At 42.0% G+C, this 72089-nt stretch overlaps 3 protein-coding genes and 1 non-coding gene across 7 annotated transcripts in view; 1 reads left to right on the top strand and 3 right to left on the bottom strand.

The window, feature by feature from the left end:
• The window catches only part of LOC105046248 (uncharacterized), an 11207-nt gene extending 909 nt beyond the window's left edge, over positions 1–10298 (top strand). Inside the window, exons 1-10 of one of the 2 annotated variants that reach the window (XM_010924781.4) lie at positions 1–309; positions 400–669; positions 1369–1459; positions 1699–1780; positions 2063–2185; positions 4687–4764; positions 5573–5676; positions 8838–8925; positions 9001–9099; positions 9956–10298. The exon at positions 1–309 is cut by the window's left edge and continues 909 nt beyond it. In XM_010924781.4, the coding sequence (XP_010923083.1) occupies positions 1–309; positions 400–669; positions 1369–1459; positions 1699–1780; positions 2063–2185; positions 4687–4764; positions 5573–5676; positions 8838–8925; positions 9001–9099; positions 9956–10048 (1337 nt within the window). In that variant the 3' untranslated portion in view covers positions 10049–10298. Of the gene's footprint in view, positions 670–1368; positions 1460–1698; positions 1781–2062; positions 2186–4686; positions 4765–5572; positions 5677–8837; positions 8926–9000; positions 9100–9955 lie in introns of both variants that reach the window. The other variant, XM_010924780.4, reaches the window with a different exon arrangement.
• A 1478-nt stretch (positions 10299–11776) lies between these two features.
• LOC105046249 (auxin transporter-like protein 2) lies at positions 11777–17684 on the bottom strand. 3 transcript variants are annotated; one of them, XM_010924784.4, is made up of 9 exons: positions 17454–17684; positions 17138–17345; positions 16343–16638; positions 15999–16184; positions 15679–15791; positions 15380–15563; positions 15108–15205; positions 13353–13818; positions 11777–12269 (listed from the first exon to the last, which is right to left on the bottom strand). In XM_010924784.4, the coding sequence occupies exons 3-9, from the start codon at positions 16526–16528 to the stop codon at positions 12051–12053; spliced, it is 1452 nt and encodes a 483-aa protein (XP_010923086.1). In that variant the 5' UTR covers positions 16529–16638; positions 17138–17345; positions 17454–17684; the 3' UTR covers positions 11777–12050. The 3 variants fall into 3 exon arrangements, with proteins under 3 accessions (XP_010923086.1, XP_010923085.1, XP_019706359.1); XM_010924783.4 differs by having other exon boundaries at positions 17199–17345; XM_019850800.3 differs by having other exon boundaries at positions 17199–17345; positions 17491–17617.
• Positions 17685–45539: 27855 nt separating this feature from the next.
• On the bottom strand, positions 45540–45646 carry LOC140858276 (small nucleolar RNA R71). Its single transcript, XR_012141843.1, has one exon. It is a non-coding gene; the product is annotated as a small nucleolar RNA R71 (small nucleolar RNA).
• An 18214-nt stretch (positions 45647–63860) lies between these two features.
• LOC140858064 (uncharacterized) lies at positions 63861–64399 on the bottom strand. The gene is made up of 2 exons (XM_073257504.1): positions 64120–64399; positions 63861–63958 (listed from the first exon to the last, which is right to left on the bottom strand). Exons 1-2 carry the CDS (start codon positions 64397–64399, stop codon positions 63861–63863), a joined length of 378 nt encoding a protein of 125 aa, XP_073113605.1.
• Between the last annotated feature and the right edge of the window lie 7690 nt (positions 64400–72089).

Below are 72089 nucleotides of genomic sequence, written 5' to 3'. Positions count from 1 at the left end.
CGACAGCAACGGCCCCGTCCTTCCCTTCGTTGTTCCCGTCATCTTCCTCCGCCTCCGCCGTCTGTTCTTCATCTTCCTCTTCTTCGAACCCTTCGTTCTCCTTCGGAAGCGGCTTCTCTTTCTCCAAGGGCTCTGCACCAGCAAGCACCACCTCTTCATCAGCACCCGCACCAGCCACGACCTCTGCCTCGTCATCGACACCATCTGCCTCATCCGCTTCCCAGCCTTCCTTTGGCTTCGGCCATACAATTTCTTCTGCTGCGACTGCTTCAGCTGCATCTACTCCAGCAGCTTTCTCCAGCGCCGGAGGTGCCAAATCCTTACCCTTATCCTTCAGTTCTTCTTCCGTGTCCTCCGTATTCTCAGTAGCTGCAACGGCTGCGGCCACAAGTGCCACAGTCTCTACAGCAGCAACCATGACTCCTCCTGCTTCTGTTCCCTCGCTGTTCACTTCACCAGCGTCCACTTCCGCCGCGGCTACACCCTCTGTCCCTGCTTTTGGATTCACATCGACTTCTGCAGCGGCCGCCACGGCCGCAGTTGTGACGTCAGCTGCCAGTACTCCAGCGACCAGCTCTTTTCCTGCTTTTGCTCCACCTACTGCCTCCTCATCAGCATCGACAACGAAATCATCTCCATTGCAATCCACAGCTGCTGCTCCAGCATTTGGTGAGTTGCTCCATGGTTCACCTTTTTCCTTAAAGATCACAGCGTACCCTTTTGATGCATCTGAAGAATTCTGCCCGGGTTTCTTAAAATTTGCTGCTTATATTACTGCATGTGGTGTGACTTAGCTTCAGGCTCTCCTCAAACTTCTGCATTATTAGTTATTGTTATCTGCTACATTTATCTAACTGTTATTAGTTGTCGTGCTTTCTTCATAGCTCTTGACAAAGGAATGAAAGTAAAAAAGTTTAGTTGACGAACATGATGCAGCTGATGGCGGTCTTTTCCATTTATTCATTGCTCGCATGCATCTCATATGTATTGTTTGATACTTCTTGTTGATTCCTGTCACTTTGTGAGACTTCTTGACTTAGTCTTTTGCCATCCAGTTCACTCCATGATGTTTCGCATACTCTCTAGTTGTCAGTAGGTTTCCATTTACTTCATTTTTTTCGGGGTGCAATGACTCAGGCCATTTCTATTTCTTTCTTTGAGGTAATTTAGGTCATACCTATGCCGAATCGGTTTTTGAGTGATGTTATTTAGTCTCTGTTGTCAGTTCTTGCCAATGGCACCCATTTTGATTTGTTTTGACATGATAATTGCTCAATATACTGTTCATGTTGGCCGGAGATGGACATGCAAAGATGCTTACTAAGATGTAGATGCTTATATTTTAATCTTTTTTTGTTTTTTGGTCAGGTGTTTCCACTACAGCATCAGCAAGTGCATCGAGTTCCAGTTCCACCACAACTCAAGCATCATCTTCAAGCATTCAAGCTAGTAGTGGGGGGTTTGTGCATAAATATATATATATATATATATATATATATATATATATATATATATATATATATATATATATATATATATATATATATAGATATATATATATAGATATATATATATATATATAGATATATATTGATTGCTCTATATATTAGTTTGCATTGAAAATTTAGCAGCTGGTTTACTTAAGGTAATTTAACTTCTGACAATTCCCATTGTTTTGCTTCAATATTTGGACTGTAGGCCCGTTAGCTCTACGACAAGCTCATTGACACCCCAAGTGCCCAAGTTACCATCAGAGATTCCTGGCAAAACTGCTGGAGAGGTACTGAACGTTTAAGAGCTATGACTCTTCTAGCAATAGGCTAAATAGAAACTTGCTTTGCTGTAAATTTCCTAGAAGCAGAAAAAGTATTGTCATGTGTTCTCCCTTACCTTTTTTACCTTGCTCGGCTTGATGGCATATTGTTGTTATTTCAGAAAACAAGTTTGCATAATATTAGGAATAATTGCTTTTTTTTATCTTGTCTCAAAGCTTTTGGTGTAAACTAACTTTGGCAAATTTTTTTATTTTGCTAGCCTGAGTTATTTATTGTGGGGGTTGCAGATTATCAAAGACTGGAATTCTGAGTTACAAGAGCGGACAGCCAAATTTCAAAAGCAGGCAACTGCAATAGCTGAATGGGACAGAAGGATTCTGCAAAACCGAAATGTTCTTATTAGGCTTGAGGTAGGTCTCTCACTTTGTAGACTACAAACACATGTGGTTTGGCTGTTTTTATTTTGTTGTTTGACCCAATTCTAGAATTAGTTACCCCTTTGATTTGGTTGGAGCATCACTTTTTTTCAAATATAACCTGTTTCAGTTCTGCTTTCTCCAAACATGTAGGCTTCATTGTTTCTCTGATGTTGGAACAGTTTCTTGTCAAGCATTATGATCAATTATGCTATTTGAGAGAGAAGCTGGAAAATTTGTCCAGATTGAGTGGTTGCAAAGTGGATAATTGAGAGGGTAGTGCCTGATCCCCAAAAGGTGGGAGGAAAGTAGTGGTAGATCTTTACTGTGTATTAGAACCATCCAAAAAGATGTGTTTGTGGTTTACACAGCTGGTTGAAAGGATTGCTGACTAAAGAAGGTTAATGCTGATAGGGCTGTCAATAGGTAGGCTGATCGTGAGCAATTCAAGATTTAAGCTACATTTGTCTTGTTGTAACTTGGCTCGATTTGAGCTCAAGATATGAACAAATAAACAGTAGATATGCATTATATGTTATTTTAGCTATTATATTAAAATTTAGTTAATTTACTTACTAACATACTTTACATAAGAAAGGAATGTATTTCAACTAGAAGATTAAGATGTAAGTTCAGAAGCTAGCTTAAGTAATATATATAAAAGCCTTGTTTGGCCTCTAGATCTCACCAAAATGTTGAAATTAGTTATTTGTGACAGCTTGAGTTTGGATCAAAATTAAAAAGAGCAATATAATGTTCAGCTTGATTACAAAATGAATCAAGCTTGAGCTTGTTTGCAGCCCAAAATGTTGATCTTGGCAACTTTTATTGTGTAAAATTATGTCCGTCTTTAGCATTCACGTGGCAAGTTAGATAATCATGATGGCAATCGATGATAGCAAATGTGGGGCAATGTAGAATGGTGCTGGCAGATTGTTTGAGGAGCAAGACTTTTCTTCCTCTTTCGTTGCAGACATGGGGAACTTTTTTGGATTAGGGCCACCAAAGTGTCAGGCTGAGATAGTTTCCTTTCTTGTGGCTTTGGGAGTCTAAGCTTCTTTTGAGCGATTCTCAAATTTGTGTTAGTAGCAAACCAATGAATGGTAATGGATCAAATGGAGTTGTCTAACTCTAAATTTTGTAACTGCAAGTATTCAGATTAGAGGAAGTTTTACATTAGCAATGTGTGTGGAAAGGTCTTTTCTGGGGAAAAGCTTAGAGCAGCTTGGTTGAAAGAGAGCAACACAGCTTACTTTTATAAATTCATAAGTGACTAAAAGTTGTCATTTGCAGGATTAACTTGCTTTTTTCAGAGTACTGGATTCATGTCTAATGTGAAGGGATGCATGCAAATGGTATGGAATACACTAGGCCTTTTTTGCAGGTAGGATGATGTAGACTGAGGCTGGAAGGGTTGGAACTTTTAGGATGAGGAAAACCTATCATACGCTCTTGGAAGATATGTGCTATGTTACTGGAGAGAAAATGCCATGGTGAGAGTAAAACTAGGACTGGTGACTGGAGGTCTCACATCAGGATTCATACTGCAACCTTTGAATCATATGCATCAAAGGAATTTTGTGGGAGAATGGAATTGTGTGGAAAATCTTGAATTTGAGGGCTAAGGAGTGGGGAGAAATCTTTTGACTTGATGGTCTTTTGATCTTGTTGATTGGAAATGCAGATGTTTTGAAACCAACAAAATGAAAGTGCTCAGGGTCAGGGGCAATATTCCACCAACATTACATTTAAATTCTGAAGCTTGACTTTCATTACCTGTTTGCCACTGATTCTGCAGATCATGTAATGCAGTTCAGATCTCATAACAGCTTGAATACATGAAAAAGATATCTACTGGACTGCTGGCTGTTGTGGGGCACAATACCATGCTAATGCAATTACGTTCTAGATAAGTTTGCTAAAAACCGGTTGCCTTACCTTGTAATATGTGATTATATTGATGTCTTGGTCGAGGAAAACAGACCCAGCTGTGATTTTTGAGATGGACCCTGACTTGTGTGAAGGGAGTTTTGCCATTTTGTGACCTTGATTTACTACTTCAATTTATCACAGAAGTTATTAATCAGAGGCATGCCTTTTGTCTTGTGAATTTTTGTAACAAGCATGTCCGTATAAATGTTTGTGTATTTTTTAATGCTTGTCGCATTAGTTCTTGTGGGTTTAATCATCGACTTGCTTTCTTCTAACTGTTTTGCAAATTTTAGATGCTGTCTTTTATCTAGACTGCGTAGGTTAAGGGATGATATTGGTTTGATGGATGATTCTTGTGAAAGCAACAAACAGTGAGATGATTCTGAGCTTTTTTTTTTTTTTTTTTTGAAATTTGCATGCCTTTAATTTAATTCCATGGAGGGAAAGCACATATTTATAATGATTTTTCTATAATAATTACTACTTATTTGAAACTCTAGGTTTGCATTATTTCATCTTAATAGCATAAAATTATCAATTTTGTGCTTTTAATCCATTTCCAGGCTGAGGTGGCAAAGGTTGTAGAGACACAAACTAGCTTGGAGCGGCAGTTGGAGTTGATTGAAACTCACCAGCAAGAGGTTGGCTTGAAAACAATTACTTAATTTATTCCTGTAAATTACAGAATTTGTCACCACAATTTTCTCCTATCTTTAGTTGTATCCTACTACAGTTCATTGTTCTTCACATCGTGTTATGTTTCATGATCTTTTGGATGGATGTTCAAGAAATGCTGACCTGTATGATGGTCATGCACATATCTGGGAATATATTCATTTTGTTCTATGTTTGGTTGGTTAGAGAATTGGATCTATTTTCTACTCTTTCCATGTATCAGTTTCATTTTTCAAAAAATTGCTATTACTAAAGCTTCATGACTACTGGCTTACAACACTAGCACACCTTTTCCATAATACTGCTTTGTATCATTTAAACTAGTTCATTCATAGCATAGCAAATCCTAGTGGAGAAACACGAATGACTGAGCAATCCATTTGCCAATTTCATTTATGTTTTACATCTTTCTAAAAGAACAGTTTATGATATACTATGTACTTCTGAATTAAATTGATAGAGTGGGTGGCCCGTGATTTAAAAACTTAACCTATGTGTATGAGCTTGGACTTTCGACTGGTAGATCATTACTTATTTAGTTTATGGAAGATCATAATCTTCTAAAAATATTCTCATTTTTTATTTTTAAAATAATTAGGTTTGTCCAGCTGGTAGATCACTCATTTAGATTTTCTCTTGTTATCTTTCTAACTTGTTGATTAGGGGTCATTTTCTTTATTTGTCTTTGTTTAACTTTTAAATAAGTTTTCTAGATTGGCCTGTCTTTATGCTTCAGTAAATGTATTCTTTAATCTTTTTTCCCTCCTTACCAAGGTTGACAAGGCTTTGCAAAGCATGGAAGAAGAAGCTGAGCGTATATACAAGGATGAGCACGGGCTGCTTCTTGAAGACAATGCTGCTTTTGCAAGGGATTCGATGTTGGTACCAACTCTAGATTCTTTTGATTCAATGCTATCAGTTTCATAGCATACTTTTTGTTTTGTTCCATAACGACTCAGATGATCGATGGGAACATCATAGAAGCTTAATTACGTTAAGGTATCCATCATTTGTTCCTACAAATTGGAGTCCTTTAATTGTTTCGAGCTCGTGGAGCTAGAACATTGAAGTCCTAATATATAGTGATATGGTTGTAAGTGAGATATGGTATAGAAGTTTGACTTAAGTTGCTGGCATGCTAATACTTTATACCACACAATTTTTAATTGCCTGGTGTTTTTTATGGTTTCTAATGTTAAAATTAATTACATCGAATTGTTGTCAAAGGAAGAGTCTGCAGAGTGCCACTCAAAGAAAGATGCTTATTATATCTGCAGACCTTTCCTTTCCAAAGTTGTGTCTAGATGTAACAAGATGTTTTATGAAATTATATTTAGAATTTATAACATGTGGATGTTGAGTCCTTGCAAAACTTTATAGATGAAGCAAGTTTGCTTGATAACCGGCCCTGTTCATATGGTTGGTTGTTGTAATTGTACCATATCTGAATTGACATAGGCCCTAAAATTGAGTTGAGGGATCCATGATAGCTGATATCAGGATCTGCAATGTATTGAGGAAGGACCTGACAGACTTAAGGACCTAACAATTGCTTGTATAAACTCATGTCTTACTTGCGTGATTGTCAAAGATACTGAAACCATAATTGTTGGGATAGACTTGTCTCATGTAATCAAGCTTCTCCAACAAACTCATCTCTTACAAATTTTACTTGGCTTCTTCAAAATAGGGAGATTCATGGAAGTGTTTCATGAAATAATACGAAGCTCTTGACTAACTGTGTAACTTGGTTAAAATTGTGGGAAGTATAGTTTTGAGAAACCTTTGGTGAGCATCTTCCCATGTGTTTCACGCGTCTTTGGACAGTTTCTTTTTTCCTTCATTAGATTCATTGAACCACTTGTTAGGTTTCATATATCTCTTTTCTCATGCTGATCAAAGGAGCAAAGATGTATGTAATGATATTTTATGCTTCATTGGAGATAGGTTGATGTGAGGGTGAGCCTTGGCGCAATAGTAAGGTTGCTCCATTGTGACTTGAAGATTATGGGTTTGAAACACAGAAAAAGTCTCTCCTCATACAAGAATGAGGTTGTGTACATCTGCCCCTCTTGGACCCTACAATAGTTGGAGTCTTGTGCATTGGGCCGGCCATTTTTATTGGAGATAGATTGATCTGTAATCATGCAATGCAAAGGGAAGATGCATGATAAAAATTGCAAAAAACATAAGGTGTATGGTCAAAATGTCACCAGAATCTGCAGCTAATCAATTTGCTACTACAATCTGGATCCATATATAGGTGGACTACCTATTACTGATGGTTATATGGATACTTTTCCCTTTGCATCATTTGATGTGAGAGCTTGTACAATTTAAGGCAGAAAAGTGTTAAACTTTTCTTTCTTTTTCTTTTAATTTTGAATTAGTTGGATAATAGAAAGTTTGGAAGCCTGTAGGTGTTATGGACTGCATGAAATCCTCAAAATTAGGACTTCATTTAGGAACCGGATAAATTTTAAGATGTTGGAATGTTAGCCTCATAAGTCTTATTTTACTTAAGATTGCTTTTGAAATTTCTAATTAGTGTGTGTTTGGTACTTGTGTATAGAAGTGTTTATCAAAAAGTATTAGCAGACTTGCAGTTCCACTTTCAAAAAATAACTTGCCTCCCCTCCCCCTCTGTGTGTGTGTGTTTTTCTTCTTATTTTCTGCAGTTTTTAGACTTAGTAGTCCTGTTCTTCCTTATCTATCCAAACCTACAAGCCATTTCTTCACATATTATCCCATTATGATGGGCCATAAGTTCGAGGACACAATATTACTGCTGTACATAGTTGAGAATTGATATTTAATGGTGTGGAGTGAGTTTTACTTCCACAATTATTTTCCTTTTTGACAAGTATCTTGGAAAATACCAAAGTTTTCTGAAGGTGTTTGATAATGATGCAATGCCTTCTCTTTTTCTATGATAATGATGCAATCTCTTGATGTGATTTTGAGAGACCGAAGATCCTTCTAGAATCAATTTTATTGCAGGGGAAGCAATCTCAAAAAAAAAAATCTGTAGTCGCTGTTCTAGAAAGAAAGTGTCAGAATTTACTAAAACCTGGGTGTTGATGGGCTAGCAGTCACCCAGACTTCAGACGAAATAAATTCATAGTTATAATTGTGACTTATGGCTGGAATGGACCCCATACATTTGGTTGGAAGTTCAAGTCGTATATAGTGGACCTGTTATTTTACATTAACCATTCTTGTGTCAAATTGGACTCATTCAGGTTTAATTGTGTCGTACCCAGTTTTATTTGATTGATGCCTGATGTTGTTGAAACTAGGATAGTTCTGGACGCTTGCTTAACCAAGTAATAAAGATAACTGCCATCTTTTGGGTCTACATGATTGGATCCACGTACACTCAACCAGCTGGCACCTTTATTAGATCCTTGCCATTTATACTCATTGCACGCATGAATTGGATATTTCTTACAAACATTGACTGTTCTTGGCAGAATTACTATATGGAAAATGTCTGACTTTAGACATATTTGGACTTTTATGTTTAAGCCAATATTTGGGTGCAATTATTGATGCATTTTGAGGACTTTTTTTGGATCCTTATGCAGCTTGGTCCTGGAACAAGGCAGGGGCTTGAAATAGGCCTCGTGCATGGCCAACAACAGTTAGGAAATACGCATGGTGATGGAATAGTTATGCTAGTCAAACTTGCTTATGCCAAGCATCATTATTCCTCACATAAATCCGTTGTCATCTCTCTCTCTATATGTGTATGTGTGTGTGTGTGTGTGTTGTGTGTGGACAGATACACCCTCAGCCAAAAGTTATTCCAAATATTGTAAGCAAAAAGAGGAAAAGAAGCAAAGAACAAGGAATAACTTGTGCCATAACTATGCCAATAGGCATATCTATGGTGATTACTTTTTTTTAATTCCTGAACCACATGCAACCTTAATGGGCTGTATCTTCATTAGTACTTTTAGATCCCTAATGTTTATATCAGATGTCATACATTGCTTATGTTAGCATCGCTTTAATTATTATCCCTGCTGAATGTCAGGTATGAAAGGGCTGAATTTATAGAGAGGGAAATGCAACAGATGGCTGAACAAATAAAATCAATTATTCAAACAGTAAATGCTAGTCAGGTACATCTCTGCAAGATTTCAATGTGGTCATAACCATTTTTAGCTAGCAAAACTCACTTTGCATCTCTTGTTTAGGGAGGTGACTTTGATGTGGTTGATGGTATGACTCCTATTGATGTTGCTGTTCGGGTATTAAACAATCAACTAAGTTCACTAATGTGGATCGATGAAAGGGTCAGTATGGCAGAAATTTCTCTCAGAGTAATTAGCTTTATTCTACAGATTTTTTTTATTTGCAATTGCCCTATTTCTCTGTAGGCAGTATCTTTTTTATTGCTGAAGTTGTTTGTATAGGTCTATCTCGTTGTCTCTCTTATGAAATTGTAATCCAGCAAGATTATGAAAATCTTGTCACTTATTGCATCACTTTTCATTCTTTTAACAAAACTTCAGTATCATATGCTAGTCTCAAGAATCAAGGAATTGGTAGTATGGTTTTCCAGCCTTGCATCAGATTGTTGATAAAATCCTTCAACTTGTCTGATGACAGTGGTTGAATGAAAAACATTGTTGTATGCTTTTTTATATGCAAGAATACTGTGCATACACTTAACTTTTTGTTGAACCTGCAGAGCCTTGACTCATCTGCTGATGAGCAAGCAGAATTATGCATTGGTTATGGTTCATAGTGCACAGATTAGAATCCTGATGGATTGGCCAGTCAAGACCTCCATATCATAAAATGCCTTCAAATGTGCCTGCCAATTTGGTTCTATGCGACTCCAAAACCTTGTTTAGCGGATGTATCTTGCTTTTCTTTTGATATAAACCTTGAGAATATAAATGAGCTTCTTAAAATGAATATGGGTCTTAACTTTTATACTTCTACATAACTGACTCTCGGTACAACATAGAGCAGTGTGGCCACAAAAGGATTAGGGCCTCAACATCTTGAGGCCCTTTTTTATTTTAGGAAGAAGATTGTAACTTATTATTTCTGTATATTTTATAGTCAAAATGTGTGTTATTATTTCGAATTCCAACATGGTATCCTTAATCTTGACGGTTCCCTTTCTTTTCCCCCCTTCAGGCTAATGAATTCTCTAGCCGGATTCAGAAACTGGCAAGTCGTGGTGCTGTTGTGGAACGTGATTTGACAGGTCCAAGGTTCTGGTTGAATTGACTGCAGGATCTTGGGGATCAAAAGAAATTATCATGAACCGCATGAGCTAAGGAAGAGAAATCAGAGAAATGCTAAGTCCCAGCTTAAAAACGTGGGATATTCCTTCTCTTTCATTCTGAGTATTAATCAGTATCTGGTAGATTTTGACCTGATGCAGTGTAGTTGCAAATGATCTGCCAGGCATGGACATTTGAAAACATGAAACAGAACGTTGTCAAATCTTACAATTTTCATATGGAATTTTTTGGTATATGACGGTACTTGGATGTGGAAGATGTATGCTTTCATAAAATGGTATATGCTATTTCTGGAATTCCTTAGTAACTTTTGCTCCAGAAGGTATGTGAAGATATTAGAACTATCAGATTCTAAGCATTCATGAGATCTCGACAATGTCTGAGACATGAATCTCAAGTAATCAACTAGTGCTTTAAGCTATTATTTACTCGAGAATTTGGATCGATTAACCATGAATTATAGCTGATCATGTTACTGTTGTCCTTTGAAAATGATATTCCGTTTGAGTTGTATTGTATCGATGATCAAATTTGTATCATCACTTTTATGTTATATATGCAGGTGAATGTAGTTTCGCATAAATGATTGTCTGCTTTAAGCGGAAGTGTGCGTAAATGGGAAAATGAAGTAAAATTCCTCAAATACATCAATTTGGGAGCCAAACGCGTGGACATGGATTACTTCGCCATTATCTCACCGGTTCTGTGAAAGTGGGATAGCATAGCTAAATATTTCTACAAAATTCCACGCATGAAAACGAAGGTCTGGTGGCACATCTCTGATGCTACATGATACGGATGGTCCCAGCACACCAAGGGACATTTTGTTTATTTTGGTTGATTGGCTTTTCCAGTGTTTCACCCACGAGAACATTGAATGCACTGGATAATGGTAGCCTGGGTGTGAGACAGACAACTCTGCGCTCCCGTTCTAACCTTGGAAGTATAAACCTCTCGTGTAACCGGCCTTACATATTTGACAGAGCTGTTACTAAATGAACAAAACCGGCCACATATTTTGTATGTCATTTATCCGTCGACAAGATCTTCGATCCCATATCTAGAAGTACTGGCAACGAACAGCTAGACGACATGGAGCCTGCCAGTTCACGTGCCGTATATAATAAATATTAACCAGGACCAAAATATTAAATAAAGCCGTTCAAACAAGAGGCTGATCCAATCATAAGCAAGTCGGTACATGCGATCATGGAGGAACACAGCGCATCAAATAAAAAGGGACCATCTCTGATACAAATAAGCAAAGCAAGCAAGCGGTCAAAGCGACAACAACCCAATCCGGCAACGTGCAGGCCATGTGAAGAGTGAAGTTGAGAGACACTAGAGAATCGACGCACGAGGGGGCTTTTCTGTTCCATGGTAATTCGTATTTATAGTATTCCAGCCCTTCTTTTTATCTCGGAAGAAAAAGGCCCACGACAGTGCCATTGAGCCCCCACCACGCCGACCGCCGATCCTTGCGTATTTTCAAAGATATAGGAAACATGCCAGTGATAATGACAGGCACGCCCACCGCTTTGTCCTCCTAAAATTCATTTTCATCCTTTCATTTATTTCATGCAACGGTAGTTAAAAAAAGTCTTCACCCCTCAGACATTATATATGTATATAAAATAGAGAAATGTCAGAAAGCTAGGTCCAAAATAATACCAACAGACCTAAGCTTTGACGGCAGTGGGAATCATTATGGTACCATCAAACTTAAATTTATATTATCAAATTAGAAGAAGAAAAAGAGAGAGAGAGAGGAAAAAAAAAGCAAGCCATATGAAGAAGAACCAAAGAAAAGAAATCCAAAGGAAAGCAGACATCTCGAATGCCAGTAGCAGGAAAGCCCACACTTTGGTTGCTTCCCCTTTTGTATATTACAGGGGACAAAAACCCAAAAGAGCAATCGGAGGACTTTTGGTATAATTGAGTTGGGTGGGGAGTTTATATGGTTTTTTATTTGAATCCATGGCCGCTCAGTGCTGCTGTGGTGGGGGCGCCGCGACGGGGGGCTTGGGGCACTGGTAGCACTTGGCGAAGAGCCCAAAGGTGTCCACCTGTCTGACGAAATTGACCATGCTGGCCCACCCGCCGAGCCCGAACCCCACCACCAGCACCCACACCACCACGAACGCGTTCAACACGTACATGGCGGTCCAGCTAGGCATGAAGAAGGGTGGCTTCTCCGCCGCGTTCTGCAATCAAAAGCCATCATTGCCGTCACTAATTTTGGTTAGCAATCAACAATCAGTCACCGTGCAGAAAAATAGAAAGCAATATGTAAGTATAGGCTGGGAGAAGAAAGAAAGAAACAAGGAGGAAAGGAACGTCTCACCGTTCCACTAATTGTCGTCCTTTCCCCATCTATCCCATTCAAAAAGGGTTGAATGGGTTTCGTTCTCTCTCCTGCTGGTTCATGAATTCAATTCTCATCTCAAATAGGATTTACTTTAATGTTCTTTGAACCACTAAATCACGCAACTGCGGACCCAAGCATGGGGCCTATCAAGAAATCCGGCACGACGAAACTACCCACCAGGGCTAGCTTTTCCCTTGGCATACTCGAGGTGCTGGTGGGGGTGGGTGGGTGATCTGGCAAATCTTTGCTCGGAGGATTCCAGGAAAGAAAATCGAAACTCCAGTGTGAAAGGCGGTCAAATGGTCAAGAAAACCAATTCTAAAATGGATTAGCCACCTACCCCCCTCGCATTTGGAAGAAAAACGGGTACGGTAATCAATCAAATCAATTGATACAGCCGATAGGCAGAACTGTAAAATTATCACTCAGATTCGGTGGGGATAGAAAACTGCCACAAATCTAGAAAGTTATTTGAATCGATTAGCGTGAATTAATCATGTTCCATTAGCATTCCTAGAGTCCGAACAGTAGAACGCATACAATATGATTGGTATATATAGTCAAGCATATGGATCGATCGTCATCTATAATTGTAATATGCTGGAGTGAACTGAGAGACATCATGTCAAACGATCAGAACAGGTAATACCGTGTCGCGTGTCATTCTCACTAGAGCGGGCATAAGGGGTGATTAATTTAATCAGTATGTTCTCTACCATAGCAAAATGACCAGCTAGCAGTTAGTTAATGTGGTAGTTGGAAGGATACATCAGACCAAATGCGAAGGCGCCAGCCAAAGGGACGCGAAACATTTAGCAGTACAGGAAACTAGCAGGCAGTGAAGTAACCCAATCTGAAGGACAAATGTAAATGTACGTATGTATGCACATAGATAGAAAGATATATAGATAATGTATACCTGTCTGGCAGAGGCCTTGCGGTAGGTGAGCATGTGGGCGAGGGAAGGGATGATATAGACGGTGAAGCTAACGAGGAGGGCCCCGACGGTAGAGTTGATGGGCCCGAAGAAGGGGAAGATGATGGCGAGGAACCAGATGGGGATAACCACGGGGAGACGGGCCAGCGCGCGCAGGAAGATGCTCTTGGTGTCATGCATGCCGATCACCTTCTCCCACACGAAGTAGAGGGGCGTGCACGCAAATCCGAAGGTGATGAACTGGTGGATCAGCATCAGGATCACCGCGGCGTCCCTGAACCGCGACTTGGGCAGCAGAGAGAAGGCGTTGGAGTGAGTCAGCAGCTGGTCCCCGAATGCCCAGTACATGGCCGCTGCCGACGGTAGCGTCAGCGTGAACACGTATAGCGTCGCCACCAGGTATATGTACTTGAACTTCTGGGGCTTCCACATCGCGTGCATGATCTCCCTGCCACAAATATCCATGCATGGTAAGAAATGTGAGCAGCTGGATGGATTCGGAGTCAAACAATTTCAACAAATATTAACAAAATTAATATTCGGAGCTACCGTCGATCGAATACCGAATCTCTTTTAATTTTATAAAATTAATTATCAATTTCGCCGATATATATACATATATCACTCGAAGACTGACCCGAAAATGCATGTGCTCGACCACGACCAATGTTAGGTCAGAATCATCACCAGTTCAACAGGGGCCCGTGGAATCATCTTTACCAAAATAATTCAGTGCATCTTTGTTTATAGAATATATTAAATAAAAATATAATAGGAATCAAGATTCCCGAGGGAGCAGCGTGGTACAAAGACAAGCATGTGCCAGAAATACTTCTACAACCAATCCAGCCCGCACCTTTCCTAATCTTGCTGTTTTCACTCCAATTGTCAGGACAAAGACACGGAAATTATTTGCCCTACATCTACAAATCAGTGTTCTCTCTTTCTAATCGTCGTTTAGAAGGCCCTGGCCATTGGACAATGATATTAGCAAACAAACTAATGATGATGGAAGCAAATCCTTACAAAGCCAATCAGATCGAATTCCGGAATTGGTCCCCCTTCCCCCTCCTCCTCCTCCCAATCACGTCCCCATCCTTCACTTAGAGAGGTAACAAATTTCACTTTTATACCTTCCATCAATCATACTCCTTTCCTCGCCACTAAAAGATTCCTTTAATAATAAATTTGAGGAACAAAAGGTCCCTGGTAGCATGCCGAGGGTTGGTATGGTTACCACTGATTATCACAGCTGGTTCACACCAAACGCTGGAAGTTCTGATGCCGCTAGAAATCCTAGTAACATAGAGATACAGCGCAAGCAGGGCTAAATCATATTGGTGGCGCATGGTTTCCTCCAGTGGTGGTGATCGAGAGCAATGGAAGCTGGTCCTTTTTTTTGAAGGGAATGGAAGCTGGTCCTTGTAGTGCTAAAGAAATAAAAACGTGGGGGCTGGAAAGATGGGAAAGGACTTCCAAATCCTGGCTGCCCGGCCCACCACCCGCAAAAGCTGCGGATAGAACGGGCGGCGGAAGAGGGAGAAAAAAAAGGGTTCCAAATCCCCTTCAGGCAACTCCTTGAAAGGAAGGTAAAAAGTTGGAAAGACAAGAAAGGGAGAAATTTTAACTTTTCTTTAAATAATAATAAAAAAAAAACAAAGCACTTATTCCGGCTCCGGAAAGGGCAGGGTAGTGGGCTACAAGTCTATCAGTACTGAGAGCAATAGCGCAGCTTACACGGTGACGGCGTGGCCGCCGAAAGTGTAGAGTATGTTGGTGGCGCCGGTGAAGTAGAGGACCAGCTTTGCGGGAGCCGAGTGCGCCACGCCTTCAACCTGGCACGCAAAAGAGCACAGAAATTACCCACCGGTTAAAATAATTGTACCACCACCAGCCTTGCCGGCTCTCATAAATTTTTCTCCTTCCCGAGGGCAAAGGAGCGATGGGCCCCCGAAGGAATGTAATAAAGCAAGCGACCTAATCATTACAAGGACGAATGGATGGGATACCTGGCCGTTGACGAGAGCGGCGACGGTGAGGTACCAGGCGGTGTAGGTGGTCATGCCCAGACCAAGGAAGGACCATATCCGGTAGTTGTGGAACGAAGGGATGAACACCGTGGTTGCGCAGCAGGCGCCGAATATGTACGTCCACGTCCTCTTGTCCAGCCGGTCGTTGATGTAGTAAATGTTACTGCACCACCACCGTCAAATCGTCCCAGAAATAATAATAATAAGAAAAAGGATGTTTTAATTAAAGTGATTTCCAAAGCCGGATCGGATTGGAAATGAAAGAAGAACGACCATACCTGGCACAAGCGATCAGCTGGATAACGGAGCCGAAGAGGAGGAAGGTACAGTTGAAGGCCAGACCGATGGCTTTCCAGTAAGGGCCCAGCAGCCCATCCAGCACCTCGAACCACTGCTCGCACCGCACAAGACACGAGGAAAAGTGGGAAGGGTATTTCCGTCATTTCGGTGTTCAGAATTCGTAACTGGTAGCGGTGTGCAAATACGGTCCCCCAACAATCCAGATTCCAGAACACTGGTGCGGGGCTGGGACTGAGGAAGAGGGAGGCCAGAGAAGAAGAAAAAAGAGCACGGTGCGGGGGGAGAGGAAGGAACGGACCTGGATGACGTGATTCTTGAAGCTGACGTTCTCCTTTTCCTTGCGGGTGCGGTACTCGACGTAGAGAACGCTGATGAGGTAGGCCGTCCAGCTGCCCATGAAACCGTAGAACAGCTGGAGCAGCACCCCGGACAGCATCCCCAGCTGCGAGAACGAGTAGGGCAGCGTCAACAGAACCTGGGCCACCTGCATGCATAATATCCAAACAAAACGCGATTAAATTCACCACAAAATACGAATTTACATCTCAAAAAGGGCAAAAAAAAAAGGTTAAGGAAAGAAAAAAAAAAAAAATCGGCGCGTCTGTGTGCGGGGGTTGCTGAGATGGCGTATATCTTATATACTTGATTGGAGGCGCAGCTGAACCAGGCGTCCCAGACGGAGCCACCGTGCCAGAGGAGGCTCTTCATGCTGAACATGGGCTGCGGCTCCTCCGCCCTCTCCTCCTCCTCCTCCTTGCCGTTCCCGTCCTGCTCCGTCTCGTTGAAGCTGGCCACGATGGCCTCCTCCGCTTGCTTCTGCGACAGCATCTTTTCGTCCTTGCTCTGTCACCTCTCTGACGCCAAGATCCCTTGCCCTCTTCTCTTCTCCGGCAGCACCACCACCAGCAGACGGAGCGAAGGCCGAGAAAAGTACCGATCTAAGATCCAGAGAGCAACACGGCAAGTCAGGGCCGCCAAAGACTTACTAACAGCTTTTTATTTCCTTCTTTGGAAAAAAAGAAAAAAAGAAAAAAAGGAGGGGGCGGGGGACGCTGCGGATCTCTTTCAGGTCACACCTACCCAAGAAGAAGGGAAAGAAGACCCAAAAAAAAAAAAAAAAAAACTTACTTCCGAGGAGTCAAGACTCAAAATCGATCAGAACAAAAATAAAAATAAAAAGATCGAAGAAAATAAATTACGAAACGGCGGTACCCCTAGTACCACTACAACCGCAGACGATTACATTCATCTCCTAAAGATTTGAGACTTTCTGTGGCTATATTTGCAATAGATACGTAGAGGAAGAGACGGTAGAGGAACCAGCTGTTCTAGAAAAGAGGAAGGGCGAAGACAGCAAGTGACAAGTGACGATGTGGATGGGGAAGAAAAGGTAATTAAGGTGAGGAAAAAAAGAGGTGTGAAGAGAACAGAACACACCACCGAGAGAGGGGATTTGAACTTTGAAGGAGAGGAGACTGGAGACTAGATTCAATCCTACCCTTCTCTCTTTCGTTTTTATCTTTTCTTGACGCACTCCTCCTCGTCCTCCTTTAACACGGCCAGCAAACCACTGACGGAGCTCTCTCTCGAGCGTCCGACCACCTCGCGTAGCGGCCGAACTAGAATTAAATGCGCGCTTCGATGCCTGGACGAAAAGCGGAAAAGAAATTAAGAGCATTAGTGTTGAAATGCGCAAAGCACGCGGAGGGAGGAAAGGGAGCGAGCGAGTGTGTGCGCGTGTGAAGAAAGAAACCTCCTCTCTGATTCTCCCCTCCCTCCCCCTCTCTGACCTCCTTAACCGCCTGTCCTTTTGGGCGGCTTCTTCCTTTCTCCCCTAATTTCAGCCCCTCTATTTCTTCTGGAGGGGGAAGAGAGATAGAGATCCAAGGAAGGAAGGAAAAGTCTGGTATTTGATTCCTTGGGAGAAATGTGTGGGTTTGAGGAAAAGGAAAAAGGATAGCTAGCTAGCTTGGAGGGAGGCTGTGAGCAGAGGAAAGCCGGCGAGCAGTGTTTTTATAAGGGAGTTCCAGGGAGAGATCGCGGTTCTCTCGCCCCTCGTTCTCTACCACTTTATGGCGAATTATTACTGCTACTTATTACTAAGGTGGGAAAAGACTGGCCGCTGGCCTTGACTGCACTCAGACTTGCCTTTTTATAATAATGCTTATCTATAACATTAGGCCTCTCTTCTGAACTTATTGGTGGGACCTGGTTTACGGGAGATCAGGGACAGATAATTAATATCTTTTAATGATCTGTAAATGGATCGGATCGGGTTCAATCTTGAATGATTTCAATTTAATTTAATTTTTTTGATCAAATTTTAATATTAAATTCATATTTATTTTAATAAAAAATTCAATCGGATCGAATCGGATCTATGATCGAATTTATTGACCCATTGGATCATTCGGATCGGGTCGGATCCATATATAACATAGTCCCAATTCATAAAATGCGGATCCGATTCGGATGTAATTTGGATCGGATCAGATCATGAATTTAAAAATCTACATAAAATAGAATTAGAGGTCACATCGACAGCAAAATAGCATGGTCATATCTATCTTTTCATATAGATATTCTCTTCTCTCCTCTCTTCCCACGTCTTCTCACTTCACCATTGATAGTGGATATTGTATACCATCCCTAAAATAATAGTAATCTACAACAGTAAACAAGTAACTGGATATTTTAATTATGAACAACTGTTGGTATGTCCCCAGTTTATTTTGTGTTTGTGGAAGAACTTTTAGAAAAGTTTCGAGATTAGCTGTAAGAATAGTATTTTTTGTACAGTGCATTAATGATCTTGTGATAGTGTGACAGTATTAAAGATTTTAGTAAGAGATTTAAGAAAGAATTTGGGTGAGTCACTCTTTTGGTCCAAACTCAAATTCTTATTTGGATGAGTCATTCTAACTGAGTTCGGATCTTATATTTGGATCTGGTTCGGATCGGATCGGATTGGATCATATATTTTGAGATCCAAATTAACCCAAAAATTTTCACGGATCGGATCGGATCGGATCCAAATTCAAAAAATTCAGACCTGATCCGGAAAGATGAACGGGTCCAATTTTTGAACCCGATCCAGCTCCATGGGTCTTTTAAATAGATTCAGATCGGATCTAACCGGATCGAATCGGATCGAATCACAGATCAACCCAATCCATTTGCAGCTTTAATCTTTTACCTTCTTAACAACATATATTATCTATATTTCTTGTTTTTCCTCCTTTAACTATGAGGTTTTTTAGTATGCAGATCCAAAGCCCACCATTCATTCCATCTCCCAAATTTCCTTTTGTACAATGCATCATTTTATATAATTAAAAAAATACAATAACATTCCAAAAATTTTAAATTTTTAAATTAGATTCTAAAATATAGATTTTAGTTGGAATATGATCCAGCCGCCCATCTTAATAAGGATCCATGAATAGATGATTATCATCGGAAATAAATTTAGATCTAAAGTTCTATCGATATCATTGTCAACGGAATTAAAAGAGGGATTGTACTCTGCCGGGGTTGAATATCTAGGGATATATTAGTCATTTCACATGCAGTTAACAATGTCATTTGAGGCGGGCGTCTAAGTATATAACAATAAATTAATAAATTTTAAAATTTAATTGAAAATTTTGAAATATTTAAAATATAAATATAAATTATGAAAAGTTGACATGGTGTATATGTAATTTATCTTTAAAAAAAATAGTAATTTCTGGTCTCATGCTGCAGGATCGAACGTTAATTAGTGTGAAAGCTGCTGTTGGACATACATAAAGTGTAGCTCTTCATATTTATTTTGTTAAAATTAATTTGCTTCCCTCCTATTGTTTCCTCTATCTTGCCATTTTATTTTTCAATATATCGCCTCCAAAATCTTAAGCTTGGTGAGATAGGATGAACCCCAAGCTAAAAGGATGAGCCAGTAAAAATGATTGGTGGTGACCATGCTCAGATGAGAAGATTAATGAGCTTTCTATGTGAAAAGAATAAAGTTATACAGAAGTATTGCCGAAGTTTGTCCAATAGAAGATTCTCTAGTATTTAAATTTGATAGGAATGTTAGAAAAACATCAAAGATTTGAGGAAAAAAAAAAGTTAGTGGTAATAAGTGCGTGAGAGAATGCACCTATCACAAGATTTTAATGGTCAATTGAATGATGTTTGCGATGATCGGATCCAAGGCATATCATAATGTACCAAGAAGTCTTCAATTTTTAGGATCCTTATTATCAAAGAAAGCCATCCCGACTAATTTAAAAAAAAAAAAAGATTTTGCCATTGAAACAGACCAACTTTATTAATCATGGACCAGCAAATTAGAAGTCCCTGCCAGCTCTAATGCAGTAGATCAATGATGTTATGGTATAGAAAAAATTTTTTTAGTCCCACATCGATTATGAGTCAAGAGAGAATATGAATTATATAGATTGGAACCTTCTCTCCCAATATAAGGCGTCTTTTAAAAGATAAAATCATGAGGTTCTAAATGATCAAGATTCATTGAAGTCAAAAGTCCATTGAAGTTTAAGGCCCACTGAAGTCTAAAGATGGTCATAAGTCAAAGCAGACAATACCTCACGTATGCGAAAGTGGAGGCATAAGCCAACCATCTGAGCCATTCGACCCTTTGACTCATGACCACAACATTGACGTCTGTGAGAATTGCCTCCTATCCACACATATTCTCTTTTGACTGGGAGGCTGTGTTGTGATGTAGGGAGGACTTCTTTAGTCCCACATCGGTTATGAGTCAAGAAGAAATATGACTTATATGAACGTTCTCTCCCAACGCGAGACGCCGTCTGTGAGAATTGCCTCCTATCCCCACATACTCTCCTTGACTGGGGGACTGTGTTGTGGTGTAGAGAGGGCTTCTTTAGTCCCACATCGGTTATGAGTCAAGAGGAAATATGACTTATATGAATCTTCTCTCCCAACGCGAGACGTCTTTTAAAGGACAAAACCGTGAGGCTCTAAATAATCAAGGTCCATTGAAGCCTAAAGATAGTCATGAGTCAAAGTGAGTCAAAGTGGACAATACCTCTAAATAATCAAGATCCATTGAAGCTTAAGACCCACTGAAGCCTAAAGATAGTTATGAGTCAAAGTGAGTCAAAATGGATAATACCTCACGTATACAGAGGTGAAGGCATAAGCTAACCATCTGAGACATTCGATCTCTTGACCTATGACCAGAATAAATAGGTACACACTTTGGTCTGCATGTAGGTTCCATTTCTATTAATCTAGACAATGAGCGTGCAATAAGTCCAGATTTAGAGATCTTGTCTCAAATCACTACATTACAGGATAAATGGCGATGTGGGTGAGACTGAATGATACCAGTGGATCTCTTCAACGTAAGCACAAGAAAGCAAAGAGAATTAGATCATGTAAACATTCCAGGATTTCAAAAATACTTTGACGCATGGTAAATGAAAGCCATATTGCTAGCGGCAAACTATGAAAGATAGTTTGCATTATTCTACTATATGAAAGCATGGGATGTCCTTAAGCATAGAAGTGGCAAAAATTAATTCGATCCGCATTCAATTCATTTTAAATAGATTTGAATTTGGATTAAATATATTCGTATCATAATTAGGTCAATCCATTTAACCTGTTTAATAATCGAATCGGATTCAGATTTTACATATCTAACCAGCTTAACCCATTTAACCCGTTTGTATTTTGGATTGGACCAAATTAACCGATATTTATTAACTAGGTTGGATTGAGTAATGGGCCTCGCATGCAGCATGCAGTGCACTTTTTTCCGAATTTCCTCATACGAACCGCGTCAAATCCCATAGTGGATAACATGCCATGCTACCCCCTGTATATCACCAGTTTCATCTCCAATCCCTGAATAGCAGTCTTGAAGAATTTAGAAACCTTAGCCTGAGATCAAGCTCGTCCCATGCCCAGTCTGCATCTCTTACTCAGTTGGTGTCGGATTTTTGGACTTTTCTTGGCCTTCATCAGCCTCCAGAAAGACCAAGGCGTTGGCTATTCTTCATCGACGCTCATCACCCTTGCCGCCTGCCCTCGCGACGTTTGTGCACCCTCACACCCGTGCACTCTCCAGTGGCACCATCGAGCTCATCCCCGATGGCACCATCTCGAGTGATATCCTCTGTCTCGACGGCTTCATAGAGAGCCCCACCTTCTAGCTCGTCGTCGTCGGCTTCCTCATCATCGCTTTCTAACTCATCAAACGCATCAAGGGTGCTATGATCTATGGCATCGTCTTCATCATCGCCATCTCCTGATTTTACAGCATTACCATCACCGCCTTCCCCAACCTCTTCTTTGGTGACAACTCGTACAACTACTTCAAGGGTGGAGCCAGAGGCTGGGAGGCGGCCGAGAGCTCCGATCGAGAGGAGCTGGAGGCGACGAAAGTGCGGCCAGGGCGGAGGGGCAGTCGGGCGGAGATGTAGCGAGGGCAGAGCCACAGAGATCGGAGATGGAGAGCAAGTTTTTTTTTTTTAAACGGGTCATAAATAGATTGAATTTTATTTTTTTTAATAGATTATAAATGAATTTTAAACAAGTCAGATTGGATAACCTACTTGTTAACTAGGTCGGGTTTGGATTTTAAAATCTAACTTGTTTATACTTGATCCGATCCGATCCATTTATATCCGATCCGATCTGATTGTCACTCCTACTTAGGCATCACATTAAATAATTAGTTATGATCTTGATGTTCCTATCTCTGGTAGAAAATGGTATTTAGCTAAGTGCAACGGTCTGATACAATAATTCTTGGACATTTTCGAGAGATGGAAGTGGAAAACTTTATTTGTGATGGGTAGAATCATTCTAATTAAATTTATTTTTTCAGTGCTTCCTATCTATTTACATCTAATATCTTATCCCCAGAGGTGTACTTCTGAATTTTGAAAGCATTATCAGGAATTTTAAATGGAGGTCATATGAGAACATGAGGAGGGTTCGCTTAATCTCTTAGGATCAGGTACATTAGCCTATTTATGATTGTGATTTGGGCAATCCTTGGTTGCTAAGAATGAGGTTTTTGTTGCCAAACATGCTGTTCTCTCCCTAGCATTATTTCGTATATTTATTTAGAAGGGCAGCATGATAGTTATTAAGTGGTTTTCAAATTCATCTTTTACAACCACTGCAGTGGCAGCCCAGTGAAATGGGCTGTGGCTTCCAACCGCACAATCTAGGTTCGAATCTCCTGATGGACGGTGAGGTTCGATTAAATGCTAGTTTTGAGATGTCCAGTGATCTGCTGCTAGCAGCTCGGATGTGGGGTTTGGAATCGATATTTGATCCATTGGATTCACTCATATGGTGAGGAGGGGATACCCCTCGAGTGGAATTGACTCATATGGTGAGGAGGGGATACCCCTCGAGTGGAATTGAGGCCGTATGGTCAAGCCCAAGGAAAGTAGCTGTGCTGGGACGCCCCCCTCTAAACCCTTTTCTTTTAGCAAAAAAAAAAAATCATCTTTTACAAAGGCTGACTCTTGTCCTCTCCTCCTCTCCTGAAAGATTATTGGTGGATGGCACGTACATTACTTTTATCTTTTTTGGTACAAATATACCATCACACCAATCTGATGCAAGAGCAATCCAAAAGATCTAAATATACAAAATTTCGCAAAGCCAGCGGACAGTCATCACCCTGCCTTCGCAACCAATCACCAGAGTACTCAGCAACAAAAGCCACCACCCAATCTGCTGCAGTGTTCGCCTCCCGGTAGACATGCCAGACTTGCACTGCAGCAGCGTGGTGAAGAGAGATCCAGACATACTTTTATTTTTTTTAAGCCTCTTATATCTACATAAGCTAACATAGCTGATTGGATGGCATCCCTTATAGCCAATTATACATGAACTATCTTATATATCTCTATGGTTGATTTTTCATCTCTATCTTTGAATGTTTTGTTTTTTGACTCGTATGGATATATTTATAGTAGAATGGTGAAATTTTTTTTGATTTAAAATAAAATAAAAGATCATTAGAAGAGCATGACTCACAAAATTGAAGGCAAAAAATTGATTTAATGTCTCTAAATATACATATTGTTATCTATCGTTGCAAAGGTTTCTTGAGTAATGACTAGATGCCATAATAAAATAAAAATTAAGTGAAATGAAGAATTATTAATTATGTGGTTGGAAGAATATATATTGTAGGAAAAATTTTGGGATGGGTCGATAATATGAAGAGATTGAAAGATATCCAGCCTATTAAGCCTGTGTCAGTACATCTCAGCCATATAAGCAATCGATCATAACTCGCTCGTCCAAATCCGATAATTTCAACTAAAGGCTGTTTGACCCTTGATCGATCCACACTTGATTTGACCTCTAGTCGGCCAGCACTTGATCTGACCCCTGATCGTCCAACTCTTAGTTCCAACAGCTACTCAGCCAGCATCTGAGATCGATTCTTGGTCAAATAGCTTCTCCCCCAACTGTTAGTCATCTGTAAATTTTGATGACCTCCAGTCAGATAAAGTGCAATATGATCTCGAGTCAGCTGGTATCTAGCACCGAACCCTACTCAGGACATGCCTCTCTTTTACTCTCGCTTGATTTGTCGCAGCATGAAATCTCGACTATCATCTTGCATCCGATCCCTAATCGATGAATGTGCATTATCGATCCTTGGTCGGCCAGTATCTTTGACTGATCCCTCATGAGCGGCTCTCAACGTCAATCTTTGGTCATCCATAATTTATTGTTGACTCCTAGTCGGTCAACATACAGTTCCGACTCATTATCAGCCAACACCGAGCCTTAATCAATTCGAACTGACCAAATCAAAATTTAAAAAGCTGACGCCAATTAGATAACAACTGTCAGGAAGCAGATAAGGCAACCATGATCTCCACGATGTGAAAATCTCTCGAACAGTTAGTGTATTACATAAAATCTGCCTTAAGTTTCGCATAATCATGTCTGCCCACCTACCAACCATGGCTTCGACCTCCGTCTATAAAAAGAGATAAAAAAAAAGATTCTAGGTACGTAATTTTTTCTAAGCCCCACGCTCCTCTATCTGTTGGTTCTACTAGCTGACTTAAGTATCGAAGGATCTTTGTTGGAATACTTTTCGATTCAGACTTTTTGCAGGTACACCATCCGGAGGCCTTGTTCACATCTGCAACTTTAACGTCAACGAACTTTAACACTAACATATATGATTTTAATATAATGCTAACCAATATTCAGACTACCACATTCCTTGATATGAAAACATTTTATTCCACTCTGGATCAATAATTGGAGCTAGACATTGTAGCCCGCCCATTTAAGTTTAAACAATTTTGAAGGTTTATTTGGAGTAGCTAATATGTCTTTTCATGAGACTTTTCAATCTAGGATAAGGGTGCAATCAAGTTGAGCTGAGTTGAGCAAGTGAGTAAACTTGAGTTCGAGCTTGACTCGATTAAAATACTCAAGCTTGAAACTCAATTCGAGATCAACCAAGTCTTAATATTTCAAGCTCAAGCTCGACTTGATAAAAAATAGACAAAATTAAAAATCGATCCGACTCGATTAGAATATCAATCAAGTCATACTCGAGCTCAAAATCGAGCCTTAGTTTACTAATAATACATATATATTAATATATATTATAAATAAAATAATATTATTAAAAATATATATAAATTTAAGTAGATTTGCAAGCTTTCGAGCCAAGTATCTTGCTCGATAATAACTGAGTTAAGCTGAGTCGAGTCGAGTTCGAGTAGCTCGTAAGTAGCTCAACTTGTTTACATCCTTAAGATTCTAGAGCAAGTGGATCAATATTGTTTGAAATTTGTAATAAATGAAGGGTAGGTGTTATAGTCACAATATGATGTAATAAGAGATAATGATAGTAGTAATAATAGTTTACCTTGTTGATTTTCTATTCGGCATGCAATCATTCCATGCCTATTGTTTGACAATCTTCTTTGCAAAGTGATATCTGGGGCGGGTTTGTCTCCAAGTTAGTATAGCAACAATAATACTATTTCTCCCAATGCAAACAATGTATCTTATCCGGGAAAGTAAGGTCTGCTACTCGTGGGAACGGGGTACCTTTGTCTTATAGAGAATGTGAACAGAGAATAGTAACTAAATATAATAATTTATTATATAAAAATATTTTAAGAAATTTACTTATTGACTTTTCTATTTGTAATGAAAATGTTCAAAACAAAAATAATCATGAAGTACAAAAATATCATATTTCTTAATATTTCACAATAACTTTTGTACCATTTGATTGTATATATATATATATTGTTGCTACGTAAATCCATCTTGGATTAGATTGGCTGAAGTTGGACGGCACCTGCAGGTCGGCGATGATAGGATGGCTGATTGGCAACAGTAGGACGGTTGCGGCAGGACCTATAAGATAAGTCTCCGACTAGAATTGGTTTCGATAGAGACCCTTCGATACTCAAGATAAATTTTTGGAATAGATAGGAAGGAGTATAAATTTTCAAAGAGAAGTATTTTCATACCTTGGAGGTCGCTGTGGACCTCTATTTATAGGCAAAGACTGAAAAGTCATAAGAAAAAAAGAGAATCAGACGATTAGCCTTGACTTATTGGGTAAGATATGCTTGTTATTTTTTTCTTTATCCAGAGAGATAAATTCATTATTTCTTCTTTATCTGCTCGTCATCAGCTATTTTTGGTAGTCACGAGATTTGAAGATATGCATGGGGATTGAAGGTCAATCTTTCCTATTATGTCGGATAAAATTGGCTCAGGTGCCATGGATTGGTTAGCATCAAGATCGGACAAAGCCTAGCTTTCCTCTGCTTCAACTTTAACTGAGGAAAAAATTTTCTATTCATAAGAGACTGAAAAGCTGTGAGAAGGAAGGAGAATCAGGTGATTAGTTTTGATTTACTGGGCGAGATATACTTGTTATTTTCTCCCTTATCTAGAGAGATATATTTGTTATTTCTTGCTTATCCGCTCGTCATCAACTATTCTCAATGGTCATGAGATTTGAAGATTTACGTGAGTGCTGAAGGACAATCTTTCTTATTTTATCGGATAAGATCGGCTCGGTGCCATGAATCGACTAGCATCAAGGTTCGACTGTGCCCAACTTCCATGTGCACCGATTTTAACTGATAAAAGAATTTTCTATCCATAAGAGACTGAAGAGCTATGAGAACGAAGGAGAATCAGATAATTAGCCTTGACTTATTGGACGAGATATGCTTATTATTTTCTTCCTTATCTAGAGAGATATATTTATTATTTCTTTCTTATTCGCTCGTCATCAGCTATTCTCAGTGGTCATGGAATTTGAAGATCTATGTGGGAGTTGAAAGTCAATCTTTCTTATTTTATCCGATTAGGTTAGCTCATGTGCCATAGATTGGCTAGCATTAAGGTCGGATTGGGCCCAACTTCCTTGTGCATCGGTTTTAACTGTTTCTATCCATAAGAGGCTAAAGAGCCGTGAGAAGGAAGAAGAATCAGATGATTAACCTTGACTTACTGGACGAGATATGCTTGTTATTTTTTTTCTTATCTAGAGAGATATATTTATTATTTCTTCTTTATCTACTCATCATCAGCTATTTTCGATAGTCACAGGATTTGAAGATATGCATGGGGGCAGAAGATTAATCTTTCTTATTTTATCTGATAAGGTCGGCTTAGGTGCCATGGGTCGGCTAGCATCAAGGTCGAAATGGGCCCAGCTTCCCTGTGTGTCGGTTTTAACTGAGCAAAGAATTTTCTACCTATAAGAGATTAAAGAACTATGAGAAAGAAGGAGAATTAGATGATTGACCTTGACTTACTGGACAAAATATGCTTGTTATGTTCTCTCTTATCTAGAGAGATATATTTGTTATTTCTTCCTTATCCACTCGTCATCAGCTATTCCTGATGGTCACGGGATTTGAAGATCTGCGTGGGGGCTGAAGGTCAATATTTTTTATTTTATCAGATAAAGTTGATTCAGGTGCCATAGATTGGCTAGCATCAAGGTCGGACTGGGCCCAGCTTCCTTGTGCGTCAGTTTTAGCTGAGAAAAAAATTTTCTATCTATAAGAGACTGAAGAGCTATGAGAAGAAAGGAGAATCAGATGATTAGTCTTAATTTATTGGATGAGATATGCTTGTTATTTTTTTCCTTATCTAGAGAAATATATTTGTTATTTCTTCCTTATCCGCTCGTCATCAGCTATTTTCGATGGTCATGGGATTTGAAGATCTGCATGGGAGCTGAAGGTCAATCTTTCTTATTTTATCGGATAAGGTCGGCTCAAGTGCCATGAATCAGCTAGCATTAAGGTCGGATTGGACCCAGCTTTCTTGTGCGTCGGTTTTAACTGAGGAAAGAATTTTCTACCCATAAGAGGTTGAAGAGCTGTGAGAAGAAAGAAGAATCAGATGACTGGCCTTGACTTACTGGACGAGATATGTTTATTATTTTCTCTCTTATCTAAAGAGATATATTTATCATTTCTTCCTTATCCGCTCGTCATCAGCTATTCCCGATGGTCATGGAATTTGAAGATCTGCATGGGAGTTGAAGGTCAATCTTTCCTGTTATGTCAGATAAGATTGGTTCAGATGCTATGGATCGGCTAGCATCAAGATCGAACCAGATCCAACTTCCCTGTGCATCGGTTTTAATTTAAAAAAAAAATTTCCAATCCATAGCATATTTATGTATGTGTGTGAGATTAAGTTGGCCCACTCAATTTTACCACAAAATTGTTGCTCCAACATCAAGATTATTTGAATTTCTGCAAAAAAAAAAAAAAAAAAGCAAAAAAAAAAAAGGCATGTCTCAAATCGCTTTCGAACGTTGTCCCTGGATGACTTATAGCCTCAGAAGCAATCATTTCACCTAGAAAAACTGATTTGTTTTGGACCCTCAAAAGTGATGGGGCACATGTCAAGGTAAATCATGGAAAGCCCACTGAGAATGTCACGCAAATATACAACAACAACTGAATACTTTCAACCAAGTAATTATCTAACCGATGGCTTATGGCTTCCGTCTAGTGGCCCCTTCAATATTGTAGGAACTGTTTGGCTTATGGTTTCCATCCAGGGCCACCTGCGATATATACAGTGAAATAGAGTCGCTTTTGTTAAAATGTAGGACCTTGGGGAGGTATGGGGGCTTTTTGACCAGGTCCATGATTTTTTGGTGCATGACTAATATTGGAATAAACACGCAAGGAGGTACCATTTGGATTTTTAGATGCTATATAAAGGTCCAAATGCATAGCCAATAAGAGACTTAATATATATCGAAATAAATATTTATACACTTTCCTTTTTTAAGCTCTAGTTCAAATCCAATCAATTTGGATCATACATCCTATGATCGGCTTATGGTGAACCTCAATATGATTGATTGCAATGCCTATTGGTTCACATGATCCATTTGCCAATTCTACTCTAATATCATTTGTAGCCATCGAGCATTATTCGAGTTCCTTTATTAGATATATAAGATCTTTTCAATGCATAACTAACATGGAATTAAATACATCTTCGCACCCAAGCAATTGTGCTGTGATCAGCGTCATGTGCATTCCATCACCACAGAGCGTATATTTTGTTGTTGCATTGAGTTCCATTATTTTCCCGGACAAGAGCTATGACCTGGGTGAAACATTAGAAGGTGGTAAGCAGAAAGAGCGTGGCGTTAGCAGACCAAAAGATCGGAACCAATGGTACAACCACAAAGCTGCTTTCTGGGTCAGCTTATGCAAGACAGGCTCAAATTCCATGTTCCGGTGGGGCTTGCCACATTAATTCTCTACAAAACCCCACGGTTTCCCGTTCTAACGGGATTTTGTCGGTCTGGTGTGGTGACTCTCTCTTGGTGCTGAGGCCCCCCAGCAGCACGCGCCGAGCGCCCTGCTCTCCCAGGACCCGCGTTTTCCCTTCCTTTCCACCTCTTTCCGACTCTCCGGTCGTAGCCTCCCCTCCTCCTCTTCTCTAATATACTTCTTTTTTTTTTTTTTTCCTTTAGAATAAACAATGCCGCGCTATCTCTCTCCTTCATTAGTTTCGATTTTACCGATCGACACTTTTTAATCTTTAATCTCCTAGGACTTTCCTATGTAATACCGTTATAGTTTACCGAATCTCCTAAGCTTTATTTCAGTGGGGTGGTAATGATTAACGGGCGGATTTGGAGGCAATGCCATGTCGAACACTTGGGCCCATCCTCGCCTCCACCATCACAGAGGCGAGGACTCACGTGTTGGCCCCCAGGCTTTCTTGTATTTGATCCGTCTCTTAAACAAAACAAACGGACTGTTGTTTAGCTCTCATCAATAACGCATCGGCATCGCTACTAAAGACCGACAGTTTGACACCATTATATTGGAAGGAGGGAATGTGCTACGCATGCTCCATGTCGCTTCTTCTGTGGGTGGATTGCCCTGGAACGGGGTGGAAATAGCAATCCCCTCTCAGGAGGTTTGTGCTCCAGGTGTTGCAATATTAAATTGATGCAGATAAACAATGAGTGGTAAAGGGCAGGAAAGCTCCAATTCCAGATTCCTCTCGCATTAAAATTTATTATACTTGGTTTACATGCGCAATGGGCTTTGTCCTTGTAAATTATGATGGTTACCCCTACTCTACTTTGGACGCCGTCAGAATCTTTTCCAATGGCAAGAGATGGTGGGGGGCCCGAAATCACACTATGGAGCCAGGAAATACCTTTTGGATAGAGGAGACTTATAGATAAGGAGGCGCACCCAATGCCACTTGAAGCCTCCCCACAACAAAAGAAACTCCGTCACTCCCCCCCAGCATCAACATTAGTGATGATATATAAGAGGCTGCAAGTTAAATAATCCAATTAAATTTTTTAGATGAGATCCTGACGATCATAAATAATGATTCATTATCCATGTGGAAGAGAGGGCGTTTAGTTTGAATTTATTTGGATCGCTCATGAATTTAATCATAATATTTGTAATTAGATGCGGAGATTTAGACTCAAGAGGACGCTGGCCACGACAAAATGAAGAAAATATGAGAGAATCCGGTACTGGATACGTATTGGATATTTTATAGAGAATAAAAAAAATAATATCTTAATATTCTATCGAGCCTTTCCACCAAACCGAGTGCACTGATTTGGTAGGGATGAGGTAAAAATATCCCTTCATTCTGTCCCTGGATTGATTGATGTTTGATAGATGCAGAGTAGATTATTATATGTGGATGGGTGTGGGCTCGCACTGTTAGCAACAGTGATGTCTTCAATCAAGGGTGACCCACCCCGCAGCTTCTTCGGATCAATGCCGACGCAAGGGGAGTTTGATTAACAACCACAGCTACAAGGGTATGAATGTGGCACCGATGACCTGTCACGCTCGTGGGCTCCGCACTCGAAGACCCCATTGACAATGCCATTTGCCTGCATTCGATGACTCCTAATCAAGTAACGTCGTCCCGTGCTAATCTAATTACACTTGCGAATCAAACAACAGTAGGGCAGCACACACCAACCAGAACTACCACCTCAGGCCATCTGCTGAACAGAGGACCAACAATCCGAGCGAGTCGAGGCCAAGTGAGCGAAAACCGACGTCAGCTCCACGTAATATGGCCTCAATTTGATCTGTCTATCATGGATCGGCATATAATCTAGTAGGAGGTCAATTTTAATTTGAGTTTTATTTTCAAGCTGATTCCAATAAGGAAAACCAAAAAATAGTTTCCCACTTATATTCAGGCTCTAAAGAGTCTAATCATGATGCATGTGATAAGAACTCTTCGTCTATCAAAAATAATTTTTTTTAAACAAAAAGAAAAAAAAAGCTCAAGATCCCAAACATACTGGATACACAGATTATTCTACCACATACTTTCTTTTCTCTTCTATTATTTTCAATATTCTATCTAACTTAGACATCAAAAAATCTGATCAGAGCCAACCTACCGAGCTTTTCTCTTCTTTTTGTATACAAATGGACATCTCTCTACAGCTAATCAGTGCTTCATCTTCTACCACAATAAATTGATCAATGCTATTCTCATCTCCATATTACCAGAGGGATTTGGGGCATCAACAAATTGGTGTGTTTTGGGGCAATTCATCCACGAGCACCTCGATGCCCTCTTCCACGATCGACCGCGAGAGCTATCTTTTCTTTACATGGGATGCGTGCCCGTAAGATTAGGATATGAGTCTCTGGAGGTTGCCCTTTCATGTTGTTCGAGATGCATGGGATACATGACCCTACATCAAGCCAACCGGACCCATTGCCACCACGACCACCATATCTTTTACCACTAACATGTCGTTGCAAGCCGCGAGCAACCATTGTAGGCCATTTTTATACGCCATCATTGTAAGTCGTCGTCATGAATCCAGTATGGAGCAAAGCTATCTCTATAATTGGTCTAATCGGATTCATCGTACCTCTCCAACAATATCAGCTCCTTCATCGGATCCATCATGCTCCACAACGAATGTCCAACAATCCACTTTGTAGATTGGGGCTTACTTGCCATCCATCGTTGAGAGATCCTGCACCACTGTTTGCCTCTCCAAGTCAAGAGGCTCATGTTGCCATCCTCCTCTCTTAATCGAGCAGTTCCATATTGATACTACTGTGGTTGCAATTTGATCTTGGATTCGAGTCCTTTCGATTAAGAAGAAGACCAAGTAGAACTTGCCTTAGATGGGTCCAACATAAAGATCCAACTGGGAGATGGATCCGATTATCTTAAATCGAGACTAGTCCGATTCGCTGTCATGTCAGCAAATACATACCACATCATCGATATATTAGCTTCAATAAACGATTAATTTAGCTACCATGGCAGCTTCGTATGTCAACAACAACACATCAGCACTATTGCCATGTAAGCAGGCGCATCATCAACCACATTAGCTGCCATGTAGGTACTAATATGACCTCAGATCATGTCAACCTGCTGTGTCATCTGCTATATTGACAAGCATATGAGCAGTCGCACCATCTACCACATCAGCAGACATGACAAAATTGATCCACATTATCTACCATATCAGCTACCACACTAGCATGTTTGCCACATCAACATTTAGCTAGAACTGGCTAACTTGGCTAAATAGCATTGATCAAACCGATTTAAATCGGTCTGATTACTTTCACTGTATGCTTCACTTATTTTAAAACCGGACTGGTTCAGCCTGACACCCTATGTTTTCATATGTCTTCTTTCCATGTTTGGCCTTAATTTGTTTGTCCAAATTTTATCTCTGTTGGGTATAAAATCCCTCCCAGCCAAAGTTCGTGTCAGGAGTGACCACTCAGGGATTCTACCAGCGTCCGACCTTCGGCGACATCTCTCCGACGACCGAGCCTCAGCAGCATTCCCAAGTTCCGTCGATGGATAAACCCCCACTAGCGTCGATCAGATTCTTCACGACAGACGGACTCCTACGGGAGCCGGACTTCGCCGACTCCGACTGCGGGAAGACTTCGTCCGGACTCCTACGGGAGCCGGACTTCGTCCCCGACTTCAATTGCAGGTAGACTTCGTCCGGACTCCTATGGGAGCCGGACTTCGTCCCCGATTCCAGCTGCAGGAAGACTTCGTCCGGACTCCTACGGGAGCCGGACTTCGTCCCCGACTTCAATTGCAGGTAGACTTCGTCCGGACTCCTACGGGAGCCGGACTTCGTCCCCGACTCCAGCTGCAGGAAGATTTCGTCCGGACTCCTACAGGAGCCGGACTCCGTCCCCGGCCTCGACTGCAGGTAGACTTCGTCCGGACTCCTACGGGAGCTGGACTTCGTCCTCAACTTCAATTGCAGGTAGACTTCGTCCGGACTCCTACGGGAGCCGGACTTCGTCCCCGACTTCAATTGCAGGTAGACTTCGTCCGGACTCCTACGGGAGCCGGACTTCATCCCCGACTCCAGCTGCAGGAAGACTTCGTCCGGACTCCTACGGTAGCCGGACTCCGTCCCCGGCCCCGACTGCAGAAAGACTTTGTCCGGACTCCTACGGAAGCCGGACTTCGTCCCCGACTTCAATTGTAGGTAGACTTCGTCCGGACTCCTACGGGAGCCGGACTTCGTCCCCGACTCCAGCTGCAGGAAGACTTCGTCTGGACTCCTACGGGAGCCGGACTTCGTCCCCGACTTCAATTGCAGGTAGACTTCGTTCGGATTCCTACGGAAGCCGGACTTCATCCCCGACTCCAGCTGCAGGAAGACCTCGTCCGAACTCCTATGGGAGTCGAACTCCATCCTCGGCCCCGACTGCAGGTAGACTTCGTCCGGATTCCTACGAGAGCCGGACTTCGTCCTCGACTTCAATTGCAGGTAGACTTCGTCCGGACTCCTACGGGAGCCGGACTTCGTCCCCGACTTCAATCGCAGGTAGACTTCGTCCGGACTCCTACGGGAGCCGGACTTCATCCCTGACTCCAGCTGCAGGAAGACTTCGTCCGGACTCCTACGGGAGCCGGACTCCGTCCCCGACCCCGACTGCAAGAAGACTTCGTCCGGACTCCTACGGGAGCCGGACTTCGTCCTCGACTTCAATTGCAGGTAGACTTCGCCCGGACTCTTACGGGAGCCGGACTTCATTCCCGACTTCAATTGCAGGTGGGCTTCGTCCGGACTCCTATGGGAGCCGGACTTCATCCCCAACTCCGGCTGCAGGAAGTCTTCGTCCGGACTCCTACAAAAATCGAACTTCATCTATAGAAAGCCTCTGACTGGGCTCCTACCGCAAATGGCCCTCGCCTATAGTACTAACGCTCAAGGCACCCAACGGTAGACGGCCCGCCAGCAACATCCGAGCTCCTTTCAGATGGATAGCCACCTCTCTCTGCCAGGCACTTCAACCGAGCTTCAGCCAACAGGCTTGGACTCCCTGACAGGCCACAGTAACGGCCATGACTCTGCTCTACCCCCTGCGGCGGATACTGCGCGGCTCCATCACTCCCTGGCGAGTCACGACAACGGACGTCGCTCCACTCTCCGCAACAGACTCCACGCGGCATGCCGCAGTAATGGCCACGACTCTGCTCCACTCCCTGCGGCGGATACTGTGCGGCTCCACCACTCCCTGGGGAGTCGCGACAACGGACGCCGCTCCTCTCTCCGCAACAGATTCCACATGGCGAGCCATGGTGACAGCCACGACTCCACCCCATTACTCTTCATAATAAACTCCTCCTGGCCCCGAGCGGCCTACGACTAGGCGGTTACAAACGTCGCTGTCAATCCGTTGCTCCCTACGCCTATAAAAAGGGGGGGCCCAGATACGTTACTCTCTAAGCTCTACTTTCTATCCCAAAAACTCTGCTGAAATTTTTGTTCGAGCACTCCATTCTTGTTGAGGTAGAGAATTGACTTGAGCATCGGAGGATCTTGCCGGAGTAACCTCAACTCCGATTTAGACTTCTTTTGCAGGTCCCGGCGGTGACCGCGACTCCCTCGACTCCAGCTTCTCCGACGCAGGTAAATTTTTGCACCAACAGGATTGGCGCTAGAGGAAGGGATCTTCGCCCGATGCCTCCCCGCAAAGCATCCGCACGGCGACCCACGGCCTCCGCAGCCAGATCTCAGGCTCCAGCCTCGCCTCCAGTTTCTCAGGCTCCTCCTCCTCCGGCAACGGCCGCCGGCATGGAGCGGTCAGACAATCGGCCTCCGATGGATTTCGCCAACACCATCTCGGAAGAATCTCGACGGGGAGCGACCGGCGTATTGACCGGACCTCCCAAGCGGCAAAAGATTGAGGAATCCATAACTTTCACTGAAGAAGATGCTCGGAGAGTTCAATTTCCTCATAATGATGTAGTTGTAGTTTCTTTAAATATAGCTAATTACGATGTTCGCCGCATTCTTGTCGACAATGAAAGTTCGGTCAATATTTTGTTCTACGACGCCTTCTCAAGAATGTCCATCTTTGACAGCCATTTGGGGCCGATTAGCTCCCCTCTGGTAGGGTTTACTGGCGATGCTGTCCCGATGGAGGGAGTAATAACTTTGACTGTAGCTGCGGGTCGATATCCAAGACAATCCAGAGCTCTGGTGAATTTTCGGGTGGTGAAGGCACTGTCAGCCTACAACGCAATCCTCGGCCGACCTGGCCTCAATGCTCTCCGGGCCGTCATGTCAACCTACCATTTGAAATTAAAATTTTCTACCAATCAGGGGGTCGGAGAAGTCAAGAGAGACCAAGCCCTGGCCAGACACTGCTACAACATAGCCTTGCAAAGAAGTGACCAATCCGATCTCTGTCCAGTTGATGGGCTGGACGCCCGCGACGACCTCGCTGAGGAGAGGGGTGGCCCAATCGAAGATCTGGTTTCGATCCCTTTGAACGACGAAAATGCGGAGCATGTGGTGAAGATCGGCTCCAACCTGGGGGAAGAGGTGCGGACGCATCTCATCGATTTTCTATGAAAGAATGCGGATGTTTTCGCTTGGGTTCCAGTAGACATGCCGGGGTTTGACACGGAAGTCATGGAGCACCGTCTGACCGTCAATCCAAAGCATCGACCGACGGAAGAAAAAATTCGAGGTCATGCACCGGAGAGGCAGAAAGTGATAGCCGAGGAAGTGGACAAACTCTTGAAAGCCGAATTCATTAGAGAAGTCAATTATCCTGACTGAATTTCCAACGTCGTCCTAGTCAAAAAGGCAAACGGCAAGTGGAGGATGTGTATAGACTTCAAAAAGCTGAATAAAGCCTGCCCAAAGGACAGTTACCCTCTGCCCAGAATTGATCAACTGGTGGATGCAACCTCGGACCATGAGCTTCTCACCTTTATGGACGCATTCTCCGGCTATAATCAAATTAGGATGGCGCCGAAAGATGAAGAAAAGACTGTTTTCATTACTAACCGTGGCCTTTACTGTTACAAGGTCATGCCTTTCGGCCTCAAAAATGCAGGCGCAACCTACCAACGGCTGGTGAACAAAATCTTCAAGGAGCAGATCGGCCGCAATATGGAGGTCTACGTGGACGACATGCTCGTGAAAAGCAAATCTTCCATGAACCACGTCACCGACCTCGAGGAGACCTTCGACGCCCTCCAAAAATATAAGATGAAGCTGAACCTGACTAAATGTGCTTTCGGAGTGACCTCGGTGAAGTTCCTGGGCTTCATGGTATCAGGGCGCGGAATTGAAGCCAATCCAGAGAAAATTCATGCCATCCAGGAGATGGCCGCCTCGAAGTCGATAAAAGAGGTTCAGCGCCTTACAGGGAGGGTAGCAGCCCTGAATCGCTTCGTTGCGAGGTCGGCCGAACGGTGCTTACTCTTCTTCCAAACCCTCAAGCGGCCGAAGAACTTCTGTTGCACTGCTGAGTGCCAACAGGCGTTCGAAGAGCTCAGGAGCTACCTCGGCTCGCCTCCATTGTTGGCGAAGCCCGAGCCTGGAGAGAAACTATTTTTGTACCTGGCGGTCTCCCCCATGGCTCTCGCAGCAGTCCTTGTCAAGGAAGAGGCAAAAATCCAACGGCCGATCTACTACGTCAGTCGTGCGTTGAGAGATACCGAAACCAGGTATACTAAATTAGAGAAACTAATTTACGCCCTGTTGATTGCAGCTCGGAGGCTCCGACCCTACTTTCAAGGGCACACCGTAACGTTGCTCACCGACCAACCGATCAAGGCGATTCTGCATCGGACGAATGCCTCCGGGAGGATGGCGAAATGGGCAATCGAGCTCACAGAATTCGACATCAACTATCGACCTAGACCAGTAGTGAAAGCCCAGATATTGGCAGATTTTATAGTGGAGTGCACTATCCCGGAGGAGGCCGAATCTGAACAAGACGAAATTGACGGCCTGGAGCCCCGACCGAACTCCCTCGAAGAAGAAGCAGACCCCCCTGGTTGTTTTTGGGCCCTCTATGTGGACGGGTCTTCCAACATGTCGGGCGCAGGTGCGGGCTTGATCTTGATCAGTCCAGAGGGAATCATCGCGGAGTACGCTCTGCGCTTCGAGTTCCCCGCAATAAATAATGGAGCGGAATATGAAGCTCTGATCGCAGGATTGAAGATCGTCAAAGAGTTGGGAGTAGATCGACTCCAAGTTCACAGCGACTCCCAACTAGTAGTGGGACAAGTCAGCAGAAACTACGAAGCACGGGAGGACAGCATAGCTAAGTATCTTGAAAAGGTAAAGGAGCTCGTCCCCGCCTTCAGTAGCTTCAACATCAGGCAGATTTCAAGGATGGAAAATACCAGGGCCGATCTTCTCTCCAAGCTGGCTACGCTGGCTCCAACTGAATTGCCCAAGGGTGTTCTCTTTGAAGTTCTGAAGTGCCCGAGTACGGAAGAATCGCGACCCGTGATGAAAATTGACCACGAGCCCAGTTGGATCGACCCACTGATAGCATATCTCAGAGACGGGGTTCTCCCTCATGATGCAAAAGAAGCTCGGAAGCTCAGAAATCAAGCCTCCCGATACATCCTTTATGGGGATAAGTTGTACAAGAGATCATACTCTTTGCCCCTTTTAAAATATCTCCGGCCTTCGGAAGCTGACTACGCCTTGTGGGAGGTGCATGAAGGAATCTGCGGAAGTCATTTGGGGGCTAGATCCTTGTCCCACAAGTTGCTCCGCTAAGGATATTATTGGCCGACTATGCATCGTGACTCAATTGAATACGTCAGAAAGTACGATCGATGTCAAAGATATGCAACATCCAGAGACAGCCCGCCACCGAGCTTACACCCTTGAGTGCCTCATGGCCGTTTGTGCAATGGGGGATGGATATCCTTGGATCCTTTCCCGTGGCGTCGAGGCAGAGGAAGTTTCTCCTGGTACTGATTGACTATTTCACCAAGTGGGTCGAGGCTGAACCGCTGGCGAAAATCACAGAAGCTAAAGTGCAAGACTTCGTCTGGAAGTCAATCGTTTGCAGGTTCGGCCTACCGAGAACCCTAATTACTGATAATAGGCGGCAATTCACGGGAGTGAGATTCACCGAATTTTGTGAGGACCTAAACATCTCCCACAACTTCACGTCCGTAGCCCATCCTCAGGCGAACGACGAAGCTGAAGTGATCAACAGAACTCTGCTGCAAGGGATCAAGACAAGGCTCGAAAAAGCGAAGGAAACTTGGACAGACAAACTTTATCATGTGTTGTGGGCGTACCGAACTATCCAAAGACTGCCCACGGGGGAAACCCCCTTCGCTCTAGCCTTCGGAATGGAGGCTGTTATCCCAATTGAGCTCAAGCTCCCATCGGCACGAGTCGTGGCATTCAACGAGCATCACAATTCGCTAGGTCTTAAAGCCAACCTCGACTTGCTGGAAGAAAAGCGGGAGGTAGCTCAAGTTCGGATGGCAGCCTACAGACAGAAAGTCGTCCGCTATTACAACTCCCAGGTCAAGAATAAAGTCTTTAGAGCAGGAGATCTAGTGCTTCGATGAGTCACCATCTCGCAACCTCAAGATCGAGGGAAGCTCGTCCCAAATTGAGAAAGCCCATACGAAGTCAAAGAAGTAGTCCGGCCCGAAACTTATTACCTCAAGAAGCTCGGAGGAGCAGATCTCCCGCGACCATGGAGCTCGAAAAACTTATGAATGTATTACCGATAACTTTATTTTAAATAAAAGTTTTATATCCGCATGTCTTCTCTTTTGGCGCGAGCCTATATCGACAGGACAGTCAAAACAAACCGCGTCGGGAGTTGGAGGAGAGCTTCGTCTCGACGCAATCGAAGACCTGGTTCTCCTCAGGTCGGATGGGGGGAGAGGCCCTGCAACGCCCGTATGTGCCCCCACGGCCCTGTTAGGGATAGGAGGAGAACCTCGCCCTAACTTGAACAACATCGAAGGCCCGGTTCTCCCTAGACCGGATGGGGGAGAGGCCCTGCAACGTCCGTATGTGCCCCCACAGTCATGTTAGGGACAGGAGGAGAACCTCACCCTAATTTGAGCAAAGTCGAAGGCCCGATTCTCCCTAGACCGGATGAGGGGAGAGGCCCTGCAACACCCGTATGTGCCCCCACAGCCATGTTAGGGACAGGAGGAGAACCTCGCCCTAACTTGAGCAAAGTCGAAGGCTCGGTTCTCCCTAGATCGGATGGGGGGAGAGGCCCTGCAACGCCCGTATGTGCCCCCACAGCCATGTTAGGGACAGGAGGAGAACCTCGCCCTAACTTGAGCAAAGTCGAAGGCCCGGTTCTCCCTAGATCGGATGGGGGGAGAGGCCCTATAGCACCCATACGCGCCCCCACAGTCATGTTAGGGACAGGAGGAGAACCTCGTCCTAACTTGAGCAAAGTCGAAGGTTCGATTCTCCCTAGATCGGATGGGGAGAGAGGCCCTACAGCGCCCATACGCGCCCCCACAGCCATGTTAGGGACAGGAGGAGAACCTCGCCCTAACATGAGCAAAGTCGAAGGCTCGATTACTCTGAGACTGGATAGGGGGAGAGGCCCTGCAATGCCCATCGTGCCCCCACAGCTCTATTAGGAGCGGGGGAAGAACCTCGTCCTAATACGAACTGGGATCGATTACATCAGAAGTAAGGGAAGAACATCGCCCTGGCGCCGACTAAGGTCCGGTCATCCAAGACCAGATCAGAAAAAGAGGACCTTCTCAGTGGCCCCTTCGCGCTCCCGCAACCTCACCAAGAGCAGAGGGAAAACCCTCACTCAAAAAAGAAAAAAGAAAAATGGGAGGGGAGTTAAAAAGGAAAGCGACGGACTACGTCAGCGACGAATGGAAAACAAACAGCATCAAAGATGCAGGAAACCTCGTCCCAGCAAGGATTGGGGTTCTTATCAAAATCTCCGACCTTCAAGAAAACTCTCAACACAGGTCCGAGATAAGACGACTTCCTCAGGGTGATGGGAAGCTCGGACCTCCTAGCTTGAACTCTGAAAGGAGGCATCAAACTCGAGCGGCCCCGGACAAATCTGCGGCCATGGACGAAAGGATGAATCAATGCGACGACAATCGGATACCTCCGAATGGCATCGATTTCGAGCAAGGCAAAAGCCGAAAGAAGCTCGGCAAGCGACAATTCAACACATGAGTAAAAGAGGTAGCGAAAAATTTTCTTCTCATGTTATTTATTAAATATGCATTACAGAGCCATTAAGGCTGAAGAAAAAGGATGACTGGAAAAGCGAGCCGATGCGACAACGACCAGTAACCTCCGGACGACGTCAAAAAAAAAAAAAAAAAAAAAAGAAGAAGAAAAAGAAGGGAATACAACAATAACAATGGTGAATGAAAGAAGTTCGGCAGGCGGCAATTCGATGCAAAGTGCGGATGAAGTAACAAAATCTCCTTCTCATTCTCGATTAACAAGGTGTACGTTACAAGGCCCTGGGGGTCGAGGAAAAAGAACATTACTACAAGACTCAAAAGGAACAAGTTGGGGACCACTTCAAGCTCTCGACTCCTCCCTCCGGCTCCATCCTTTTCAGTAGTATTTTTCAGCCCGTGTGATAAACCCCTCGGCTCTCGCCCCCCGCCTCGCACCGCTCCATTGCCGAAACCCCAACCCTAGGGGGAAAAGGGGGGATAGAACTCAAAAGACAGCGATGGCGACAGCAGCGACGACGACGACCTGCATCAGAAGGAAACAAGATTGTCCCGGAGGCCACGATGACGCCAGAGGCATGCACCACCACCGTGTGCTCCAGGACAACCACCGTCCTAGGTACTTCGGCAAGGTCGGCATGCGCTACTTCCACCGTCCCCGCAACAAGTTCTACTGCCCCACCGTCAGCGCCGACTGCTTCTGGTCCCTCGGCCCCGACGACATCAAGAATCCCACCACAGTTTGAGATGACAACTCTACCCCCTTGACCGGTGTCACCCCGTTCAACTACTCCGAAATTCTCGAGTGGAACGCGCTCACCGGTTGTTTCCGTTATTAAATCCCTGTTGTTGAAGGAATTCTCCCTCGAGCCCCCTTTGAGGTGGTGGGAACCCCCAGTGACAGTTCGACAGTCAGAGAATTCGCAGGCCGCTGTTTTCCCCCTCCTACTCCTCTTGATCCGTGGCATCCTCTCGAGGTTGGCCTTCGGGGCAGAAGTCCCGGTGGGAGAACCCCTCGAAGGGGCTCGGAAGACTGAAGGCGGTGGGGAGCCGGTGGAGATGGTGAAGACTGACGCGAAGAGTGCTTAGAGTCCAAAAGGGCGCCGATGGAGTGACTAAATTCTCAGGTAGAAAAAAGGTGTCAACTCTCAGGCGAAGTGAAGCCCCTGGAGGGAAGGAGGGGGCTTAAATAAGCGACGGGGCCTGGCGCAGTTATGGTGGCGGATATCTCTAAGTCCACCAGCGCCCGCCACATGTCCCACTCACCGTGATGTAGGGCTAGCTGCTAGCGGAACCATTATGGTGTGGCACTTAGGACTACGCTCCGGGGGGAATTCTGAAAGGACTCTTCGGATCGCCCTAATCGAAAAAAGACTCCAGCACGCGCGCATTAAATGCCAAGATTTCTGAGGGCGGTCGTGTGCGGAATTCAAGAAAATGACTTCGGCTGTGAAAATTTTTCTACACTTTCTTCACTCGAAACTCGAACTCGAAAGTAGGGAGACTGGTGTTGGGTATAAAATCCCTCCAGCCGAAGTTCGTGTCAGGAGTGACCACTCGAAGATTCTACCAGCGTCCAACCTTCGGCGACATCTCTCCGACGATTGATTTATGTCACAAATTGACATAAAAAGTATCAATTAATATCTAAATTTTTTAACTTTATTAGGAAATTGATACTTGTTATTATATTTTGCAGAAGAAGAGGTCATCAATAAAAAAAACAAGAAAAGAGGATTCCAACGATATAAATTTTACGCAAAATGGAGTTAAATTGACCCAGGAATTGAAGAATGAAGAAAGAAGACTCAATTGGGTCAAACCCGAGTCAAATCAAGTCAAAATTAGTCAAAAATCAACTGATTTGGTGATCTGGTTAGCCGCCTGGTCCACAGCAACAGGCGCCTGGACCATGGACCCATCGGCGCACCATAAACCAGCCAATCAGCGAGTCTCGGCTCACCGCAACGCATCGCGAGCCCGATCCACGCGCGCGGTCCAGGGCTCATGAGGAGAGAGAAGAAGGTCCGAAGGGCAACCTAGTAACTTCACATCACTCGATGGTCCGATCTTCTCTGATCAAGATCCAACGCTCTACATTTTTGCGCCATCGGATGGCCACCATCGCAGCCGGTCAAGATCCAACCGTAATCAAGGCAATTGCAAGAATCAATAAATACTAGGACAACACGGGATACTTCTGCAGCGCGATCCAACGGACGAAATCTTCCAGCGCCTTGATCGGATGGTCCGCGACGTATCCGACCTGATCCCATCTCTGCAGTGCGATCCAACGACAGCGCTTCACCCAGATCATGATCCGACGGCCCAGAATCGCTCCCGGCTTGATTTATTAGATGAATTGGGTCCTTTAGATGAAGATCGGACGGCTGAAACAATTTCTAGGATTTCTTGATGGATTTAAGTGCTTTTTGAGCGAGATTTGAGCCTCTAAACCCTCCTAACAGCCCTCTAAAACCTCTTAGTCCCACATCTAAAGTTTTAAAAACCTTATAACCCCCAAATGCCTATAAAAAGCCCCCAAAGGCCCTTATTTTAATGATTCTGGCCTTCCGATCAAGCTTGTAACCCTAGATAGTGGGGTTTTTAGCTTTCTTCTCAAGCCTCGAGCTTTGAAATTTTTGTAATAAATTTTTTTTTTTATATAAAATCTTATTTTTATATAATTTTATCTCTTTACATTATGCAATTTATTTTTTTTGCAATTAGGATAGTTTAATTTATGCAATTTAATTTTATGCAATTAGGTTAGTTTAAATTATGCAGTTTAAATTTATGCAATTAGGATAGTTTAATTTATGAAATTAGGGTAGTTTATTTTTCTGCATTTAAATTTTGCAAGTAGATTTAGATCATGTCTAGCTAAGCATCCCTTCTAGGGTTTGCGATGAAGCTAGATCATGAGTAGGGGTTTTACATAGGATTCTTTCTTTTTCTTAGGGTTTCTTTTTCTTCCTCTTTTGTCAAAAATTTTTGATGAACTACAGTTGGGTCAGAGTCCCTTTATAGTTCATGCTTGATTCAGTGCATAGGAGGAGAAAACCCTAAGGGATCCTAGTTACTACTCCCCTGTAAAGAATCTTGATGGGTTATCGTTGGACCTTAGTCCCTTCATAATCTATGCTTGGGAAAGCCAAGAGGAGTAGTCATTAGGATCAATAAGAAAAATTCTAAGTAGAATTTCCTAATCTAGATCTAGTGGATTCAAAAACCCTAGATCCTTAGTCTTATTGTCTTTAGCAAACAACTTTCGATTTTCGATTTTCGTTAAAGCTCGCTTGAGCATAGATTTGAAAATTATTTTTAAACCAAGTCTCTGTGGGATCGATCCATACTCGCTGGTCGTGCTACTCTGCACACTGTGCGCTTGCGATTTTATTTACAAATTTTAAGATTTGCACATCAAATTTTTGACGCCGTTGCCGGAGATTTGGCGTTTTAAATTATTTTCAAATATTTGTTCTTCGTGCTTTATAACTCTCTTTCTTTTTCCTTTAGGTTTCTAGATTTAGTTGGTGATTGCTGGAAAACTCAGGTACACTTATAATTTTTCTTTTATTATTTTTAGTTAATTACTTTTCCTTTTAGACCTAATCATTTGAATTTACTTAATCATAAAAAAAATAATAAAACAAAACAAAAGACATTTCATAATCGTGAAGAAAATATTAAAATAAAAAAAAAATTCTAAATTAAAATCTTTTACATTCTTGGTCATCTTGTTTATTTGCATTTGCATTTTCATAATTAATCTAAGGGCATCAACCCATTAACAAGATAAGGTGAGGATTTCATTACCCTTCCTTAGCCCAAAAACCATCTCCATCATATTGCATTACCTAGACCTTTAATCTTAAAATCAATTAGACGTCAACCTTAAGGAATTCGAGCTCAATAGGACAAGGAACCCTAAGAGTTCTACCAAGTTTGAGTTGTTTGATTAGTTGGTGTCTAGGCAAGTCTCTGAGGGTGGTTTGTTAAATTGGTTCAGTTGCTGGCCTGACCAACTCGTTTGGTGTCTGGAAAGGTAACGATGAGTGAACCTCCCACCTCTTATACTTACCTGGCTAACTAGTTGATCAATCTCCACTTGGAAGGCTTGAAGGGTCATCTTGGAATAGTTAGGAGCTGTCTAGATTTAGATTAACCCTAGGATAGATTGAGTTTAATTTATTGTTTCACTTGTTTGATAAAAAAAAAATTATTAAAATTTAAATTAATTTGGTTACTTTTCTTTAGATTTAGGACTCCTTAGGATCTTTTCTTTAGAACTTTTTTTTTTCTTTCTTTTTCTTATACATAAAAATTTTATAAAAAAAATTGTATAAACATCGAGAACCGTACACCTCGTGTGTGGAGAAGAGTGTCGGGTCATCTAGTTAGAATTGAGTCAATTCCTGTTGTTCCAATGGCTGAACCAATCCAACCCATGACCCTTAAGGATTTGTGTTATCCAGTTGGCTCCATCCAACTATCTCGTATCAGGTTGCCACAACCCACAGCTAACAATTTTGAAATCAAACCTCAAATCATAAATATGCTTCCAAAATTTACAGGATTAGAGGATGCTTATATATTTATTAGAGAATTTGAGGAGGTATGTGCAACCATGAAACTGCAATTAACAGAGGATGAGGTCAAACTTAGATTAATCAACTTTGCCCTTAAGGATAATGCTAAGAAGTGGCTTTATAGTCTGCCAAACCATTCTGTCACTATCTGGGAGGGCTTTGTGAGAATATTTTTGAAAAAGTATTTCTCCCATCATAAAACAGTTAGGATTAGGAATGAAATAAATCAATTTTACCAACTAGCTGGTGAATCATTTTGGAAGTACTTTGATCGTTTCAAGAATCTTTTGACCCAATGCCCACACCATGGAATAAAAACTTGAAGACTATGCCAGATCATCTATGAGGGGTTAGATTCAAACTCAAGAACCATGCTAGAGTCCATGTGCCAAGGCCAATTTATGGACAAAGAAACTACTGAAGGTTGGCAATTCTTAGAAGACCTAGCCGAGAAAAATTTACAGTGGAAAACAACTAGGGAACCTGATAAAGCTACACCTTCAAGAGGAGGAATGCATCAAATTCAGCCAACCCTAGCATCAGAGGCCAAGATTGCAACCTTAACACGTAGATTGGAAGCCTTAGAATTACAGAGACCAGCCAATGTAAATCAAATATCTGCACTCATGTGTAAAGGATGCAATGCACCAGACCATGTCTTAGAAAAAAGTTCCTACTCGAATGAGTGTGCACAGGTGAATGCTACCTATCAAGGACCATTGAACAATCCTTATGCACCCACATATAACCCAGGTTGGAGGAATCATCCAAATTTCTCATGGTCCCAGAATCCTAATGTAGGCAATCCAAATTTCAATCAGCAAAATCTAAGGTCTAACCCAGTGATGAACAACCCGTCAGGCTTTCATGATAATGACAAGAAAATTACCTCTTTAGAGAAAAGCCTAGAAGCCATGATGAAGACACATACTAGCTTTATGCAAACCACGGGTCAACTCATAAATAATAACACCCAAGCTATAGCCCGTCTGGAAATGCAAGTAAGTCAGCTGGCTTCGACCATTAGTGAACGAGAACATGGTAGGTTACCTAGCCAACCTGAGCCAAATCCTAGGAACCAAAATGGTCCACGACCCCAACAAGAAAACCAAGTTAATGGTGTAAATGCCATTCATACCTTAAGATCGGGAAAATAAATAGACAATAAGGTAGTTGCACTTGATGATATAGAGGACTCATCTGTCGAGTCACCTTCTAAAACTACTACCTTTCAACCTCAAGTACCAGAAACTGAAAATTTACCTAGTCCAGTACTTAAAAGTCCTAGAGCTCCTTTTCCAAACAGACTGAAATCCAATAAATTTGAACATTTAGACAAAATTTTAGAGGTATTTAAACAAGTCCAAGTTAATATTCCTCTTTTAGATATAATCCATCAGGTTCCAACTTATGCCAAATTTTTAAAAGATCTTTGCACTAGGAAAAGGACCACTAATATACCAAAGAAAGTATTTTTGGCTGCAAGTGTCAGTTCATACCTATCTAGCCATGTGCCAATTAAATATAAGGACCCTGGAGCTCCAATAATTTTTTGTGTTATTGGAGAAACCAATATAAAAAAGGCCTTGCTAGATCTAGGAGCTAGTGTGAATATCCTTCCATATTCGGTGTATGAGCAATTAGGATTAGAAAAACTTCAACCTACTGGGATCACATTACAGTTAGCCGATAGATCTCTCAGGATCCCTAAGGGAATGGTCGAGGATGTTCTGATAAAGGTTAAAAATTTTATTTTTTCTGTAGATTTTATTATTTTAGAGACTGAGCCAGTTGCGAATCCTAAAGGACATATACCTGCCATTTTAGGAAGATCATTCTTAGCTACGGCCAATGCTGAAATCAATTATCGAAATGGTCTAATGAAGTTATCCTTTGGGAATATGACCATTGAGCTTAATGTTTTTAACTTAGAACAGGAATCCTCTTCTCATGCTGATGTCAATGTAGTCCAAGATGGTATTTATGAATCCATTGACATTAGTGATGATGAAGTCGACCTAGAGTCTAACCCCTGGTTAATCCATGAGTCTGAGGATGTCAATGAAATACTTAAAGAAAATCAGATTAATCAGGAATCGACACTTCCTACTGAACCAATCATTGAGATGGTGAAATCATCACCTAAACTATTGATAGAGGAAGCACCCATTTTAGAACTGAAACCCCTCCCAGAACATCTCAAGTATGCATATCTAGGATCCAAAGAAATTTTGCCTGTAATTATTGCATCAGACCTAGATCTCAAGTAAGAGGAGGAGTTAGTGTCAGTTCTAAAAGCAAATCAAGAAGCAATAGGTTGGACCATAGCAGATATCAAAGGAATAAGCTCTTCTATAGTTCAACATAGAATATACTTAGAGGAAGAGGCTAAACCAACAAGAGAAGCCCAAAGAAGGCTTAATCCAGCTATGAAGGATGTTGTTAAAAAGGAGATTCTGAAACTCCTAGATAGTGGAATAATTTATCCTATTTCTGATAGCTCTTGGGTAAGCCCAGTTCAAGTAGTACCCAAGAAATCTGGGGTAACAGTGGTCCAAAATGATGCAAACGAACTTATCCCAACTAGGACCCAAACGGGATGGAGGGTCTGTATAGACTATAGAAAGTTGAATACTGCGACAAGGAAAGATCACTTTTCTTTACCATTTATTGATCAAATGTTGGAAAGACTAGCCGGACAAGAGTTTTACTGTTTTCTTGATGGATACTCCAGTTACAACCAGATCCCCATAGCCGCTGAAGATCAAGAAAAGACTACATTCACCTGTCCATTTGGTACTTTTGCCTATAGACGAATGCCCTTTGGACTATGTAATGCTCCGGCAACCTTCCAGAGATACATGATCAGCATATTTTCAGATATGATAGAATGATTTCTAAAAATTTTTATGGATGACTTTTTTGTTTTTGGCCTAACCTTCTCCGAGTGTCTGAATCACCTGCAATTAGTTCTAGAACGATGTAAGGAGAAGCACTTAGTTCTCAACTGGAAAAAATGTCAGTTTATGGTCAAACAGGGAATAGTTCTTGGCCATGTCATTTCTAAAAAGAGGATTGAAGTAGACAAGACCAAAATAGATCTAATTGCAAGTCTTCCATCACCTAAATCTGTGAAAGAAATACGTTCATTTTTAGGTCATGCTGGATTCTATAGAAGGTTTATTGCCAACTTTAGCAAAGTAGCACGTCCACTGACTAATCTTTTGGCAAAGGATACCAAATTTGAATTTACTCATGAGTGCTTGGAATCTTTTGAATTTTTAAAAAAAGTACTTGTATCAGCTCCAATCATTCATCCTCCTGTCTGGTCTGAACCATTTGAATTAATGTGTGATGCGTCCGATCATGTTGTGGGCGCAATCTTAGGTCAACAGATAAATAAGCTGCCTATAGTGATATATTATGCAAGTAAAATCTTAAATGATGCGCAGCTTAACTACACCACAACTGAGAAGGAGTTTCTTGCCATTGTCTTTACTTTAGAGAAATTTAGATCTTATTTGGTTGGGACCCATACCATTGTTTACACTGATCACTCAGCCATTAGACATCTCCTAGCAAAGAAGGATGCCAAGGCACGCTTAATCAGATGAATTTTGCTCCTTCAAGAATTTGACCTAGAAATTAGGGACAAGAAAGGCACTGAGAACGTTGTAGCAGATCATTTGTCCTGAATTCCAGTCGCACCATCTAGTGAACCACCCATCAATGAATCTTTCCCAGATGAGCAACTCATGTCTGTGTCTACTGAACCTTGGTTTGCTGATATTATAAATTATTTAGCCATAGGTAAGATACCTTCTCATTGGACTAAGCAGGATAAATATAAATTTTTTGCCCAAGTGAAGTATTTCATTTGGGATGATCCTTATCTTTTTAAACAATGTCCTGATCAAATTATTAGAAGGTGTATCCCAGATAACGAAGTCATGAATATTTTATCTTTTTATCATGATCGAGCATGTGGGGGTCACTTCGCGTCTAAGAAAACTGCTGCTAAGGTTCTCCAATGTGATTTTTATTGACCCAATTTGTTTAAGGATGCTCATGAATATTGTAAAAGTTGTGCTCAATGTCAGAAAATGGGTCGAATCACCAAGCGACACATGATTCCACTCAACCGAATCTTGGTAGTTGAAGTTTTTGATGTTTGGAGGATCGATTTCATGGGATCATTTCCAAATTCCTTTGGAAATGAATATATTCTAGTAGCAGTTGATTATGTTTCAAAATGGGTAGAAGCAATTGCATGTAGAACACCCGATAGCAAAATGATCATTAAGTTTCTTAAAGAAAATATTCTCTCCCGTTTCGGTATTCCTAGGGCAATCATTAGTGATCGGGGAACCCATTTTTGTAACCGACCTTTTGCAACATTGATGAAAAAGTATAATGTCACCCACAAATTGGCCACACCATATCATCCTCAAACTAGTGGGCAAGTTGAAGTGTGAAACCGACAAATCAAACAGATCCTGAAAAAAACTGTTAGTGCCAATAGAAAGGATTGGTCTTTGAAATTAATTGATGCACTTTGGGCATACCGAACCGCTTTCAAGATCAATCTAGGAATGTCTCCTTATAGGATTGTGTTTGGTAAACCATGTCACTTGCCTACTGAGATAGAACACAAAGTCATGTGGGCCATCAAACAACTAAATACAAATTTGAACGACGCTGGAAACCATAGGAAGCTTCAGTTGAATGAATTAGAAGAACTTAGAAATGAAACCTATGAAAATACAAGAATATACAAGGAACGAACCAAAGCATTTCATAATCAATCAATTATGAGAAAAACTTTCAATATCGGACAAAAGGTGCTCTTATATAACTCTAGATTACATCTATTTCCAGGAAAGCTTTGGTCTAGATGGACAGGACCATTTTTAGTAAAGGAAGTCTTTTCACACGGAGCTGTTGAGATAGAAAACCCAAGTAATGGTGTTATCTTTAAAGTTAATGGTCAATGATTAAAACCATTCTTGAAATTACCTGTCGAGACTGTTGAAGATGTCATGGTTCTTTATGAACCAACTTATTCTGATTAAATTGTTTCGAGGTTTGATCTGGCTGAAGACATAAAACTTAGCACTTCTGGAAGGCAACCCAGCTTATTTAATTTCTAATGCTTTCTTTGTTTTCAGTTTGCTTAGGACAAATAAATTAGATAAACTCCATTGGAGATAATGTCGGTCAAGTTGGGGGTGGCTCCCTGATCAGAAGGCTGCAGGAATTTGTCAAGAAGCTGCTACTCCAGTGAACAAAATCAGGTGTTATCATTTTCTTTTCCTTCCACTATGAGTTATTTCTTACATTTAATATATTAAAAAAATTTTTTTGAAATAAATTAATCTAAAAAAGAAATAAGAGTAAGTTAGAAAGTATTTGCTAATAAATGTAGTGAGTCACGGAGAAGATTAGCTGGTTAGACTCTTGGTGGCCTAGGTCATTTAAAGACTATTAGCACTTCCAATTGCACATGCACACTAACAAGGTAAAGTAGGTGTTAATTGTAAGGCCAATTAAGGATTTGAGTATTATTTAAATTAGATAATTTTCTCTACACCCCAATTGAAGAAATTTGAATTTAAGGAAAGAGCTACCTGCCTGAAATAAAATGCAAAACACAGAGTAAATGTGGATTGCCCTAAGCCTAGTAACCGGGTCTCTTCACCTAAGTCAAGTATTGAGATTCACGTCAAACGGTGGTGGGAAGGTCAGGTTGCTCAGCAAAAAAAAAAAAAAAAAAAATAGTGTGAAAGCTACCTTAGTTCTTTGTTTAATCTGGGGTGTATAGAAAATTAATCGAACTAAGTTATGAAAAATGATACAATTGGCCTGTACAAGTTAACACTGAAATACTAAGTTAGTTATCACTCACACAAGTGCTATAAAACTTTAAGTGTACTCTAAGAAAGCTCCTAAGTAGACTGACTACCGATTCTAATTCGAAGCTCATTACTTAGTAATACTAGAAAACTTCTTGAATTTCGATCTTAAATTAATTTGCAAAGGAAGGATCTTTTTGGAATATGATCTTATTTTGGTACATTGCTAAGGGACTAGCAATGATTAAGTTGGGGGGTATGATTTATATCACAAATTGACATAAAAAGTATCAATTAATATCTAAATTTTCTAATTTATTAGAAAATTGATACTTGTTATTATATTTTGCAGAAGAAGAGGTCATCAATAGAAAGAACAAGGAAAGAGGATTCCAACGACGTAAATTTTACGCAAAACGGAGTTAAATTGACCCAAAATTGAAGAATGAAGAAAGAAGACTCAATTGGGTCAAACCCGAGTCAAATCAGGTCAAAATTAGTCAAAAATCAACTGATTTGGTGATCTGGTTAGCCGCCTGATCCACAGCAACAGGCGCCTAGACCATGGACCCATCGGCGCACCATAAACCAGCCAATCAGCGAGTCTCGGCTCACCGCAACGCATCGCGAGCCCGATCCACGCACGCGGTCCAGGGCTCATGAGGAGAGAGAAGAAGGTCGAAGGGCAACCTAGTAACTTCACATCACTCGATGGTCCGATCTTCTCTGATCAAGATCCAACGCTCCACATTTTTGCGTCATCGGACGGCCTCCATCGCAGCCGGTCAAGATCCAACCGTAATCAAGGCAATTGCAAGAATCAATAAACACTAAGACAACACGGGATCCTTCTGCAGCACGATCCAACGGACGAAATCTTCCAGTGCCTTGATCGGATGGTTCGCGACGCATCCGACCTGATTTCATCTCTGCAGCACGATCCAACGGCAGCGCTTCACCCAGATCGTGATCCGACGGCCCAGAATCACTCCCGGCTTGATTTATTAGATGAATTGGGTCCTTTAGATGAAGATCGGACGGCTGAAATAATTTCTAAGATTTCTTGATGGATTTAAGTACTTTTTGAGCGAGATTTGAGCCCTTAAACCCCCTAACAGCCCTCTAAAATCTTAGTCCCACATCTAAAGTTTTGAAAACCTTATAACCCCCAAATGCCTATAAAAAGCCCCAAAGGCCCTTGTTTTAATGATTCTGGCCTTCCGATCAAGCTTGTAACTCTAGATAGTGGGTTTTTAGCTTTCTTCTCAAGCCTCGAGCTTTGAATTTTTGTAATAATTTTTTTTTTATATAAAATCTTATTTTTATGTAATTTTATCTCTTTACATTATGCAATTTATTTTTCTTGCAATTAGGATAGTTTAATTTATGCAATTTAATTTTATGCAATTAGGTTAGTTTAAATTATGCAGTTTAAATTTATGCAATTAGGATAGTTTAATTTATGCAATTTATTTTATTATTAGGTTAGTTTAATTATGCAGTTTAAATTTATGCATTAGGATAGTTTAATTTATGAAATTATGTAGTTTATTTTTCTGCATTTAAATTTTGCAAGTAGATTTAGATCATGTCTAGCTAAGCATCCCTTCTAGGGTTTGCGATGAAGCTAGATCATGAGTAGGGGTTTTACATAGGGTTCTTTCTTTTTCTTAGGATTTCTTTTTCTTCCTCTTTTGCCAAGAATTTTTGATGAACTACAGTTGGGTCAGAGTCCTTCATAGTTCATGCTTGATTCAGTGCATAGGAAGAGAAAACCCTAAGGGATCCTAGTTACTACTCCCCTGTAAAGAATCTTGATGGGTTATCGTTGGGCCTTAGTCCCTTCATAATCTATGCTTGGGAAAGCAAGAGGAGTAGTCGTTAGGATCAATAAGAAAAATTCTAGATAGAATTTTCTAATCTAGATCTAGTGGATTCAAAAACTCTAGATCCTTAGTCTTATTGTCTTTAGCAAACAACTTTTGATTTTCGATTTTCGTTAAAGCTCGCTTGAGCATAGATTTGAAAATCGTTTTTAAACCAAGTCTCTGTGGATCGACCCGTACTCACTGGTCGTGCTACTCTGCACACTGTGCGCTTGCGGTTTTATTTACAAATTTTAAGATTTGCACATCACCTAGAGGGACCAACTCTTTATGGGCCAGGTCTGGGCCCAGGATAGGTGAGATTAGGTCAAGTCATAGGTGTATATGGGCTTGGGTTAACCTAATCTCCCATAGAGTTGGTCAAGGGAGTTTTGGGTTTGGGTCACTTGACCTTGTGTTTATATATACATGCACTGTATAGGTTTGATTAAGCCAAGAAATATGAAAATTTTTTCTGCCAAGTTTCTCTCTCTTCTCCCTCTCTCTTCAGCTATTCTCCACGCCCCAGGAGCAAGAAACCCTAGGGTTTCTTGCCGCCAGGTCCATAGAAGGCAGGAAAAGCAAGGGAGGCGCTAGGGTTTTGAACCCCACCCCCTTTGTGCCGCCAACCATATTGCCTCTCCCTCTCGTACAGCCATCCAAACATCAGGTCCAGAACTTGAAATCTCTTGCTACGAGGTTGGTACAAGTTTCTTTCAGATCTGGAGTTGATCTGAGATCGTTTGAGGCGCGGGTGAGATCTCCATCAACAGATCTACAGGAAAGGCTGCAGCAGGACAGATCTGCAAGGTCTGGTTCTATCTACCTTCTTCTCTATCTAGAACACCCCGATTTAAGATCTACAAATTGAAAGACCTCGATCCAGGCCTGATCTGGTTGGGTACCAGATCTTGGATTTTTTAGAGGTGATCTTAGAGGCGTTCTTCATCTGAAATGAAATGCTAACGAAGAAGATAGCAACCAGGCTGATTTCATCAAGGACCTTCGATCGAGTCCAGAAGTCTCCAGATTTGTTCGTTGCTAGTTCTGCTGCACCCAAGGTCCGTGGGAGGAGCCAAGATCATGCTCCAATAGTTGGTATCAGAGCCACAGTGGTGAGGAAGTGGTTCCAAGCGCGAGAAGTTGAAGATCCCAAGTGCTAAAAATTTTCAGCAAGGTACCATAAAGGTATATTCTACACTTCTTGATTTTATATCGCTTGTTTGGCTTAGATCCAGTCATGGGCAGCAATATGAAGGTCGATTTTGAGAAGTCTGATGGCAAGAAAAATTTTTTCATGTGAAAAATCCAGGTGGAGGATCTTCTGGTGCAAGCAGATCTGGATCAGGCTTTGGATGAGAAGCCTGAGGGAATGACAGATAGACAGTGGGCATCGTTGGAGAAGAAAGCATGCTCGGTGATCAGATGATGTTTGGCGGATGCAGTGTTGTATTCGGTGCTGGAAGAAAAGACCCCGAAGGGCCTTTGATCGAAGTTGCACACCATATATATGGGGAAGAATATGTGCAACAAGCTAATGCTGAAGAAGAAGTTGTACAGTCTTCGGATGCAGGAGGGATCTGATGTGATTGGCCACATTTAGAGGTTCGACCAGTTGTGCACGGAGTTGATGAATATCAGGGTGAAGCTGGTTGAGGAGGACAAGTCCCTATTGCTTTTGTGTTCATTGCCAGGATCATATGACTCTTTGGTGACTACACTGCTCTACGGCAAGGAGACTCTGAAATATGAGGACATGGTCTCAGTGCTGAGGTCTAATGGGCAAAGAAAAAAGTTGACCAGAGATCGAGCTCCCCAGGAGGGTTTGGTAGTAGGGGAGAAGACAGGTAGAGACAGAGGCAGAAGCAAGTCCAGAGGGCGGTCCAAGTCCAGGAAGGGAAAAAAAGAGATGAAATGCTTCAAGTGCAATGAGTTCGGACACTTCAAGTGAGAATGTCCACTATGGAAGAGCAAGAAGGGAGAAAGAAGTAGCTCAGAATCAGTGAGTACAGTTGCTGGGCAGCAGGTGGAGGATGATCTATTTATGGTATCAGATGGTCACAGGCATTACACAGAGGAGTGGACACTAGACTCTGCATGCTCACATCACTACACACCACACAGATCTTGGTTTGCGACATACACCAAGACAGATAAGAGATCAGTGACTCTAGGTGACAATCATCCTTACAAGGTGGCTGGGATAGGGACAATCAGGGTGAGGATGTTTGATGGGATTGTGAGGATATTGACAAATGTAAAGCACATCCCGGAGCTGGAAAAGAATCTGGTGTCACTAGGCTACTTGGAGCACAGTGGATACAACTTCAACAGTAGGGCTAGAAGCGGAGTATTAAACATCTCCAATGGAGCTATGATGGTGATGAGAGGCAGGAGGTTGGACAATAATCTCTATCGCATGGAGGGATCTATGGTGACCGGAGAGTCTGATGCAGCAGTTGCAGCACAGGACCAGCAGGGGGCTTACAAGATGTGGCACTACCGCCTAGGCCACATGGGTGACAAGGGGCTGAGGGAGTTGAGTAGGAGAGGACTAATCTTTGATCTGGAGGATGGCGCTACAGAGGAGATCTGTGAGCCTTGCCAGATGAAAAAGTAGAGGAGAGTTCAGTTCAATATCAGTACAACCCGTAGTGCAGCCCCTTTGGAGTTAGTACACACGGATGTGTGGGGACCAGCCCCAGTTTCAGCTAGGAATGGGGCCAGATACTTCATGATCCTGATTGATGATTTCTCAAGAAAACTCTGGATTTACTTCATGAGAGAGAAGTCAGAGGTCTTCACCAAGTTCAAGATCTGGAGAGCTGAGATGGAGGAGCAGGGGAGGAGCGTGAAGTGTCTGAGGTCAGACAATGGTGGGGAGTACACCAGCATAGAGTTTCAGGACTACTGTGAGGAGTGTGGGATCAGGAGATACTTCTCAATTAAGGAGACTCCACAGCAAAATGGGATGGCCGAGAGGATGAACAGAATACTTCTGAAAAAGGCACGATGCATGAGGTTGCAGGCAGGGCTTCCAAAGGCGTTCTGGGTTGATACAGTTGACGCAGCGGGTTACTTGATCAATCGGTCACCTCATACCAGGTTGGATGGCAGGCTTCCAGAGGAGGTGTGGTCTGGGAGGATAGTTGGGTTGGTATTTGGGTGCATGGCCTATGTGCACATTGGAGCTGGTGAGCGGAGCAAGCTAAACGCCAGATCACGCAAGACGGTGTTTCTAGGCTATCCGCGAGGAGTTAAGGGATACAGACTGTGGGATCCCTTGGAAAAGAAGGTCATCATTAGTCGGGATGTGACTTTTGATGAGGAGTCAGTCCTACGGAGGCGAGCAGGCATGAAAGAGTAGCAGGAGCAGGAGGAGGTCCAGCAGGGTGATACTGGACAACTTACCTCTTTGATTTTGCCTCTTGCAGGTACTACGGGAGGACATGACATTTAGGTGGAGAACCTACCTAAGGTGTCTCCACAGGTGGAGAGGACTCGGACGGATGATCGAGGCGAAGAGGTCCAGCAGGAGTGAGCTGGACCGAGGACTGATATCGGTGTTGCCCTACACAAGCCCAAGAGGACCATCAGGCAACCAGACTGATATGGCTTCGAGGAGACACTGTCATATGCCCTGGTGACAGTGAATGGAGATCCATATACGTATCAGGAGGCTATTGAGAGCTAGGATAGAGAGCGATGGGTCCAGACGATGTCCGAGGAGATGTAGTCTCTCCACCAGAACCAGATATGGCGATTGGTGCAGTTGCCACAGGGGAAGAGGCCCATTGGCTGCAAATGGATTTACAGTCATAAGGAAGGGCCTTCAGAGCAGGGAGGTATCAGATTCAAGACGAGGTTAGTGGCTAAGGGATACTCCCAGAAGGAAGGCATCGACTTCAGCGAGGTCTTCTCTCCCGTCGTCAGATATACTTCCATCAGAGTGTTGCTGAGCATTGTAGCATCTCAGGATTTAGAGCTGGAGCAGATGGATGTCAAGACGGCATTCCTCCATGGACATTTGGAGGAGAAGATTTACATAAAGCAGCCACCCGATTTCAGGGATCCAGGATCAGAAGGAAAGGTTTGTTTGTTGCAGAAGTCGCTGTACGGACTGAAACAGTCGTCGAGGTAATGGTACAAGCGGTTCGACTCCTATGTGCGCATCATTGGACTTTTCAGGTGCGAGTTTGATCTCTGTGTTTATGTTCAGTCTCTTGAGGATGGTTCTAGGGTGTTCCTACTCTTGTATGTGGATGACATGCTTATAGCATGCAAGAGTAGGAAGGTTGTGCAGGATCTGAAGGCATCCTTATCTCAGGAGTTTGAGATGAAGGATTTGGGCCCTGCAAGGAAGATCCTAGGCATGGAGATTTTCAGAGACCGAGCCCGGAGGGTGCTGCATCTATCTCAGGGGGGCTACATATAGAAGGTCTTAGAGAGGTTCGGGATAAAGGGAGCAAAGCCGGCAGAGCTGCCACTTGCCGGTCACTTCAGACTCTCGAAGACCATGGCGCCACAGACTGAGGTGGAGGCTCAGGAGATGGAGACGGTTCCTTATGCTTCAGGAGTTGGGAGCTTAATGTATGCGATGGTCTGTTGTAGGCCAGACATCGCTCATGCAGTGAGTCAGGTTAGCAGGTTCATGGCGCAGCCTGACAGGAAGCACTGGAGAGCTCTGAAGTGGATATTCAGATACCTGACGGGTTCAGTTGGAGTTGGCATCTGCTACGAACAGTGAGGAGGTGCAGTGGGATACTCTGACATGTCCAGGGAGGCTCAGAGACTGATTGACGGTTATGTAGATGCAGACTTCGGTGGAGATGTGGATACCCAGAGGTCTACGACAGGCTTCATCTTTAGCCTGTATGGAGGTCCTATTTTTTAGAGATCGAGTCTGCAGCCTATCACGGCCCTATCCACTACAGAGGCAGAGTACATCGGGCTGACAGAAGTAGCTAAGGAGGCAATTTGGCTGAAGGGTTTGTTGACGGAGATGGGCCTTACTCAGGAGGCCATTAGAGTGCACTGTGACAGTCAGAGTGTACTTCTATTAGCACAGAACTCAGTCTATCATGCAAGGACAAAGCACATCGACATTCGGTATCATCGGATCAGAGATCTTGTGGAGGATGGTGAGGTGGAGCTGGTAAAGGTACACACCAAGGAGAACCCAGCTGATGCACTTACAAAGGTACTTCCACGAGACAGCTTTCAGAGATGTGTTGAGCTAATTCGGCTGATGGACAAAGTGGAGCTGGTTGAGGCCTTGAGACATCAAGGTGGAGATTGTTGTGATCTAAGTGGTGTGCCCAAGGCCCAGGAGACCAAGGCTAAGGCCAAGGTCCATCATTCATGAGGGCTTCATGGAAGCTCTAGGGCTAGTTTGGCCCTAGATTGAAAGGCTATGGGCCTTTCGGATTCTTGAGGTCTAGGTTATGTGGGCCTCAATGGACCAACTCTTTATGGGCCAGGTCTGGGCCCAGGATAGGTGAGATTAGGTCGAGTCATGAGTGTACATGGGCTTGGGTTAACCTAATCTCCCATAGAGTTGGTCAAGAGAGTTTTGGGTTTGGGTCACTTGACCCTATGTTTATATATATATGCACTGTAAAGGTTTGATTAAGCCAAGGAATACGAAAACCCTTTCTCCCAAGTCTTTCTCTCTCTTCTCCCTCTCTCTTCAGCTATTCTCCACGTCTCAGGAGCAAGAAACCCTAGGGTTGCTTGCCGCCAGGTCCATAGAAGGCAGAAAAAGCAGGGGAGGTGCTAGGGTTTTGAGCCCCTCCCCCTTTGTGCCGCCAACCATATTGCCTCTCCCTCTCTTGCAGCCACCCAAACATCAAGTCCAGAACTTAGAATCTCTTGCTATGAGGTTGGTATAAGTTTCTCTCAGATCTGGAGTTGATCTGAGGTCGTTTGAGGTGCGGGTGAGATCTCCATCAACAGATCTACAGGAAAGACTGCAGCAGGACAGATCTGCAAGGTCTGGTTCTATCTACCTTCTTCCCTATTTAGAATGTCTCGATTTGAGATCTACGAATTGGAAGACCTCGGTCCAGGCCTGATCTAGTTGGGTACCAGATCTTGGATTTTTTAGAGGTGATCTTAGAGGCGTTCTTCATCTGGAACGAAAGGCTGACGAAGAAGACAGCAACCAGGTTGATTTCGTCAAGGACCTTCGATCGAGTCCAGAAGTCTCCAGATTTGTTCGTTGCTGGTTCTGCTGCACCCAAGGTCTGTGGGAGGAGCCAAGATCATGCTCCAACACCTCTCAAATTTTATCAAGTTGGTAAACAAAGCCAACAACACTAGAACCACTTCCCAAAATTACATTTGATCATTGTCCACTTCTTCTTCAAGACAACAGATCATGGATCAAATATAACAAACCTTTTCAATTCAAAAATTTTTGGTACACCATTCCTGACTTTGATAATTTGATTAAAGAGTGGTGGGACAATGCACCAAGAATGGTGGACACAGCCAAAAATCTTGTGGTGAAGATTAGATTCATCAGATCCAAGCTGAAGATCTGGAATAAATGCTAGAATGAAAATATTGTATTGAGGAAGAATGAAATGAAGAAGAAAATATCATGGTTGGATGAACCAGAGGAAACGCATAGTCTATCCTCAGAAGAAAGAGCTGAAAGATTCCATTTAAAAATAGAGCTGAAAAATATTTTTAAATTAGGAAGAAATTCTTTGGAGACAGTGATACAGGATATAATGGCTAAAATACGACGATCGAAATGCCAAGTTTTTCCATCTTCATGCCAATGCAAGAAGAAGAAAGAATAGCATCCTCCAAGCTGAATATCAAGGTAAAATATTTGTTAAACTTGAGGGAATCAAACTAGCATTCAAACAATACTATTCAGACCTATTTGGAAACCAACCTACTCGAGTAAGCACCAATCTTGATTGGGAGTTATTATATAGTGGAGTTCAGGTGGATTTGTTGGAGTTGGACGAACCCTTCTCAAAGGAGGAGATCCATGCTGCAGTCTTTGGGCTGACTAGAGATAAGGCTTCGAGGCCTGATGGTTTTTCAGGATCTTTCTATTAGCACTATTGGAAAATCATCAAGATCTCAGGAAACTTTTTGAAGCCCTTTACAGTGATACAACTGAGCTTTTTTGTCTGAACTATAGTTATATAGCACTTATTTCAAAGAAGGAGGAATGTGTGAGGGTTAGTGATTACAGGCCGATAAGCCTTGTGCATGGTATTATCAAGATTTTTACCAGAACTCTATGCAACTGCCTAGCCAAGGTTATTGACAAACTTGTGTCTCGATCCCAGTCTGCATTCATAAAAGATAGGCAACTTGGTGATAGCTTCATCATTATAGCAGAAATTATAAACCATTGCAAAAACATGAAACAAAAAGATTTGGTGATTAAATTGGATTTTGAAAAGGCTTACGACCAAGTTAACTAGGACTTTCTTCTCTCACTCCTTAAGGCTCGGGGCTTTAGTGTAAGATGGTGCAGCTGGGTGAAAAGCAATCTGTTGGAGAGCCAAGTTGCTCCGATCATCAATGGCCAGCTGACTAGTTGGATATTAGCAAGAAGGGGTCTCAAACAAGGGGATCCATTATCTCCTTTATTATTTATCTTGGTGGTAGATGTTCTCAGTCGAGTCTTAACTGTCACTGATACAAAGAAGTTAATAGCAGGAATGGGCCCTCGGTAGACTTATGGGAGGATTCTATAGCAACAGTTTGCTGATGATATGTTGATATTCAGTGGGGTTGAGAAGAAATATGTCAAGAATATCAAATTTATAATCTATGCTTTCGAACTTGCGTCAGATTTAAGGGTGAACTTTGAGAAGTGCTTGATGATTGGCATTGTGATGGAGGATGCACCGAGCAGCAACTTCGCAAGAATACTAGGTTGTGTGGAATTAAAGCTTCCTATCATATATCTTAGGTTGCCACTCCATCACCGCAAATCGAGAGCTTCTGACTGGAAGTTTATACTGGACAAAATTGATAGAAGTTGGCATCTTGAAAAGGTAGGATCTTGACTCTAGCGGGTAGGCTAACGCTAGTGATCCTATTCTCAGCACAATACCAATCTTTTGGTTGTCCATTGCGCAACTCTCGGCCAGCATTGTGAGAAGCATTGACCACAAAAGATGTTGTTTTCTCTAGTGGAGAAGTGAGTCTTGCTCCAGAGGGCACTGTTTAATCAGATGCGATCAAGTATGTAGACCAAAATGCTTGGGCGGGCTGGGAGTTACAAACATTCAATTTTTGAATAAATGCCTTCTTGTGAAATGGTGGTGGAGATACTTCTAGGAGCATAGACTGAAAGGACCGACCATGGGATAATCGAGCACACCTCGATCCACATAGCACATAAACATAGTGGAAACAAGATCATTTTGTAGAGGAAAGATAACTAGAACAAGCATAGAATACAAAATAGGAGAGATAAACAAGCAATAAAAATAAGAGAAAAGAAAGCACACCAGATTTACGTGGTTTGGCTTGATTGTTGGCCTATGTCCATGGGCAAGACCTCCTCAACGTTCGTCTATTAATAATTTATGGCACAACGAAGTACAAAATTGGAGAAGAAAAATAAAAGGCTCATACATACTCTCTCTTACAAAAGAAAAATATTTTTTTATTTTTTTCTCTCAAAAGAATCTCACGCCTCTCTTATTTTTTCTCTTCTCTTGGACCCTCTTTTGTTTTATTTTTACTGCTCTTAGGCTGCTATTAAACTCTTTTGAGGCTCTCCCTTTAAATAGAGCTCGTCATCAGGTAAAATCAGATCCAAATCGTGTCAAAAATGGACTCCGAATCAAGGTAGAAATCAAAAAACCTTCCTACCATCCGATCTGCATCAAACGGTCCAAAACAGCGCACAAAACTATCTGGATCATGCCCAAATCAATTCGAAAATGCTCTCAGCCATTGGATCATCGGGAGCAAGGGAGATCATCTGATCGTGCCTTCGATCCATCAGAACTCGTGTAGACCATGAGAAATATTGAAAAAATGGACGTCGGTCTATCGTGGACCACGAGAAATACCCTGAAAATGGGTGCTTGGTCCACGCACCTATCGTGGACCGCAAAAACACAGTAGATCATGGTACGTCGAGCTCGCAAATAAGCTAGGCCAGCCCGCGCATGCTCCCACACGCACCCGCGCTGGGCCACACTTGCACGTGGGTCTGGGCCGGGCTTGGCCTGCCTACTGGGTTCGGGTCGGGCTTCATCACGTGGGCTTCAATCTATCAATTCTTTTACTTGAAGACATGTGTTGAACTCACAAGAACATCATCCCTGGAGGTCTTGCCAACCTCCCACTCCTCACATCGCTCCAAGATCGAGAGAAGCTTTACTCCAATTAAACTTCTCCCGAGTCACCGGCTTTGTCAACACATCTGCTAGATTTGCATCAGTATAAATTTCAGCAATGAGACTAGACCATCATCAACCGCATCCCTCACAAAATGATAGCGAATGTCAATATGCTTCATCCGAGAGTGAAATATCGGATTTTTCGTCATATGCAATACGCTTTGACTATCACAATTCACGCTCATCACATCTTGCTTCACCTTGAAATCTCTAAGAAGGCTCTTGAGCTAGATAGCTTCTTTGCATGCATGTGCCACTTGAATATACTCAGCTTCTATCATTGATAATGCCACCACTGACTGAAGCTTAAACTCCCAGCTAATAGCACCGTCGCCCATGGAGAACACATAGCTTGTGGTAGATTTCCTCTTATCTCGATCATCTATAAAATCAGAATCAACATAACCAATGAACTCCAAACCTGTTGAACCATAACAGAGTGAATGATCAGTCATCCCCTCAGATATCAAAGGATCCACTTTACTGCTGTCTAATGGTCACTACCTGGATTTGTCATATACTGACTCACAACTTCTACTGCTTGTGCAATGTCTGGTCTTGTGCATACTATGACAAATATAAGACTCCCTACTGCTGAAGAATATAGTACCCGAGCCATGTCAACCTTTTCTGCTTCTATATTGAGTGATTGCTCTGCTGACAGTTTCAACTGAATAGAAAATGGGGTAGACACTGACTTTGCATTTTTCATATTGAAGTACCACAGAACTTGCTCCACATATCTTTTTTGTGAAAGCCAGACCTTCCTATTCTTCCTCTCCCATAGCACCTTCATCCCGACTATTTGGTTCATGGCTCCTAAGTCCTTCATCTCAAACTCCCAAGCCAACTGAGTTTTCAGACTAATATTCGACTCCTACTATTCCCTGCGACTACCATATCGTCGACATATAACAGTAAGATATAGAAGCTTTCATTATCATAACCGCAGAAATATGTATATGATCTACCTCTAGTCGATCAAATTTCAAACTCATAATAAAAAAATTAAATCGCTTGTACCAACACCTCGATGCCTGTTTGAGACCGTATAACGATTTGTTCAACCAATAAACCAACTCCTCCTTGTCTTTTTCAACAAAACCTTCAGATTGCGCTATATAAATCTTCTCCTCCAAGTCACCATACAAGAAAGCCGTCTTTACATCCATCTGCTTGAGCTCCAAATCTATGACTGCTGCGATCGCCAAAATAACCCGAATAGTAGTAAGATGAACCACGGGTGAGAATATTTCATCAAAATCAATTTCTGGCTTCTGAGTATGTCCCTTCACCACCAAATATGCTTTGAACCTCTTCATATTTCTATCTATATCCTTCTTCACTTTATAGACCCACCGACATCCGATCGGACTCCTTTCCTTCAATAGAACTACAAGCTCCCATGTCTTGTTCTTTCAAAGTGACTCTATTTCCTCCTCTATAGCACAATGCCACTTTTCAGCATTTGTGGACTCACATGTCTCCCTGTATGAAGTTGGCTCATCCTCCTCCACTAAAGCAACATAAGCACAAATATAGTTAGCAGAAGGAATGAAGTAGTGACATAGTTCTCATACCTGGCAGGAGATCTAATGACCCTCCTAGACTGCTCAGACTCCGTTGGTGGCTCTTTCAGTGAGATAGCATCCTTAGAAGATTGCGGACACTCTGTACCTAATCCATCATCAACTATCTCGTCGTTCACTTGTGCTTGCTCTGCTTGCACCTCATCACCTGCATTAAAGAACTCAATTGAAGTAATGGCTTCATCATCTTGCTTTTTCTTGGTGCCTTGAAAAGATTCTTCATTGAAAACAACATCTCGGCTAACAACAATCTTGTGGGTAGTAGGATCCCACAACCGATACCCTTTTACTCCTTTAGCATAGCCAAGAAAGATGCACCTCCGAGAGTTCCTATCCAATTTTGTCCTCTTTTCTTTTGGAATCCACATATATGCATCACATCCAAACACACGAAGATGGAAATAATTTACTGGCTTGCCGCTGCCAAAGTTCTTCTGAAATTTTTAACTTAAAGAATTTTGTCAGTGCTCGATTGATCAAATAATAAGCCGTGCATGCAGTCTTTATCCAAAATCTCTTGTCAAATTTTACAGTACTCATCATATTACGGATCTTTTTCATGAGTGTTCTATTAAACCTCTCCACCATACCATTTTGCTGTGGTGTTCTGAGAACTGTAAGCTGTCATCGAATTTCATGCTCACTACAAAACTCATCAAACTCCTTGAAACAATATTCTCCTCCATTATCAGAATGTAGATATTTAATTTTCAAATTTTTTTTTTATTTTCCACCAGAGCCTTGAATTTCTTGAAGGTTTTAAAAATATCGAATTTTCGCTTCAGAATATATATCCAAGTCTTTCAAGAATAGTCATCAATGAAGGAGATGAAGTAGGAATACCCATCCAATGATCTATCAGGCAACTCTCAAATATCTGAGTGGATTAGCTTAAAAAATTTCTTACTCTGCTGCTGTGATAAAGAGAAAGAGATCCTTCTTTGTTTACCATAGATGCAATCTTCATAAAATTTCAGTGGCGCTGACTTGAACCCTGGAAGAAGCTCCTTATTTGATAATAATTGTAGCCCATGTTCGCTCATATGTCCCAAACATCGATGCCAAACCATCGGAGACACTATCTTTAAACTTACTACTGCTGCCTCTCCCACCTGAATCTCGTCCATCAATTTATAAAGACTACCTATTTGTACTCCTTTTATCACCATCAAACACCCTTTGGACACCTTCAATTGATCTTTCTCTTCGATAAACTTTAAGCCTTACTTATAAAATTTTTCAAGTGACAGTAGACTCTTGCATAATGCAGGAATATACTGTACATTAGAAATCGTCCAAACTATACCATCAAATATCTTGATTCGAACATCTCCCACACCAATCATAGGACAAGTTGTATTATTACCCAAATAGATAACTCCTCCATCCAATCACTTGTATGTATGAAACCACTCCCTAAAAGGAGTCATGTGAAAAGATGCTGCCAAATCTAAAATCCAATAACGTGCGAGCTCGGATCTCTCCAATGCTGTTAATGCATCTCCATCATCTGAAGTAGCTAAACCAGTTTAATTTTCTGCTACATTACCTTGAAAGTTTTTCGATTCAAATTTTGTATCAATTCCTTTAGTCCGACAATCTTTCTTTACATACCTTATTTTTTCATAATTTCAGCATTTCACCTTCTTCTTGCCATTAGACTTAGATCTTGTCTTCCTTCAATCACCACGTTTCCTTTCGAAAGGCCTGTTCCGTGCTACCATGGCCTCCCCCGAAGAGCTTTTTTGGCTAAATTTTCGCGTCATCTCTTCTATAAGCAATGATACAACAACTGACTCCATCTTGAGGATTTCAATGTGACTCAAGTTCATTATAAGATTATCCCAAGACTCCAGCATAGAATAAAGTAGAATGCTAGCCTTCTCTTCATCATCAATTCTGACATCTAGGACCACAAGCTTGCTCACAATGAAATTGAATACACCCAAGTACTCTTGAACTGATGCCTGTCCTTCATCTTTAGATTGTATAATTGCCATCTTAAATAGATTTTATTTACCAAAGACTTTCCTTCATAGAGATTCTTCAATTTTTCTCAAACTCCTTTTGCAGTAGTCACGGTCTCGATATTGAACAATACCAAATCATCCAATGCTAAATAGAGGTTCGCCATTGCCAGCTTGTCTTTCTCTTAATATTGCCCATCCGTCATCTCTTATGGTTTGTGTTCTTTCCTTGCAAAGCAATTTCACAACCATCTTTGATCAATACTGCCTGCATCTTTATCTTCCAAAGTGTAAAGTTTGATCCATGAAACCTTAGTATCTTGTATTTTATTGTCATCACCTTGTCTGCCATTGTTTCAAATCAAACCAACTTTAAAAAAATCTCCTGTGCTTTGATACCAAACTGAAAGGACTGATCGTGGGGTAATCGAGCATATCTCGATCCACACAACATACAAGTATACAAACACAGCAGAAACAAGATCGTTTTGTAGAGAAAAGATAATTAGAACAAACGTAGAATACAAAATAGGGGAGATAAATAAGCAATAAAAAAAAAAAGCATACCAGATTTATGTGATTCGGCCTGATTGTTAGCCTACATCCACGGACAAGACCTTCTCAACATTCATCTATTAATAATCTACGATACAATTTAGTATAAAATTGGAGAAGAAAAATAAAAAGCTCACACAGACTCTCTTTTACAAAAGAAAAAATACTTTTTTATTTTTTTCTCTCAAAGGAATCTTACGCCTCTCTTATTTTTCCTCTTCTCTTGGACCCTCTTTTATTTCATTTTTATTGCTCTCAGACTGCTATTAAACTCTTCTGAGGCCCTCCCTTTAAATAGAGCTCACCATCTGGTGAAATCAGGTCTAAACCGTATCAAAAATAGACTCCGAATCTAGGTAGAAATCAAAAAACCTTCCCTGCTGTCCGATCTGCATCAAACGGTCCAAAACAGTGCACAAAACCATTGGATCACTCTCAAATCAATTCGGAAATGCTCTCAGCCATTGGATCATCACCGGGAGTGAGGGAGACCGTCCGATCATGCCTTCGGTTCATCAAAACTCGTATAGACCGCGAGAAACGTTGGAAAAACAGGTGTTGGTCCATCATGGATCACAAGAAACGTCCTGAAAACGGGCACTCGGTCCACGCGCCTACCGTGGACCGCGAAAATGTAGTAGACCGTGATATGCCATGCCCGCAAATGAGCTGGGCCAGCCCGCGTGCGCTCTGGTGCGTGCCCGCGCTGGGCCGCACTCGTGCGTGGGTCTGGGCCGGGCCTGGCCTGCCTGTTGGGTTCGGATTGGGCTTCAACCTATCACAGACGACCAGGAGAATGCTACTCAAAAGTGTTATTTTGATAGCAAACCACCAAGCCAGTTCGGGAAGAATAGAGCTAAACATGCATCACCTTATTGGAGGAGCATTTTGAGATCCAATTGTTGTTCTTTAAAAGCTGCAGTTTTGTCTGAGGAAGGATGATCCAATAGCATTTTAGCATGATCATTGGATTAGCAATGGGCCACTTTAAGTAAGCTTTCCCATTGTTTTTTGCATGTCGGCAAATCAGAAAGTTTCCGTGGCCGGTCATCTCCGGAATATACACATGATAAGTATGGGAAACCTAATGATCATTGACAGATGCAGAGATGATGTACCCGACTCTCAATATGCTTCACATGCTTTCATCTTCCTGGATAATGACTCTATTGAATGGAAGTAGAATGCATCTAAAGTTTTCTCAGTGAAACAGTGCTACGCATTCTTCAGCCAGAGTGATGTCGCCTTCGGAAGATCAATTGGAGAATGCCTATTCTCAAAAAGGTGAAGATCTTTAATTGGCTAGTATACCATAAGAATTATTGACTGCCGACAACCTAAAGAAAAGGAATTGGCCAGCACCTCAAGCTTTCCTCTTTGTGGAGTGGAAGAAGAAACATTGGACCATATCGTCCTTCGATGTGAGTTTTCCGGTATGGTATGGCAACAAGTAACTGGTAAAATTCCTATGCCCCCATTGCCATCTTCTCTAGATGAATTGTGACGGTATGGAGAAGTGCCATACTTGATAGCAATCGACGAATGGCTGTGAGCTGTTTGTTTCAATAATCACTGTGTCTATGGAAGGAGAGGAATACTAAAGTTTCAGATTTGAGGCCACTTCACCGACTGTGTTCTTCAACTTTCTTGGTTTCTCACCCAAGACTGAACATTCCTTCTGATGGATGGTCATGAAGTTATTAGCCTCTCGACAATGCCATTACATAAAAAAACTCTGCTGGTTTACATTGTGACTCAGCGTTAAACAGTACCAGGATCATTGAGCGGTAGAGAGGATATGCAGGCTAAAGGCATGGCATTAGTGAGCTCCAATTTGTTTCAAGATACAACCTCTAAAAGCACCCTTCTATTAAGACCAGTTCTGCGCCTTAAACCTCATGACTTCACGTTGCATGGCTTTGCAACTGAAGCAAGCCTTTCCCCATTTGTATCCTGTACCTTAACGTAATAAACTTTATTGTCACATCAAGTAAGTGAGTCCAAAGCCACCTCTGTGATGTCCACTGGAAGCGTGGGTCCGAGGTCCATTGCATTGTAACCATACTGAATGAAATTTTGGGTGTATGGACTTCCCATTTCATCAAAAAAAAATAAAAAATAGAGGAGGTAGGAGACCCCCAAGCAAGCTCTTAAGCCTCATTCCATCGGTCTCATTCCCTTCCATTGTTCTCTAGATCTAATTGAGTGGAGCGTCAGAGGTTCTCCGTCAAAAGAACTCCACTAGAGGACTCTTTCAGGTTTATTAGTCGACTCAAGAGCCTTGCATCGGAGCAACTCAGCTCGTTTTGACCCTACCGACTCAGCCGGGCCACGAGTTCACAACAATAATATTAAACAAAAACAAACTTGCACTTGTAGGTGAAAATATCAACCCATAAGTCGGGATAAAATTTTATAGTCGGACTGATCATGAAAAAAAATTATGATCGAACATGCTTCGAAAATGTTCATCAAAAATGGATGGCCGCACGCACTTACGCACGCATTAAAATATCAAGAAAAAAAAATGAATAAATTCTAAAGATATTTAAACATCACATAACCATCTTTTTTTATGGATGTCCCAATATATGCACTTGACAGACATGATGATCCGATTATAATTTTTTCATGACCGTCCGACTATAAAAATTTTATCTTATAAGCTAGTCCCTCGCGACCACCAAAAACATCAACAAACAGTTGGCCTTCGTTGACCAACAAATATCTGAAATATACACACAGAACACTGTTAAGAAGATTCATTAAGAACACTAAAAAGCATCGGGCGCCTTGAGAGTGTGCATGCTTTATTGCCCGCATCTCAAATAATCAAGAGTTCCACACACGTCGCCTCACCACATGGTCTCATGCAAAGAGACAACATTAATTTTATGCCTTGTATAGATAGATATGGATGACCATTTAATTTAAAAATCACATCATTTTCAGAGAGAGAGAGAGAGTGAATGGAGTTTTGTATTCTACCCGGCTTGCCAATTTCTTATATAACTGAAAAGTGAGTTTATCTTTCTTAAGGATCAAGCAGCATGAAAGCAATTGATGGAGCTTTTCATAGTCTCTCGTGCTTACCAGGAAGGCAACCAACAGCAGATTGCATGCCTCCCAAGCTCTCACAATATTTTATACTCGTTGAACCGGGTCATTGCGGCAACAATTTCAAAGCATTCTGGTGGCTGATGCTATGCTGGTGCATTTCCAAAAAGATGGAGTTTATCTTATCTAGACTAGTGTTTCTACTTCATTATACTTTGCTTTGTAATTGATATGCATGTAATCAATCTACTTATTGTAGATAAGGCATGATAAGTAATTTCTAAAAGATTTGGATCTAGGCGTTACAGTTCAACTATCTAAGAATCCAATAAGAAAGGAGATTATAACATACATATTTGAATTCTGAGCTGGATCTAGATAAGAAAAGAGGTTGTGCAATTCTTAATTTCTGCCTCCAAATCGTGATGGATCCATACTCTCTTGACTATATAAATAGTTCAAGTGACCCCAAAAAGATATGCTTCAAAGGGAGAACTCATATAGCTCAAAACTCTTGTGACGAGAAGTTCTAAGCCCTCATCCATCATTTGTTCTTTTTTTATTACCATAAGCAGGTTATAAGGTGCTGAGACTGAGGTAAAGATCAAACCAAAATGAAGGCCAACCGAGTTGAATACCAAGACTAAAGTGGAAAGCCAATAATGAGGTGAGAAGATCGAGGTGAAGATCAAATGAGGTCTAAGTCTGAGAGCTCTCAAAGGCTAAACTTCCAAAGGCCAAACTCTCAAAGCCAATCTGAGAAGACTGATATGAAAAGACTAACCGGACAAGGCTAAGATAAAAATACTGAGGTGCAATGACCGACCTAAAACTGCCGAGGTGAAGGCAAATTAGAATCAAGCCAATAAAAAAGGGGCAATATTTACTTTAATATTCTCTTATATTTTTTCTTTGCTGTTGTTATTCCAAAGCTCTTTCTGACTTAGATATCGAAGAGCTCGATCAGAGCTAATCTAGTAAGCTTTTCACTTCTTTTTGTGTGTGGATCAATATTCACGGATTGACCAGTGCCCTCCAGGCCATCATAATTAGGTAGGATTTTAGCATCAATAGAATGTTGCTAGAAAAAGGGCATAAGAATGTATCCTATCTTCTTCGTCCGCTAAAGCTAAGCAACTTTGGCAACAAATTTGCTATCGATGCATCTGTGATTATCTCAAATTGCTTCTCCAAAATTTTGAACCTAGATCCATCCAAATACGAAAGCGGCTTTGACCATGTAGAAAAATTGTAGTTCAAGCTAGGTCTCGAATCGAAATTAAGTGGTGATATAACACCAGTCGAGTGGACAAAAGTCCTAGTAAAAACAACGGTTGGATGGAAGCATGTATGATTGAGTAATAGCTATCCAAAATCCCAACCAACTGAAGACCCATCGAGACCCCGATCAAAGAGCCCTTGAGGCTAAGGAGAACCCAATGAAAGAACTAGTCACTCCCGCACAGAGACCTCAGTATTAAGCAGGACCTTCATTACTCGAGCTCACTCGGTTAAAGAGTCCAAATTGGAGCAAGACTCTAAGTACTCATATAGGGACAAACCAAAATTGACTAGGACCTCGAAAAATATGGACCTCGAGTCAATGAGAAGACCTAATGAAAAGTTAGGCCCAAATGGGAAAACATGCTATATTTAATCATTAAAGTAGAAGATTGACTATGAACTGATTTGATTGAATTTAGCTACTGACCTACTTAGGTAGGGAATATAAAATAATAACTAACGAGTCGAGGCCAAAAGTCCGAGTCGGCCATAATACTTTGAGCCTCTCAGAGCTTACTGCTAAAAGCATCTCGATCTCACTTAGCTGACCTCAAATACATGCATTACAAAAAATAAGATACAGACACCAACAAAATTGCTTTCAGTTCCACTAAAAATGTTTGATCATAAAATATGCCAACAAGCAATTTGACTACTTTCTTCATTTGAGCAAAAAAAAAACTCAAACTCGAAAGTGGAGGATATATGATATGGTATGAAATCAATCTATCCATCGCAAATGGACACATGGCAAGCAAATTTAAACAGATTTGAATTCTAGGTGATTACAGCTCTACTATTAAGGGGATCCAAATAACAAAGGGGGTTCTAGTATATTTGAATTTCTAGTTAGATCTAGCCAAGAAAAGATATTATGAAAATCTTTTGATTTCTACCTCTAAATCCTAATGGATCTATGCTCCCCTATTTATATAAATAGGGTCAAGAGACTCCAAAAAGACCTGTTTTCAAAGGGAGAACTCTCATAACTCAAAGCTCTTATGATGAGAAGCTCTCAAGTCCTTATCCATCATTTTGTTCTTTTTTTTGCAAGTCAATATGTCTATGAGTTCTGAGACCAAGGTAAAAACTAAGCTGAAGTGAAAGTTAAAGTAAAGGCTAAGACCGAGATGAAGGCTGAGACTGAAATGAAAGCCTAAGCTGAAGTGAAGATCAAAATTGAAGTGAAAGCCAA

The sequence above is a fragment of the Elaeis guineensis genome, chromosome 5 (assembly GCF_000442705.2).
Source record: "Elaeis guineensis isolate ETL-2024a chromosome 5, EG11, whole genome shotgun sequence".
NCBI classification, from domain to species: Eukaryota; Viridiplantae; Streptophyta; class Magnoliopsida; order Arecales; family Arecaceae; genus Elaeis; species Elaeis guineensis.
This window is presented reverse-complemented; position numbering and strand designations above follow the sequence as displayed.

Coding starts and splice junctions, on each gene's coding strand:
- LOC105046249 (XM_010924784.4), bottom strand. CDS start 16,528: ATGCTGTCGCAGAAGCAAGCGGAGGAGGCCATCGTGGCCAGCTTCAAC. Junction 15,564..15,678: donor CAGCTGATCGCTTGTGCCAG/GTATGGTCGTTC, acceptor GTGGTGGTGCAG/TAACATTTACTACATCAACG. Junction 15,206..15,379: donor CCGCTCTCGTCAACGGCCAG/GTATCCCATCCA, acceptor TTTGCGTGCCAG/GTTGAAGGCGTGGCGCACTC.
- LOC140858064 (XM_073257504.1), bottom strand. CDS start 64,399: ATGTGGATTCCAAAAGAAAAGAGGACAAAATTGGATAGGAACTCTCGG. Junction 63,959..64,119: donor GATAGTTGATGATGGATTAG/GTACAGAGTGTC, acceptor ATGTTGCTTTAG/TGGAGGAGGATGAGCCAACT.